A 69,179-nucleotide genomic window follows, 5' to 3' on the forward strand; every position below is an offset into this window, starting at 1 on the left:
AGAGAAAGCCCACATGCAGCAACAAAGACCCAACACAGCCAAAGGTAAATAAATTAAATAAATAAATTTATTTTAAAAAAAGTTTTGGGAAGATGGAATTATGAAGTTGCCTGAAAAATGGTGGAAGGTAGAACAAAAGAGTGAATACGTTGTTCAATAACGTTCTTGGTGAAAATTAAAAGTGTGTCTTTTATTTTTACTTAAAAGCCAAAGGCACTTTTTCACCAACTGAATATGTAGAAGACCCTAAAGACTCCACACAAAAACTTCTAGAACTGATAATCCTAAAATTCATATGGAACTATAAAATACCCAGAATTGCCAAAGAAATCCTGAGGAAAAAGAACAAAGCAGGGGACTTCCCTGGTGGCGCAGTGGTTAAGAATCCGTCTGCCAATGCAGGGGACACAAGTTCCAGCAACGAAGACCCAATGCAGCCAAAAATAAATTAATAAATAAATTTATAAAAAAGAACAAAGCAGGAAGCATAACCGTCCCAGATTTGAGACAATACTATTGGGTTGGCCAAAAAGTTCGTTCGGGTTTTTCTGTAACTTCTTACGGAAAAACCTGAACTTTTTGGCCAACTCAACACAAAGCTACAGTAATCAAAACTGTGGTATTGGCACAAAAACCAACATATGAGTCAATGGAACAGAATAGCCCAGAAATAGGCCCACACACCCATGGTCAATTAATCTTTGACAAAGGAGGCAAGAACATACAATGGTAAAAAAAAAGAAAAAAACAGTCTCTTCAGCAAGTGGTGTTGGGAAAGTTGGATGCATGTATATCAATGAAGTTAGAACACTCTCACCATAAACAAACTCAAAATGGCTTAAAGTCTTAAACATAAGACATGACACCATAAAACTCATGGAAGAGTACATAGGCAAAACATTGCCTGACAAATCGTACCTGAGGCAGTCAGTCTCCCAAGGAAATAGAAATAAAAACAAAAATAAACAAATGGGACCTAATCAAACTTACAAACTTTTGCACAGCAAAGGAAACCATAAGCAAAACAAAAAGACAATGTACAGAGTGGGAGAAAATGTTTACAAACAACTGACAAGGGCTTAATTTCTAAAATGTACAAACAGCTCATACAACTCAACAACAACAAAAAAAACAACCCAGTTAAAAAGTGGGCAGAAAACCTAAACAGACATTTCTTCAAAGAGGAAATACAGATGGCCAACAGCCACGTGATAAAATGCACAGCATCGCCAATTATTAGAGAAATGCAAATCAAAACTACAATGAGGTGCCACCTCACACCAGTCAGAATGGCCATCATTAAAAAGTCTACAAATAACAAATACTGGAGAGGGTGTGGAGAAAAGGGAACCCTCCTACACTGTTGGTGGGAATGTAAACTGGTACAACCACTATGGAGAACAGCATGGAGATTCCTCAGAAAACTAAACATAGAACTATCATATCCAGCAATCCTACTCCTGGGAATATATACAGACAAAACTCTCATCTAAAAAGATCCACGCACCCCTATGCTCATAGCAGCACTATTCACAATAGCCAGAACATGGAAGCAACCTCAATGTCCATTGACAGACGAATGGATAAAGATGGGGTCTATTTATATACAATGGAATACTATTCTGCCATAAAAAAGAACAAAATAATGCCATTAGCAGCAGCAGTAGATGCAACTAAAGATTATCATACTAAGTGAAGTAAGTCATAAAGACAAATACCATATGATATCACTTATATGTGGAATCTAAAATACGACACAAATGAACCTATTTTTGAAACAGAGTCTTGGACACAGAGAACAGACTATTGGTTGCCAAGGGGGAGGGGGTTGGGGAGGGATGGAGTGGGAGGTTGAGGTTAGCAGATGGAAGCTTTTATATATAATGTTAATGTTTAATGGATAAACAAGGACCTACTGTATAGCACAGAGAATTATATTCAATATCATATGATAAACCATAATGGAAAAGAATATTTTAGAAAAGTATACATATATATATATATATATATATAACTGAATCACATTGCTGCACAGCAGAAATTAACACAACATTGTTAATCAACTATATTTCAATTAAAAACATATTGTTTTTTAAAAAAGGGGAAAAAAAGGTAATGCTCTGTTGGAAAAAAAAAAGAAATGGTCATGTAGTCAAGATGAAAATAAGAGGTCAGGTAGTTTCAATGTACAGGGATTTTTTTTGGAAAGACCCTCTGTATCACAGGACAACTTGAGTTACACAGTGCAAATCATTCTGATTGCTAAATCCTCCAAGTAAGTTAGGGTTTTCGGGGAAATCATTGCAAAATGTATAGTTTGCTTTCCCACCTTGCCAAAGGAAGCGCACTTACTCTGTCATTCTGCCTTTTCTTGCTCTCAGCTGCACTGACCTGGGTGGCGAGCTGCAGCGCCCCTCTCCCTGAGAAGGAGCCTGGAACATGCATTTTTGCCACTTGCCTTTCCAAGAAGCAGGAGTAGCACGTGACCTGCTGGGACCTAAGGGCAGTCTGCCCCTTTTGGAAGTCACATCAGAGGTTAGAATGACCTTTGGGGTCCCCCTCACTCTGGTGACACCATTCTCAGCCATTATCTCCCACCTCTGACTTGTCAGCAGCATTCACACTTACTTTGGATTTTTTCTTTTTTAGTTCAAAGTCTTTATATTTTATGTATTTAAATCTTTCTCTTTATATTATTTCTCCTTACAGCTACCAAAAATCTGATGCTTAGTTCTCTTCAAATTTTCTATTATTTGGAAAATATTTTAGACCACCTAGAATTTGGTGTACTGTGTATAATCTGACATTTTCCAATAAAAAAGCAATGCCTGGAACCCATATTTACGCGTGGAGGAAGATCAGTAACTTTGGCTTAAGGGTCTCCTACACATCAGAGGCCGTTGGACACGAGTGGGCAATCCAACCAGGAGAGCCTGAGAAAGGCTCATGGGTGCCCATTCCAATCAAAACCGTGCCTCCCCTGCCAGTCGATCAGTGAAGGCTATGCTGTGATATGCAGAGCTGTAAAGGGATAGGAAAATGCATTGCCGGTGACAATACAGTCCACCTGTGTCGGGTGTGGGGACACAATAGCGTGACCATCTCCTCTGGAGGAAGATGACTGCACACCAGGACGTGGCTGGCAGGTGCCAGGCAGCCCAGAGGCTCCCTGAGGGGCAACGGCGCTCCTGGACAACAGGTCTGGAAGCTTAGTGCACCGAAGTCCACTCGTGCACAGAGAGGCTGGAGGTGGAGGCCCAGGAGTCGGACTTGCCCGGGGGCAGAGGAAAATCAGAGCAGCGGTGGTGGGGACAGCACTGAGGTCTTGTCTCTGGCCCATCTGGATAAGTTTGGGGAACACTTTTAGTTTCATGTGTAAAAGTTCCTGAGCTGAGAAGTGCCAGTGAGATGGTGTGCATTTCAGGGTCCCCAAGACTGCCCTCACCTCTGACACCACTCACAGGTTTCAGGCTCCCAAAGATCACTCTCAAGTTCAATAACTTTCTACATGGACACAAAGAACTCACCTTGAAAGCTGATATAACATGGTTACAGTGTGTTACAGGGAAAAGACACAGATTCAAATCAGCCAAGAGGCTGCATGGGGCAGAATCCAGGGAAAGTTCCAGATGTGGAGCTTCCGTTGTCCTCTCCCTGCAGAGTCACAGGCAGCATTACTTTCCTGACACTGGTGTGGGACACAGTGCACGGGTATGGCAACAGGGAAGCTCACCTGAGCCTTGGCATCCAGAGCTCTTACTAGGGCCGGTGACAGCTGGCTGCCTACACGACCAACCTCAGGCTCCAGCCCCTCCAGAGGTCGAGCTGATGCCGTGCAGCCCAAGGACTCCACCATACGTCATTGTTGGTGTAGACCACCTCGCATGGCCCAAGGCTGCAGGTAAACAAAGATAACTCTTCTCAGGCAGGACATTCCAACCATCCAGGAGCCCAGGACAGAGGCCAGCCCTCTCCTGAGGTGAGGGTGGTCTTTTCTGCAAAGGTGATTAAGAGTGGGTTGGAGGGACTTCCCTGGTGGTGCACTGGTTAAGAATCCGCCTGCCAATGCAGGGGACACTGGTTCTATCCCTGGTCCAGGAAGATCCCACGTGCCGTGGAGCAACTAAGCCTGTGCGCCACAACTACTGAGCTCGTGCGCCACAACTACTGAAGCTCGCGTGCCTAGAGCCCGTGCTCCACAAGAGAAGCCACGACAATGAGAAGCCCGCACACCATTATGAAGAGTAGCCCCACTCTCCACAACTAGAGAAAGACCACACACAGCAATGAAGACCTAACACAGCCAAAAAAAAAGAGTGGGTTGGAGCCCAGACCTGCCTGCAACTACTGTGACCTCAGGCCAATCACTTCCCTTTGTGAGCCTGGGGTTCTGTCACAGGGTCAGTGTGGAATTAAGTCACTGCAGGAAGACCAGCCCAGGCCTCAGTCCGTGTGGTCCACGTGCTGAGTTTGCGGGACTCTGGACAGGTGCAACCACCACGGGGGTTAAGGGGAGCCACTCACCCCCACGAGGAGGCGTCCAAACACTCTACAACCCCAGGGGACCCTGAGACCCACATAGGAAACTGGGACAGGCTGGGGCAGGCGATTCCCCAGGCAAGCATGAGAGGCCTCACGGCCCCCTCCAGCCACTCAAGGAGAGCAGAGAGGCCATTCACCCGGAGGGCACCCATGGACTGGCTCAACCCAAGGACAGGGCTGGGAGAGCCCAGGTCCAGCTCCCAGCAGCCCTGTGGCTCAGATGTGATGTCCTGTCTGGATCTTTGCCCAAGGGTGTGCACAGGGCCAGGCACAAAACCTAGTACGTGAGCACCAAACATGCACGCTGTGAGCATGACCTCACCTGTCCTCACCATGACCTTCAGGGTGGATGCCATGACCTCTTTTACTCGGGGATGCTTGAGCCTCCCCTAACAGGCCAGGGTCCTCACTGTCTGATTGTCTGACCCCAACTGCTCATCTGACTCACTGCTAGCTGCCCAGAGCTGTTAACAATTAATATCTAACAAGCAGCCTGTGGTCTGGGATGATATCACCCGCAAACGCAGGCAGGCCGACAAATTGGTTCCTGATCTCGTGAGGTGAGGAGACAACAGGACACAGCACAGGAGTGAACTGACCAGGTGCCCAGGGGCGGCTACCCAAGATGGCCCAGTGCCAACATCCAGAACCAGTGGGTCCCTCTGCCCGTGCTCCCTCCCCATCCCAAGACGGGCTGGACACTTGGCCCCTGTGAAAATGTGTCACCAGCTCATGTGACCAGCCCTATTAAGCCAAAACCAAACAGCCAGGAAAACCTGTCAGACTGTGTCCTCTGGTTCTGCACGATGAAAACGACAGCGTACCTTTCTTTTTCCAGGTACGCTTCACCATTAAATGTTTCTTCAGACTGCACTGCCCCTCCACCCCTCCCTGCCTCTCCAGCCTACCCCCCCCCCCCAGGTCTTTGGGGCTCCCTTCAAGTAGGCCACAGTCCCTCGGGTGCCACTGGCTCAGGGGACATCCACGCCAGTGGAAGGGACCCCCCCCCCAGAGCAGGGGTTCTTAGACAACCCAACAAAAGATCATCTGGGCCACAAGCAGTGACAGGGCGGAGGGTCCCATTTAAACCCAAACACAGAAATGCTGTTTCCTGAGTAATCAGTCAGTTAGTGAAGCACTGGCCACGGTCGTGCCCGTTTAATCTGCAAGCAGAGGTTAAAAGCACAACGTCCATGCGGGAAGGTGGAGTGGAAATCAGACTGTGCTCTGCTCAACTTTGCACCCTGACAGGCAGGCAGGCAGAGTTTTCCAGGGATTCAGTGCTGGTGACATTACGTATTGGGCACAACCACTGTGGAAAGCATTTGCATACTTACATCAGTGTCCTTTAAAACGTTTATCCTGTTCCTAGGAATGTGTGCTAAAGACACAATTTAAAAGAAAAAGTTGAAGGCCTGAAGTAGGCACTATGGAATAATATATGTCCAAATGATAAGTTTTATAAAACTAAAATGTTAATTAGGTAGACATTTTGTTACTGTTACAAAGGCAGTTATCAGGGAGTGATGTCCTGGAAGGTGGCAGAGTAGGAAGCTCCAGGACTCTGTCCCTCCACCTAAAGGACCACTGAGCTGGCAGGAACTCTAAAGTAACTATTCTGGAACTCAAGTCTAGTCAGACGCTTGCAGCATCCAGGAGAGAGCTTGACGAAGAGGGTAGGGAATTTCCGCAAATTCCAGTGAATCCACAGCTGGCCGGCACCTAGCACACCCATCACCTGGCCCGCGGCACACAGCCATGTGGATGCCGGCCTGCATTTCTGACACAGCTTTGCTGGAGGAAGGACGGGCAATAAGGCCACCATCCTCCGAACACGAGAACTGTGCTCTGGCGGTTGACAGCTGCTTTTGGCCACTGCGGGGCTGGCACAGGTTTCACTGTCATTGTTTTTGTTTTGTTTTTATAAATTTATTTATTTATTTATTTTTGGCTGCATTGGGTCTTCGTTGCTGCACACTGTCTTTCTCTAGTTGTGGCGAGTGGGGGCTCCTCTTTGTTGCGGTGCACGGGTTTCTCATTGCAGTGGCTTCTCTCGTTGGGGAGCACGGGCTCCAGGCGCATGGGCTTCAGCAGTTGTGGCTCACGGGCTCCAGAGCACAGGCTCAGCAGCTGTGGTGCACGGGCCCAGCTGCTCCACGGCATGTGGGATCCTCCTGCACCAGGGCTCGAACCTGTGTCCCCTGCGTTGGCAGGCAGACTCCCAACCGCTGTGCCACCAGGGAAGCCCATTGGCTGTCATTGTTTTAAACACTGGTTTCAAATGGGTAAAAGTGGCTTCCGGGGGAATTAAAAAGATACTTGTTTCTTCCCCTTTTGGGAACTAGATATTTAAGGAAATCTTTGTTAGGTCACTGGCTGACCACATGGAAAATTAAACAGAAACTTCAGGGACTACACTTTGAAAAAGTAAGGAAAAGTCACAGGTGGCTCCAACAAGCAAGATGCAGCAACCCCAAGGGGTGGGGGACTTACAATACAGAGTTGGCATCAAATGATGCTCAGAATGTACCAAGCAGAAACTGTGGGACTGAAATGTACAATACTGAAATGAAAAACTCACTGGAGGTTCAAGAGCAGATCTGAGCAGCAGAAGGAAGATCAATGAACTTGAAGATAAGACAACTGGTTTTTTGGTTTTTGGTTTTTTTTCTTTTTTCTGTTGTGGTTGTTTTACCTTGTTGCAGTTGTTTCAACTATATATATATATATATTTTTTTTTTTTTGCAGTACACGGGCCTCTCACTGTTGTGGCCTCTCCCGTTGTGGAGCACAGTCTCCGGACGCGCAGGCTCAGCGGCCATGGCTCACGGGCCCAGCCACTCCGCAGCATGTGGGATCTTCCCGGACCAGGGCACAAACCTGTGTTCCCCTGCATCGGCAGGCGGACTCTCAACCACTGCACCACCAGGGAAGCCCTCAACTATATTTTTATTTTCCCTAATTCTATCTTTCTAATTTTATTTTATTTTTTATTCTTTGTTATTGTACTGCTTTTTTTCTTTTCTTTTCTTTTCTTTTTTGCCGTGCCACGCAGCTTGCGGGATCTTGGTGCCCAGGTCGGGCCCAAGCTCCTGTGGTGGGAGCTCCGAGTCCAAACTGCTGGACTAACAGAGAATCTCAGACCCCAGGGAATATCAATCAGAGTGAGGTCTCCCGGAGGTCTTCATCTCGGTACCAAGACCTGGCTCTAACCAACTGCCTGCAAACTCCAGGGCTGGATGCCTCAGGCCAAACAACAAGTAAGACAGGAACACAGCCCCATCCATCAAAAAGAAAAAAGAAACGACAAAAAAATGTGTTACAGACGAAGGAGAAAGGTAAAAACCTACAAGACCAAATAAATGAAAACGAAATAGGCAACCTACCTGCAAAATAGTTCAGAGTAATGATAGTAAAGATGATCCAAAATAACGGGAACAGAATGGAGAAAATACAAGAAACGTTTAACAAGGATCTATAAGAACTAAAGAGCAAACAAACAGTGATGAACAACACAATTACTGAAATTATAAATACTCTAGAAGGGGCTTCCCTGGTGGCGCAGTGGTTGAGAATCTGGCTGCCAATGCATGGGACACGGGTTTGAGCCCTGGTCCGGGAAGATCCCACATGCCTCAGAGCAACTAAGCCTGTGTGCCACAACTACTGAGCCTGTGCTCTAGAGCCCGTGAGCCACAACTACTGAGCCCGTGTGCCACAACTACTGAACCCCACGCGCCTAGAGCCCATGCTCCATGAGAAAAGCCACTGCAGTGAGAAGCGCCGCGCACTGCAACGAGAGTAGCCCCCGCTCACCGCAACTAGAGAAAGCCCGTGTGCAGCAACGAAAACCCAACACAGCCAAAAGTAAAATTAAATAAATATGTTACAAAAAATATATTAAAGGGCTTCCCTGGTGGCGCAGTGGTTGAGAGTCCGCCTGCCGATGCAGGGGACACGGGTTCGTGACCCGGTCCAGGAAGATCCCACATGCCGTGGAGCAGCTGGGCCCGTGAGCCATGGCCGCTGAGCCTGTGCGTCCGGAGCCTGTGCTCCACAATGGGAGAGGCCACAACAGTGAGAGGCCCGCATACCACAAACAAAACAAAAACAAACAAAACAAAAACAAACAAAAAAACAAAAAAATATATATATATATATATTTTAAAAAATACTCCAGAAGGAATCAATAGGAGAATAACTAAGGCAGAAGACTGGATAAGTGAGCTGAAAGATAAAATGGTGGAAATAACTGCCGGGGAGCAAAATAAAGAAAAAAAGAATGAAAACAATTGAAGACATCTCAGAGACCCCAGGGACAACATTAAACTCAACAACATTTTAACTATAGGGGTCCCAGAAGAAGAGGAGAAAAAGAAAGGGTCTGAGAAAATCTTTGAAGAGATTATAGTTGAAAACTTCCCTAATATGGGAAAGGAAATAGTCAATCAAGTCCAGGAAGTGCAGAGAGTCCCATACAGGATAAACCCAAAGAGACACACGCCGAGACGCATATTAATCAAACTATCAAAAATTAAATACAGGGCTTTCCCTGGTGGCGCAGTGGTTGGGAGTTCGCCTGCCGACGCATGGGACACGGGTTCATGCCCCGGTCCAGGAGGATCCCACATGCCACAGAGAGGCTGGGCCCGTGAGCCATGGCCGCTGAGCCTGCGCATCCGGAGCCTGTGCTCCGCAACGGGAGAGGCCGCGACGGTGAGAGGCCCGTGTACTGCAAAAAAATAATAAAATAAATAAATACAAAGAAAAAATATTAAAAGCAGCAAGGGAAAAGCAACAAATAACATACAAGGGAATCCCCATAAGGTTAACAGCTAATCTTTCAGAGAAACTCTGCAAACCAGAAGGGAATGGCAGGACCTATTTAAAATGATAAGAGGGAAAAACCTACAACCAACATTACTCTACCCAGCAAGGACTTCATTAAGATTTGACAGAGAAATCAAAAGCTTTACAGACAAGCAAAAGCTATGAGAGTTCAGCACGACCAAACTAGCTTTACAACAAATGCTAAAGGAACTTCTCTAAGCAGGAAACACAAGAGAAGAAAAAGACCCACAAAAACAAACCCAAATCAATTAAGAAAATGGTAATAGGAACACACATATCAATAATCACCTTGAATGTAAATTGAGTAAATGCTCCAACCAAAAGACACAGACTGGCTGAATAGATACAAAAACAAGATCTGTATATATGCTGTCTACAAGAGACCCACTTCAGACCTAGGGAAACATACAGACTGAAAGTGAGGGGATGGAAAAAGATACTCTATGCAAATGGAAATCACAAGAAAGCTGGAGTAGCAATACTCATATCAGATAAAATAGACTTTAAAATAAAGACTGTTACAAGAGATAAGGAAGGACACTACATAATGATCAAGGGATCAATTCAAGATGAAAACATAACAATTGCATTTATGCAATGCAGCCAAAAACAAACAAAAAATTTTTTAAATGTATGCCCCCAACATAGGAGCACCTCAATACATAAGGCAAATGCTAGCAGCCATGAAAGGAAAAATCGACAGTAACACAATAATAGTGGGGGACTCTAACACCCCACTTACACCAATAGACAGATCATCCACACAGAAAATAAATAAGGAAAACACAAGCTTTAAATGACACAAACAACCAGACAGACTTAATTGATATTTTTAGGACATTCCACCTGAAAGTGGTAGAATATACTTCTTCTCAAGTGCACACAGAATGTTCTCCAGAAGAGGTCACATCTTGGGTCACAAATCAAGTCCTGGAAAATTTTTGAAAATTGAAATTATATCAAGCATCTTTACCCACCACAACACTATGAGATTAGAAATCAATTACAGGAAAAAAAACTGTAGAAAACACAAATACATGGAGGCTAAACAGTGTACTGTTAAATAACCAAGATATCACTGAAGAAATCAAAGAAGAAATTAAAAAATACCTAGAAACAAATGACAACAAAAACACGACAATCCAAAACCTATGTGAGGACTTCCCTGGTGGGGCAGTGGCTAAGAATCCACCTGCCAACGCAGGGGACACGGGTTTGAGCCCTGGTCCGGGAAGATCCCACATGCCGCGGAGCAACTAAGCCCGTGCGCCACAACTGCTGAGCCTGCGCTCTAGAGCTGATGAGCCACAACTACTGACCCCATGTGCCACAACTACTGAGCCTGCACTCTAGAGCCCATGCTCCGCAACGAGAAGTCACCGCAATGAGAAACCCGCACAGCACAATGAAAACCCAATGCAGCCAAAAATAAATAAAATAAAAATTAAAATAAAAAAAACAAAAAAACAAAAAAAAAAAACACAGATGAATGGATAAAGAAGATGTGGCACATATATACAACGGAATATTACTCAGCCATAAAAAGGAACGAAATTTAGTTATTTGTAGTGAGGTGGGTGGACTCAGAATCTGTCATACAGAGTGAAGTCAGAAAGAGGAAAACAAATACCGTATGCTAATGCATATATATGGAATTTTAAAAACCAGTACTGATGAACCTAGTAGCAGCGCAGGAATAAAGACACAGACGTAGAGAATGGACTTGAGGGCACGGTGGGAAAGAGGAAGCTGGGATGAAGTGAGAGAGTAGCACTGACATATATACGCTACCAAATGTAAAATGAACGGCTAGTGGGAAGCTGCTGCATAGCACAAGGAGATCAACTTGTGATGACCTAGAGGGGTGGGATAGGGAGGGTGGGAGGGAGGCTCAAGAGGGAGGGGATATGGGGATATATGTATGCATATAGCTGATTCACTTTGTTATACCGCAAACTAACAGAACACTGTAAAGCATTTATACTCCAATAAAGACGTGAAGAAGAAAAAAAAAATGACAATTAGAATTACCCAGTATAAGGAGCAGAAAGAAAAAATGAAGAAAAATGAACAGATCCAAGAAACCTATGAAACACTATCAAATGTACCAACATACACATTACAGGACTCCTAGAAAGAAGAGAAAGGGGCAGAAAAGATATCTGAAGAAATAATGGACAGGAACTTCTGAAATCTGAGATGTGAATATGCACGTCCAATGCCAAACAGGATAAACAGAGGTCCACACTGAAACAAATTAGAGTCAAGTTGTCAAAACCCAAAGACGGAGACAATTCTGAAAGCAGCAACCAAAGAATGGCTCCTCATGTACAGTGAAATAAAAGGGTATTAGATAGTAACTCAATGCCACAAGAAAAAATAAAGAACACTAGTAAAAGGAACTGCACAGGTAAATATAAAAAGCTAGTATTACTATACTTTTGTTACAGCTTGTAATGTCTCCTTTTCCCACATGATTTAATAGGCAAATGCATGACAATAATCGTAGTGTGTCATACAAACATGTGACCTGTGACAATAACAACATAAAGGGGGGACAGAGATGTAGAGTGTGTTTACACTACTAAGTCAGTATTATTCCAACTAAGTTGTTATCAGCTTTTAATGTAATCCCCAAAGTAATGACTAAGAAAATAACTAAAAAATATACAGAAAAGTAAAGAAGGGAATTAAAATGATACACTACAAAAAAAAAAAATATCAACTAAGGACTTCCCTGGTGGCACAGTGGTTAAGAATCCACGTGCCAATGCAGGGGACACAGGTTCGAGCCCTGGTCCGGAAAGATCCCACATGCCACGGAGCAAGTAAGCCCATGCGCCACAACTACTGAGCTTGCACTCCAGAGCCCGCAAATCACAACTACTGAGCCCGTGTGCCACAACTACTGAAGCCCATGTGCCTAGAGCCCATGCTCTGCAACAAGAGAAGCCACCTGCAACAAGAGGAGCCACCACAATGAGAAGCCCGCGCACCACAACAAAGAGTAGCCCCCACTCACCGCAATTAGAGAAAGCCTGCGTGCAGCAACAAAGACCCAACGCAGCCAAAAATAAATAAAATTTTTTAAAAAAGCCAAGATTCAACTACATGCTGTCTACAAGAGACTCTCTTTAGATATAAGGATATCAAGGAAAAGCCCAACAGAGAGGGTTTCAAGTCTACAGAACATTTAAAAAAGAATAAACACCAACCCTTCTCAAACTCTTCCCAAAAACTGAAGAGGAAGTAATACTTCCTAACTTATCCTATGAGTCTAGCATTACCATGATATCAATGAGAGACAAAGACAAAAAACTATGGACCAATACCCTTATGAGTATTCATGCAAAGATCCTCAACAAAATACTAGGAAACCAAACTCAACATATTAAAAGGACTATGCATGGGGACTTCCCTGGTGGTCCAGTGGCTAAGACTCCACGCTCCCGATGCAGGGGGCCTGGGTTCCATCCTTGGTCAGGGAACTAGATCCCACAGGCCGTAATTAAGAGTTCACATGCGGGCTTCCCTGGTGGCACAGTGGTTAAGAATCTGCCTGCCAATGCAGGGTACACAGGTTCGAGCCCTGGTCCGGGAAGATCCCACATGCCGCGGAGCAACTAAGCCCGTGCGCCACAACTACTGCGCCTGCACGCTAGAGCCCGTGAGCCACAACGACTGAGCCCACGTGCCACAACTACTGAAGTCCACGTGCCTAGAGCCCATGCTCCGCAACAAGAGAAGCCACTGCAGTGAGAAGTCTGCACACCGCAAGGAAGTGTAGCCCCTGCTCGCAGCAACAAGAGAATGGCCGCATGCAGCAACAAAGACACAACGCAGCCAAAACTAAATAAATAAAATTTATAAAAACTAAAAGAGTTCACAGGCCACAACTAAAGATCGCGCATGCCGCCACAAAGATCCTGCATGCCACAACTAAGACCTGGTGCAGCCAAATTAATTAATTTTTTTAATCCCCATTTTAATCCCCATTTAAAAAGGATTATGCAGGATTTATTCCCAAAATGCAAGGAGGGTCAACATATGAAAATCAACCATTGTAATACATCACGTTAATAAAATGAGGAAAAAACCCCACTTAATCATGTCAACTGAGGCAGAATACTACCCAACGTGATCTACAGATTCACTACAATCCCTATCAAAATCCCAATGACATTTCTTTGCAGAAAGAGAAACACCCATCCTAAAATTCATATGGAATCTCAAGGGACAGCCAAAACCACCTTAAAAAAGAACAGGTAGGGACTTCCCTAGTGGTCCAGGGACTTAAGACTCCGTGTTCCCAATGCACAGGACCCTGCTTCAATCCCTGGTCAGGGAACACAATCCCACATGCCACAACTAAGCATTCTCATGCCCAACTAAAGATCCCACATGCCACAACTAACACCCAGTGCAGCCGAATTAATTAATTAATAAGTTAGAGGACATACACTTCCTGATTTCAAAACTTACTACAAAGCTACACTAATCAAAACAGTGTGATGCTGGCATAAGGACATATAACCAATGGAAGAGAATAGAGCCTAGAAATAAACCCTTGCATGTACAATCGATTTTTGACAAGGGTGCCAAAGACCATTTGTTATGAACTGAATGTTTGTGTCCCCTCAAAATTCATAAGCTGAAGCTCTAACCCCCAATGTGACTGTATTTGGAGGTAAGGCCTGTGAAGTGGTGATAAAGGTTAAATGAGGTCATAGGGTGGAGCCCTAATGCCATAGGACTGGTGCCCTGATAAGAAGAGGGAAGTGACACCTGAGATCTTTCTCCACCAAGTGAGGACACAATGAGGCGGCTGTACTGCAAGCCTGGAAAGGAATCCTCACCAGGAGCTGAATCAGCCAACACCTTGATCTTGGACTTGGTTTGGTTTTTTTAAATTTATTTATTTTTGGCTGTGTTGGGTCTTCGTTGCTGCACGAGGGTTTTCTTTTACCTGTGGCGAGCAGGGGCTACTCTTCATTGAGGCACGCAGGCTTCTCATTGCAGTGGCTTCTCTTGTTGCGGAACATAGGCTCTAGGCACACAGGCTTCAGTAGTTGTGGCATGCAGGCTCTAGAGCACAGGCTGACTAGTTGTGGCGCAGGGGCTTAGTTGCTCTGTGGCATGTGGGATCTTCCCGGACCAGGGCTCGAACCCATGTCCTCTGCATTGGCAGGCAGATTATTAATCACTGCACCACCAGGGAAGCCCAATCTTGGACTTCTTAGTCTCCAGAAATGTGAGAAATAAATTTCTGGTTTTTAAGCCACCTGGTCTGTGGTGTTTTGTTATGGCAGCTTAAGCTAACACACCATTCAGTGGGGGAAAAAAAAAGACTTCCAAAAATGTTACAGGGAAAACTGGATAACCACATGCAGAAACGTTTAAAGTTGGACCCTTATCTTATACCATATATAAAAATTATCTCAAAACAGATCAAAGACTAAAACATAATACCTAAAAATATAAAATCCCTTAGAAAATATAGGGGCAAATCTTCATAATCTTGGATTTAGCAATGATTTCCTGGATATGACACCCTGAGCACAGGCAACAAGAGAAAAAATAGATAAACTGAACATCATAAAAATTAAAACCTTCTGGCATCAAAAAACACTATCAAGAGAGTAGACAGACAACTCATAGAATGAGAAAATATCTGCAAGTAGTATATCTGATAAAAGATTACTATGCAAAATACACGAACTCCTACACCTCAACAACAAAAACAAACAGCCCAATTCAAAAATGGGCAAGGGATTTGAATAGACATTTCTCCAAAGAAGGCACAGAAATAAATGGTCAAAAAGCACATGAGGGCTTCCCTGGTGGCGCAGTGGTTGAGAGTCCGCCTGCCGATGCAGGGGACACGGGTTCGAGCCCTGGTCTGGGAGGATCCCACATGCCGCGGAGCAACTGGGCCCGTGAGCCATGGCCGCTGAGCCTGCGCGTTCAGAGCCTGTGCTCTGCAACAAGAGAGGCCACAGCAGTAAGAGGCCTGCGCACCGCGATGAAGAGTGGCCCCCGCTCGCCACAACTAGAGAAAGCCCTCACACAGAAACGAAGACCCAACACAGCCAAACATAAATAAATAAATTTTTTAAAAAAAAGGTTTGAGCCAGATTGTAAAGCCATTTAAAAAAAAAAAAAAAAAGCACATGAAAAGATGCTCAATATCATTAGTCATCATGGAAATGCAAAACAAAACCACAGTGAGTTACCACTTCACACCCATTAGGATGACTATGAACAAAATAATGGAAAAATAACAAGTATTGACAAGGATGTAGAGAATCCGGAGCCTTCGTCAATTGCTAGTGTGGATATAACACAGTACTGCCATTGTGGAAGAGTGTGGCCATTCTTCAGAAATTTAAACATAGAATTACCATATGATCCAGCAGTTTTACTCCTAGGATTATACCCCAAAGTACTGAAAGTAGGGAAAGTACAAGTACAGATCTGTATACCAATGTTCATAGCAGCATTATGCACAATAATCAACAGGCAGAAACACCCAAGTAATCTATCAACAAATGATGGGTAAACAAAACATGGTATCTACAAACAGTGCAGTTATTATTCAGCTGTAAAGAAAGAATGTTGTCCTGACACCTGCTACAACACGGATGAACCTTGAGGACATTATGCTAAGTGAAATAAGCCAGGACATAAAGGGCAAATGTTGTATGACCTCACTTATATGACGTACTTAGAATAGGTAAATTCTCTGAGACAGAAAAATGGAAAGGGGGAGAGTGAAGAGTTACTGTTTAATGGGTGCAGAGTTTCTGTTTCAGATAAACCAGTTTGGAAACAGATTTGCTGATGGCTATACAATATTGTGAATGTATCTAATGCCACTGAATTGTACAGTCAAAAATGGTTTAAATGGTACATGTAACGTTGTGTATTATTTTACCACAATAAAAAAGGCAATTATTAATTCTATTAAGTGATACAGAAAAGTATGAATATGCCAATTTTTTAAAATTTACAACGTGTAAAACAATGTAAACACATAGATCTCTCCAGTGTGAGTTTTCTAGGATTGAGGAAACGAGCTGCACAGAAAGCACCACAGTACTTCTCTTGAGGATGCTGTTTGGTGTGTCTGGATGAAACCTACACCGGGCGCAGTGGTGGTGAGTTCTCTTTGTCTAAGGGGAAGCTACAGGAGTTTCTCCTATTTGCTTACGTTTCTCACTCGATTTCTCTAAAGTGACCATGCACTGCTTCTGTTTTAAGACTTTTTTTAATTAGAAATGCCCTTTCACCTGTGACAACACTATGTGGACAGCAGGTAAAGGGCTGGGTGGGTCACATGCAGGAAGTGCACAGCAGACCTCAGGGGCCTCCCCCAGTCATGGGGAAAAGTCTTCCCGGAGGTGAATCCTCTGATGCTGGGACATGTTGGAGCTGTGCCGGAAGGCCTTGCCACACTCGCCGCATGTGTATGGCTTCTCCCCGGTGTGGATCCTCCGGTGCTGCAGGAGGTATGTGCCCTGGCTGAAGGCTTTCTTGCAATCAGTGCATTTGTACGGCTTCTCTCCGTGGTGTGACCTCTGATGGTGGATGAGTCTGGAACTGTTGTGGAAGGCCTTCCCACACTCACCACACTTGTAGGGTTTCTCTCCCGTGTGGATCCTCTGATGCTGGATGAGGTGGGTGCTCTGGCTGAAGACTTTGCCACAGTCATTGCATTCATAGGGCTTTTCTCCGGTGTGGCTTCTCTGATGTTCAACAAGCTTGGTTTTTTGGATGAAGGCTTTCTCACATTCATTACATTTATAGGGTTTTTCTCCAGTGTGAATTCTTTGATGTTGAATAAGGTTAGAACTCTGGGTAAAGCCTTTGCCACATTCTTTGCACTCGTATGGCTTCTCTCCAGTGTGAGTCCGACGATGTCGGATGAGGATTGAGCCGTCACTGAAGGCCTTCCCACAGTCGTTGCACTTGTAGGGCTTCTCTCCAGTGTGGATCCTCTGGTGATAAATGAGGGACGAGTAGGCACTGAAGTGCTTCCCACACTCACTACACTTGTAGGGCTTCTCCCCAGTGTGGATCCTCTGATGCTTCATGAGATTGGGCCTCTGATTGAACGTCTTCCCGCACTCATCGCAGCGGTAGGGGATCTCCCCGGAGTGCATCCTGCGATGATTGATGAGTTCGCAGCTCTGGTGGAAGGCTTTCCCACACTCGTCGCACTTGTAGGGCTTCTCTTCGCTGTGTAGCCGCTGGTGCTTGGCAAGGTTAGCACTGTACCTGAAGGCTTTCCCACAGCAACCACAATAATGCAATTTTTTTCCAATAGGAATTTTGTGATCTTCTTTAACAGCTAAATTTGCAGTGAAAACTTCCCCTAAATCACGCACCATATTTGTTTTTTTGGACCTGTGTACACGCTTATGGTTATTAAGATACGATCTCTGTTCAAAACTCTGCTCACATATATCGCATTTGTGAGGTCTCTGATCAGGGAGAGGGCTTGACCCCAACCTGAGGTTTCCCCCAGACTCCAGGCCACTCTCCTTGTTGGCCAGTGTGACTGGCCTGGGGCCTCTCTGCTCCACAGGCCCGTCCATGCTCCCCTCTGGCTCCCTGACATGCTCACAGGCTTCTCCCGGCTCAGGTCCCTGGAGAACACTCCCCCTGAGTCGGTCCAGTTCTTCCCCATAGAGCATCTCGCCTGAAGTCAACTCCTGATTCTCAGTCCTGGTCCCATGAGCTGAAACAACAAATGGAACACCTCAGGGTCACCTGGAAGGAAGGTATAACGATGCTGCTGACCACCTGTGAAGTACCATCTCCATCATCTCCAAAGTCACAAAAACACCATCTCCAAAGTCTTGCAGACATGAAAGCCTGGAGCCCAGAGGCTTAAAAGCCTTGCCCAGGGCTGCAATCTCGCGGCAGCACAAGCATCCGCCCAACTCTTAACCCCCACACCATTCCTGCCTGCCTTCTGCCCACAGAGCATGCTTGGCTGGGACTGCAGGATACCTGTCCTCATCACAAAAGGACAGAAGATGGAAGCTTCATAGCATCATGGAAACCAGAGCAAGGAGGGGTCCCAAAACTCATGAAGGATATCTGACAAAGAAATTAAAGCTGAGCGAGTGTAAGGATGCCTAACAATAGCTAATCCACCCCAAAATCCATGGTGGGAAAACCAGCTGCCTCCCCAGAAGGGCAGAGAGTAGAGCTCATGCCAACTGAGGAAGAGAGGATAGAGCACACAGAGGCTGGGTCCCTCAGCCCTCCCTAGCAGGCCACGCCCATTCCCAGGGCTCTTCCCAGGGGCCTGAGAGGCCAGGAGCCACCAGCACCTTAAACTCAAGATGCAACACGGGATGCCCTCAAGTCTGAGGCCCATGTCTCCACCCTTTCTTCCCTGACGAGGCACACAGTGACTCCACTTGCAGGAATACACTCACCAGAAATGCATTCTCTGTGAGCCAAGACACGCACACACACACAGCCCCAAAATGGGGACAACCAAATGCCCTGCAGAAGTACAATGGAAAATACTTGTGGTGTGTTCATGACAGAACAGCGAACAGACTGAACAAACGTCATACAACATGGCAGGCTCACCACATGCAGGTGCCCCATAGGAGTCAGACAGAAGGGCCGGTGGGGAGCAGTGAGAAATGACGGAGGAGGCCCTGTGGGCTCCCAGGGAACTAGATATGTTCTCTATTTTGATCTGGATGATGGATTTTCGTAAAAATCGACTGAGCTGTAAATAGGGTCTGTCCCATTTCTGTAAGTATTTATATTTGAATAAATAAATTTACAAACGTGAAATTCAAGTTCTTTGAGCCAATAGTTCCTTCCTAGGACATCAGCAAGACACCTGCAAAAAGTCACTCATCAGCGTTCTCTGTGGCAATGGACCCAGAGGACACCATTCCCCACAGCACACCATTCCCCACAGCACTTCCACTGAGAGCAGTGACCGCAGCTCATGTGCACAGAAATAGAAATGCATTCAGTGAAAAATCCAGCGACCCTTCAATGCACACAGATCACTGCATTCCTGTTAGGAAGCGATGTCTGTGTGCAGGTACAGACCAAACTTCACTGGAAAATGGACAGCACGTACACACCGGAACACATTTGTATTTGGGTGCTGAAATCTGGGGTGATGTGTACTCCCTCCCTTTCCTATAATGGCCTGTAATCATCTAGTAGGTTAACTTAGAAGAGGGCAAACGAAGCGATGTTCTCCATCCCTATGGCCCTGCCTGACGGTCTGACGCCCCTCGGAGGGCATGAGCCCTGGACAGCAGGGCTCCATGGAGTCCTGGGGGCCTGGCCTTCCTTCACAGCACACCCGAGTGCCTTCCCCTCTTCTCCTCCACCAACACTGCCCCCTCTTACCCTCCTAGAAGATTCAGCTCAAGAATCACCCTATAAATAAGCAACAAGGATATACTGTGCTGCACAGGGAAACATAGCCATTACCTTGTAGCAACTTTAAATGAAGTATAATCTGTAAAAATACTGAATCGCTACACTGGACACCTGAAACTAACAGAATATTGTAAATCAACTATACTTCAACTAAAAGAAAGAAAAAGTCACCCCACTGTGGCACCCAGGCTGGCAAAGGTGACCCGGGTTTCAGCAGAGGCCACTCCCAGGGCTACTGCACTGGCCATAATGCATCCTCCTCCAAATTCATGAGTCGGCTGACACTACATATCATGGACCCCCACACATGCTTGTTCAGCAAGTGAGTCAGGGAGTCAGCCCCCCTACGCACCTGAGCCATCGATGTTCGGTCGCTCTCTCCCCTGCACGTCCGGGACCCACGGCTCATCCCCTCGCTCCAACTGTGTAATCACCTCTGGCTTGGGGCCTGCAGGTCCAGCTCCTGGGAAGGAGACGGGGCCTGGGGTTGATGCCAAGGACACAGTGTGGGGTCACCCTGGGACTGGCGGGGGAGAGGACACACAGGTACAGGGGGTGATGGGAAGTCTGGAAACTCCCTGGAGAGGTGGACGTGGTCATGAAGATGAAGATCTGAGCACAGGGGACTCTCTCCACCAGGAGGTGCACCTACATTGGGCCTGGGGCAGGGAGGCAGTCTTATCCGGTGCTGGCGAACCCAGCCCCACCCAGGGCCCTCCTCTGTGCAGACCAGGCCTGCCTGGGAAGGGACGAGGGTCAGTGACACCCATCTCTGGGCCCAGGGGATGAGGCCCCCAGCCCAGCCCCTGCTGAGCCCTGAGCCCCCAGGACTATTCCCTGAGTTGCATCCCAGGAAGGGGCCTCACCCAGCGAGACCAGGTTCCTGTAGGTTTCCAGCATCACATCCCTGTAGAGGCCCTTCTGAACAGGGCCCAAACGGCCCCACTCCTCCCTGGAGAGGAGCACGGCCACGTCCTCGAAGGTCACTTCAGCCTGGAACAACAAGAGCTGCTGCAGGCCCAAGCGTGGCTCAGGCTGGGCCCGGGCTAGAGAAGCAGCACAGGGGTGATCACAGGCCTGATCCCTCAGCGTGGCCCTAGGGGGTGACCTGACCCCTTGGCTGCTGAGCCAGCTCACTCAGGGAGGTTGGGGGATTCCCAGGGTCACCCTTCCTCTTCTCAGCGCCCCACAGCAGAGACGCCTGACAGTGTTTGTTGAGGCCAAGCAGACAGGGAAGCCCTGGGAGACCTCACGCCTTCCGGGGAAAACAGATGCTCACCTGGGGCAGGGCAGAGAGATGCAAAGCTGCCATCGCCTAGTACCCTGGGCTTCCCGGGGATTGAGGCAGGAGCCAGTCACTCAGGTGCTGAGGGAAGAGAGAGGAACATGTGGAGGTCCAGCCTGGCCCCTCCTGCAGCCGCAGCCTCAGGGCTCGACCTTCCGGGCAGACTCTGCTCCCTGCAGACACGTACAACATTTCAGGTCATCTGCCCCCATCTCCTCCCGGGCACCAAGTAGTCTCATTCAGGAGGAGGATAGAGACAGTCATTCACTTTAAATGAAAGAATAAAGATAACACATTAAGGGCTGAGGAAAAAAAAGGAGTGAAAAAAAAAAAATCAATAGAAAGCATAAAGCAAAGTCAAAGATGAGGCAAAAAATACAAAACTAGTAGAAACAAGACCAATGGATGTGTAACAGTTAGAAGTAAAAGGATTAAGCTCACCTACTGGAAGCACAAGACTCTCCAATTAGATACACAAAATGCACGTATATAACCTAAAATAACACAGAAAGGCTAAATATAAGACAGACCAAAGAAACACTAATTAAAATAAAGCTATAATAGCTATATTTACCTTTTCTGTATCTTTAAAGCTCTTTATTGGAGTATGACGTTTATACAGCAGAGTCGACAACCCGAACACACAGCTCGAGGGGCCCGGCCCACAGAACCAGGCCCTGGCAGCCCTGCCGCCGCTGCAGGCTCTGCCTCCTTGCCGGCCTCCCAGGAGAGCCTCTGCCGGGCTCCTGGCAGCACAGATCAGCGCCCTGCGGACTCTGTCAGAGGGGCTATGCCTTCTGCACTCCGTGCTGCCTTCTTCCCCTTAGCACGGTGTTTGCGAGCTGAACATGCTTTGCTGCATGTGCCTTTGCGATGTTTATACCAATCAAAACAAGACTGAAAGCAAAAATCATTATTAGGAACAAAAGCAGACACCGGGTATTAATAAAACGAAAAATCCACCAAAAGCTGTAATTACAAACGTGTATCTACAAACAAATCCTTGAAGCGTAGAAAGCCAAAGCTAAGTGCAGTGCCAAAGAGAAACGTGCAAACCCTCCCCTGGAATGAGAGATTTTAACACACTTCCCTCAGAAATGAGTGGACCAAATAGAAGATACTTAAAGCACAGAGAATACACTTTTTCAAAATGTACACTGAAATTGTAAGAAACAACACATACCAGGCAAAAAAGAAAGTTTCAAAATATTCCAGGGACTTCCCTGGTGGTCCAGTGGTAAAGAATCTGCCTTCCAATGCAGGGGATGTGGGTTTGATCACTGCTCGGAGAACTAAGATCCCACATGCCACGGGGCAATTAAGCCCACGTGCCACAACTTCTGAGTCCACACGCCCTGGAGCCTGCGCGCCACAACTAGAAGACAAAACCCACACACCACAACTAGAGAGAAGCCCACACGCCGCAACAAAGAGCCCGCACACCGCAACAAAAGATCCCGCAGGCCACAACTAAGACCAAACGCACCCAAAAATAAATAAAATAAAATAAATAAATAATAAAAAATATGGGCTTCCCTGGTGGCGCAGTGGTTGAGAGTCCGCCTGCCGATGCAGGGGACACGGGTTCGTGCCCCGGTCCGGGAAGATCCCACATGCAAGGGAGGGGCTGGGCCCGTGAGCCACGGCCGCTGAGCCTGCGCGTCTGGAGCCTGTGCTCCACAACGGGGGAGGCTGCGGCAGTGAGAAGCCCGCATACCGCAAAAAAAAAAATAATAATAATAATTAACAAATCTTAAAAAATGTGTGTGGGTGTATATATATATACATATATATGTGTGTGTGTGTATATATATATGTATATATATAAAACACAAAAAGTTCCAAAGGCTGATATCATTTGGCAAACTTTCATATTGTTGTTCCACTAGAAATATCTGACTTAAAAAAGGACCCCCCCCTTCAAGAAAAACATAGAAATGGAAATTAAGGTGGAAATGGAAACAGAGACTACCTAAGGGAAACCTTAATGCACTTATTTTAACAAAGAGATTGAAATAATAATCTAAGCGTTCAACAAGAAACCAGGCACAGAAAAAGAAAGCAATTCAAGGAAAGAAGATGAAAAAAAAATAAACACAGTTTAAAGAAACAGAAAATAATCTCAAACTTGGTTCTTTGAAAATACTAATAAAATACACAAATGTCTGGCAAGTCCAATGTGGGGAAGGGGAAAAGGTGGGAAAGGAAATACTATTAAGAACAAAAAAGGGAACACAACTCTACATACCACACATTAAGAGTGGTGGTTCTCAGAGTGCAGGTCAAGACCCTGGCACTCCTAGCACTCAAGTCTGTTTCATAACAACGCTAAGGGAACACAACAGAAGCATTAGCATTAGTCAGCGACAAGAGGCAGATGCTTGCTCCCTCACCCAGCTGCTATGTAACAGTGTACCAAAGACCCTAGCCAATGCATTAAGTCACAGAAAAAGAAATAGAAGCTGCAGTTCCGTGGTTAGGACTCCGTGCTTCCACTGCAAGGGACACGGGTTTGATCCCAGGTTGGGGAACTAAGATTCCACATGCCACCACGCAACCAAAACAAAAAAGAAGAAGAAAAAAGACAATCTACATAGAAAATCCGAGAGTATCAACCTAGTGTTGGGATGATAAAAGTTCAACAGGATTGCCATATACAAGGTCAATAGGCTAATTAATATCACTCCCATATACTAACAATCAGCAACCAAAAAAAACAGCATTCCTAACAGCTACAAAAACTATACAGCACCTACGAAAGCTAACAAAACAAATGTAACTGTATGGACAAGATGATAAAACTTCACTGAAGGACACACACATAAAAAAACAAAACCTATGGAGAAACAGACAACGTTCATAAACAGGAGGGCTCAATATCACAAAAATGTCATTTCTCCCCAAATGAATCTATTAATTCTGTACAAGCAAAACTGCAACGGGACAGCTCATATCTGACCAAAATGACTCTAAATATCACAAGAGTAATGATCTAAGATTAACCAAGGCAATGCCAAAGAAGAACTAAGGCAGAGCCATGCCCTACCAGATATCAAGTCTTATTATAAGGCTGTGGTAATAAAAGTGAGATACAGCTTTCCCTAGGTGTCCATGCAGAATTGATTCCAGGACCCCAACAGGATACCAAAATTTAAAAATACTCAACTCCCTTATATAAAATGGCATAGTATTTGCATATAACCCACACACATACACATCCCCCGTATACTTTAAATCATCTCTAGATTACTTACAATACTTAACACAATGTAGATGCTATGTAAATAGTTGCAGATACAATAGAAATACTATGTAAAGACTTGCCAGGTGGGTCTTCCCTGGTGGCGCAGTGGTTAGGAATCCACCTGCTGATGTAGGGGACACGGATTCGACCCTGGTCAGGGAAGATCCCACACGCCACGGAGCAACTAAGCCTATGTGCCACAACTACCGAGCCTGCGCTCTAGAGCCCGCGTGCCACAACTACTGAAGCTCGCGTGCCTAGAGCCTGTGCTCCGCAACACAGAGAAGCCACCGCAACGAGAAGCCTGCGCACCACAATGAAGAGTAGCTCCCACTCACCGCAACTAGAGGAGGCCCGTGCGCAACAACGAAGACCCAACGCAGCCATAAATAAATAAATAAATAAATAAATAAAAATTTATACAAAGTTGCTAGGTGTAGCAAATCCAAGTTTTACTTTTTGGAACTTTCTGCAATTTTTTTTCTTCCAACACTTTCAATCCTCGGTTGGTTGAATCCACAGATGCAGAACCCACAGATACAGAGGGCTGATTGTAAGAGCACAGGAAAGAGGATAATGGAACAGATCCACGCATATATTAATGACACACTTGCAATGTTAAGAGCAATGCACCGTTCAGTAAATGAAGCTGGCACAACTGAATTTCCACAGGGAAGTAAAATTAGATCCTGCCTTCCATGGCACACAAAAATACATTTCAGACAGGCTGAAGGCCTAAATGTTTCTTTAAAATGTTTACAGCTATTATAAGGAAATAATACAGAAAACACACCATCCATAAAGGAAAAGTTGCTTAATTTTACTCCATCAAAAAAACCTTCTGTACAAGACACCACAAAATTAGAAGCAAACTGGGACTTCCCTGGTGGTCCAGTGGCTGAGACTCCACGCTCCCAATGCAGGGGGTCTGGGTTCAGTCCCTGGTCAGGGAACTAGATCCCACATGCCACAACTAGCAGTTCGAATGCCGCAACTAAAGATCCCGCAGGTGGCAACGAAGATCCCGAGTGCCACAGCTAAGAGTAGCCCCCGCTCTCAGCAACTAGAGAAAATCCATGTGCAAGCGAAGACCCAATGCAGCCAAAAATTAAATAAATGAATAAATTAATTAATTTTTAAAAAACCCACAAGGAGGGGCTTCCCTGGTGGCGCAGTGGTTAAGAATCCGCCTGCCAATGCAGGGGACACGGGTTCGAGCCCTGGTCCGGAAAGATCCCACATGCCATGGAGCAACTAAGCCCGTGAGCCACAACTACTGAGCCTGTGCTCTAGAGCCCACAAGCCACAACTACTGAGCCTGCGTGCCACAACTACTGAAGCCCACGTGCCTAGAGCCTGTGCTCTGCATGCAACAAGAGAGGAGCCCACTGCAATGAGAAGCCCGCACACCGCAACAAAGACCCAATGCAGCCAAAAATAAATAAAATTAATTTAAAAAAAACCAAAACACAAGGAGATACCACTTCACACTTGTTAGAATGGCTACTCTCAAAAAGCAAAAGAGGAACTTTCCTGGTGGCACAGTGGTTAAGAATCCACCTGCCAATGCAAGGGACATGGGTTCGATCCCTGGTCTGAGAAGATCCCACATGCCACAGAGGAACTAAGCCCATGCGCCACAACTACTGAGCCCGAGTGCCACACTACTGAAGCCCGCGCGCCTATAGAGCCCGTGTTCCACAACAAGAGAAGCCACCACTTGCCGCAACTAGAGAAAGCCCGTGTGCGGCAATGAAGACCCAATGCAGCCAAAAATTAATTAATTAATTTTTAAAAAAGAACATCCTTTACCTTTTAAAAGAAAAAAGCAAAAGATAAGCATTGGTGAGGATTTAGAGAAAAGGGAACCCTTACACACTGTTGGTGGAAATGTAAATTGGTGCATCAACTATGAAAAACAGTATGAAGGTTCCTCAAGAAATTGTAAGTAGAACCACCATATGATCCAACAATCCTACTTCTCAGTATATATCCAAAGGAAATGAAATCTGGAGCTCAAAGTGAGATCTGCACTCCCGTGTTCACTGCAGCATTATTCACAACAGCTAAGGCATGGAAACAACCTAAATGTCTGTCCATGGATGAAAGGATAAAGTAAATGTGGCAAAAAGTAAATAAAAAACAAGGAAGAAAAATGTGGCATATATATACAGTGGAATATTATTCAGTCATAAAAAAAGAAGGAATTCCTGCCATTGGCAACAACATGGATGAACCTGGAGAGCATTATACTAGGTGGAATAAGCCAGACACAGAAAGACAAACGCTGCATGACCTCACTTATACATGGTATCTAAAACAGTCCAAATCATAGACTCAAGGAGTAGAATGGTGGTCGCCAGGGTTTGGGGATTAATGAAAATGGACATGTTGGTCAGAGTACAAACATTCAGTTATGCAAGATGAATAAGTTCTGGAGAGTTAGTGAACAGCCAGGTAACTATAATCAACAATATTGTATTATATACTTTGAAATTTGCTGAGTAGATTTTTTTTTTTTTTTTTAATTTAGGCTGCTACGGGTCTTAGTTGCGGCATGCGAACTCTTAGTTGCGGCATGCGGGATCTGGTTCCCTGACCAGGGGTCAAACCCAGGCCCCCTGCATTGGAAGTGCGGAGTCTTAGCCACTGGACCGCCAGGGTTTTTAACAGTTTTCTTAAATTACAAAAAAAAGGGCGGGGGAGTGGGTGGGTTTGAAAAAACTAGCAAAAAGAGAACTGGCAATCCCAGTCCCTGACGTTTGCTAATCCATTCTCTGTACTTAAGTTTTAACGAAAAGGATTTTTTAATGCTACATTTTAAAAGCACAAAACAATGGGGCAAATAAAAAGGTTTCAGACCTTGAATAAAAGCCTCTAGAAAGAGAAACAAAAATTTGGCTACTGGGAGAAAGGCTTCCGTGGGCCAGAAGCAGAAGGGTGGGAAGGAAGGGAGATACGTCCGGTGGGGCGGGGTGCGGGGCCCGCAGGGCCGCGGGGGAAATACGGAGGCGGGCTGACGCTGGAGGTGACGGGAGTGTGCACGGGCATGAACCCCCCCGAGCTGGAGACCCGCGAGGAGGGTTCCGGGGGCGGAACGAGTTGGGGGCGGAGGGGAGCACAACAGTGCGAGGCCGGCGCGCGCGGCGCCTGGTTACCGGCGGCATCTCGCGCCGCGGAAGCAGCCCCTTGGGGCGACCCGAGAGGGGAGTCCGGTGGAGAGACCCCAGGGCGGGCTTGGGACCGGTGACGGAGACTCCGCGGCGGGAGAGGGGCCTGGCGAGGAACGACCCCGACCGGGGGAGAACAGTAGGGTTCGGAGCCTTGCAGTGGGACCCGGGGCGGGAGCTCTCGGTGTCGAGGGGAGGGTCCGCGCTCCGCGCCCGGGAGGCCCAGCCGCCGCCGCCGCCGCCCCCGCCCCCACCGACCCACACTCACCTCAGCGCCGCCCAACGGCAGCCTGCACGACCAGGCCCCGCCTGCTGCTGCGGCCCAGCCGACCGAAACCCGACCGGAAGTGACTTGGCCCTCCTCCCGGATCCCGGCGGAAGACGCCTTAGGGTCGCTCTGGGAAACGGACGCCGCGTCTCGGTGGTCGGCCGCCTCGAGGAAAGTAGAAGCTGCATCGTAGATCGGGAACGCTGCCACCAGGTGGCAGTCTGGAACCACGACCCCCAGGCTTCGCAGCGAAGGCAAGGCGGAGGCTTCGGTGACCAGCAGATTTCCAGTAATTCTCCTTTTCAGTGAAACTCAAGGCACTGCAACCAACAAAACTTCAGGCAGGCCCTTTCCTTTGCAGCTAAAGGCAGAAAGCCACGCCCTTTCTCAGGGCCATGTGAAGAGGATACTTACTAGTCAAAGCAGCCCGTTTTAGTTTAACCCACTGCCCCCAGCCCCAACTCCTGAACCCCGCATGCCTAGAGCCCGTGCTCTAGGGTATAAATGGGGCCCAGTGTCCACTCAGGGTCTGAGTGGCCGAATGCTCCTGGAGCAAACTCTCCCTGTTGGCCAGTCCCCTGGACAAAGCCCCAGGCCACTTTACCCAGAAGGGAGCAATACTGCAAGCAGGTTATGGTTCAGGCGAACATGTCCAGTGCCCTTTCCTTCAGAAGGAACCATTGCCCTCCTCTCATGACCGAGGTCCTAGCCCTACTGGGTCACTGTCTAGGCGTGGGTGGCATAGGACACGTGGGGCCCCAGGAAGGCAAGACTAGAACTGAGGTTCGCACTAGAGACAGGTATGAACCATGAAAACAAGTAGCCACCTGGCAACCAGTGAGGCCCTACCACCCAGGAGGAACCCTGCCAGTCTCCCGGAACAGCCAAGGGGACCAGTTCTCATGCGTGAGACTCAGGAAGGTGGCTGCCAGAGACTCCAGCCAGTGCCCTTGCACCCACTCTGTAAAGGTGCATCCCACCTCAGCCTGCCATCCACCCTTGCTGTCCCAATCGGCCTACCACTCACTCCAGTGGTCAGTTAAACACATTGGCTTGCAGCTCCTGCTTTCACATCAGCTCACAAGGGGTACCACTAGGGGCAGGGGGCTCTGGCTGGCCTCTGGGAAGCAAGTGTCCTGGTCCTGAGGCACTGATGGGCCTCCACTCCCACTCTGGTGCCCAGTCTGCCCTGGCTCTATCAGCTTTGACCAGTCCATCATTTAGTCTGGGACAAGGTGCTAGTGGGCTATTGCCAAAAAGGAAGCCCATCTGTTGAGAAACTAGTCTGGTCCTTCCATTGCAAGGCAGCACCCCTGCTCTCCAGCCTGTGGCTCCAGGGACACCACTCTCTCACCCAATAGCACCCAAACCCTCATCCAGATTCTCCAAGTGCTCAAGACAAGTTAGTGAACGGAGGTTTGGGGGCTACACTCCTTGTGAGTGGGCTTCTCTGCTCCATGTGCAGGTGGTGGGGGATTCCAGGAGTCAAGATGTGAAGCAACCCAGCAGCCCCACCTTCTCTCTCCAAAGCTTCCACTGTTCACTAGTGCAACTACTTCATCTTCCTCCTTCCTCCCTATGTGGAACACCAGGGCACTCCTCCCAGCAGGGACCCTTCCCTCTGAAACCATGGAAAAGCGCAGCTCAACTGTGAAAAAGACAAACTTTATTGAGCCCCCAGCCCTAATTCTCTTTCTCCTGCACAGTCTTGGTTCCCCGGAGACGCCCAGTCCGGCGGGCAGCAATGAGACCCACTTTCCGGCCAGCAGGGGCATCTCTGCGGATGGTAGAGGGTTTGCCGATGTGCTGGTGGTTGCCACCTCCGAAGGGATGCTCCACAGGCTGCGGGAAGAGGGAAGTGGTGTTGGGGGTGGCCCCGACCTGCCTCAGGAGGGCTTGGGGAAGGGTATAATCAACCAGCCTGTGCTTACAAACCATCACCCAGAGCCTCACAGTACAGATCCCCCACCACAGAGAAGAGGGAACACTACAGTTAGGAGCCTGTCCACCCCATCTCACAGCCCCAGTACACTGAATACCCCCGCCACTGTCCATTTCTGGGCCACTTACATTCATGGCCACACCCCGCACGCGTGGCCAACAATTCCTCTTTGCCTTATACTTGTGGTAGGCACGGCCGGCCTTCAGAATGGGCTTGTCAATGCGGCCACCTCCAGCCACCACACCTGTTGGAGACCAAGGACCTCAGGGAGATGTATCACACCCTGCCCAGCACTGGGGGACCCTCCCATCAGGCAGAGCATCCCCTGCTCGGTCCGTGCCAGTGTCCCACCCCCGTGTGTCATACAGCATCACATGTTCCCAGGAACCTCAGAAATGCCTCGAAACCATCACCAAGCACCAAGTCCCCTTGCAGCCTATCAGCTGACAAGTTTCTTCAGGCGCTGCAGGGTCGTTAAGCCAGGGCTTTATTCACATCATCTGGAATGCCTGCCTTGATCCACGGTTCTCCAGGAAGTCGTCCCCTTTGCAGGGTCTGACACTGCACTCCTGCAAGCACCTCCCCACCCCAAACAGGACAGCTGACCCAGCCTGCCATTTCTCTGCCATTGTTTTATCCCGTGAGCACATCCTCAAGAGCCTCCCCCATGCAAGACTGGCTTTGCCACATGGATTCAAAGATGTTGACAAAAACCAAAGTAAACAAACTTGGGTTCATGTGCTTTTTTCCTGGGTGCCTTTAAGGAAATCACACATATCTTGGTAGGATGTTAACGGGCAGGGATCACTTAAGTCCAGGTTATCCCCAAGCGCAGACAAGTCTGCCTTAAGAGTCTCAGCGGGTTCAGTCTCATTCAATACCCAACCAGCAGTTAAGTAGGAACTGCTATGCCCGCTTTAGAGCTGTGCTCAAGCTTACACAGCCCACACTTCAGTGAAGCAGGCAGCTGGGTTCCAGGTCCCTATCTAGCTGCTGGCTGTCCACAGGAGACCCACAGCATTCAACTGCCACCTTCCACTCACCAACCACAGCCCTGTTGGCGGAAGAGATGACCTTCTTAGAGCCCGAGGGCAGCTTCACTCTGGTCTTCTTTGTCTCAGGGTTGTGGGAGATGACAGTCGCATAGTTCCCAGAGGCCCTGGCCAGCTTGCCCCGGTCACCAGGTTTCTCCTCCAGACAACACACGATGGTGCCCTCGGGCATGGTGCCCACCGGGAGCACATTGCCGATGTTGAGCTGGGCTGTGAGGGGAAGCAGCAGCAGCCGTCAGTCAACAGCGTAAGGTGGTGTCCTAACCACTGCTTGCCAAAAACAAAGCCAGCGCAGCACTCCACAGCCAGCCTCCTCCTACAGCTCTCCGGGCACCCACCGAGTATGCGTGGCCAAGCAGGTCTGCTGCCTCAGTGTTCCTCCCCCGACCCAAGGCGTAAACCTCAAGGAACCGCAGGTACCTACCCATCGCGATCTTCCATCTAGGCGCGACACTCACCCTTCTTGCCGCAGTACACGAACTGGCCAGTGTGGATGCCCTCGGCGGCGATGAACAACTCCGTCCGCTTCTTAAAACGGTACGGATCCCGGAAGACCACCTTGGCAAGGGGCGCGCCGCGGCCCGGGTCGTGGATGATGTCCTGCGGGCCGAGGCGGCTTGAGTGGCGTGGGTCCCGCCGGGCGCCCCACGCCCCCACCCGCCCCAGCCCGCGCCCCGAACCTTCACGATGCCCTTGATGTAGCCGTGTCGCTCGGCGAAGTCCACGGCGCGCAGACGCGCGGCGCCCTTTCGGTGCTTCACATGCGCGCGGAACACGGACCCGGCGCCCTTCCTCTGCCCACGGATCACGCGGCCCATCGCGGCGGTCTGGGGGCGGCTCATGGTAAGCGGCCGGGCGGCCCAGGCACCCCCACCACCCCGGCTTCAGGGCTCCCGCTCCCCCGGCTCCTCCCTCCAGGTCTCGGCACCCTCCGCGCCCCCCTCCCCGGCCGTGCGACCTGGCGCCTTCTGCAGAGCCGGCTGGGGTCCCTCACGGGCCCTAGGGCACCGCATGGCGCCTAGATGGCACCGGATGGCACCAGACGGCACCAACACGTCCTACCTGCTGCTGGGCACTGCCGAAAGAGGAGACGCGGCCCTTGAGAGCCGCCTTATCTTCCGGGGCGGGGCCGAGAGCCCTTAACCTTCCGGCCAGGAGCGGCGGCCGCCACCGCAAGGCACGCCGGGACTTGTAGTCCTCTCGCGGGGCCTCAGCGCAGGCGAACTGAGGTGGTTGGTCCCGCAGGGCGCAGAGGCTCCGGTGGTTTGGCGGGGATGCTGCTCTCCCGCCGCGGGGCCGTCGAGTGGGCGGGCAAGCCTACCAGAAAGGGAGCCTCCAGTAGGGCACATCTTTCGGGCAGGGGGCTTCTGGAGAAGTGGGAGGGGTCCTTCCAGAGAGGATCCCTGGAATTAGCAGAAGAGGCGGTGGATCCCCTGAGTGAGACCTGTCAGTAGGCGCGGACAGAGAGAGCTTAGTGACCAGGGCAGTGGGTGTGCAGCTGACGCCTGAGGAGTGAGAGCCAGCGAGGTAGGGAGAGAGTGAGGGCAGGGGTCTCAGGGAGCAGAGGGGCTTGCACTCAGGGCTCTGGGGTGGTGTGTTTGCACCAGTGCGGGCAGGTGGGTTTTGCAGGGGTGGAGGCCAGAGAGACATCAGGAGAAGGTGACAGGAGAGGGAAGGAAGGGTCCATGTGGCCACATGCTGAAGCCACAGGGCAGCACGAGGCGCCCGGAGAGACAGCCGACTCTTGGCAGAGATAGCTCATCCGGAGGCAGCACAGCCTACAGCAGGGCCAGGAGCTGAGGGGCACCGGGGCCGCCCTGGGGCAGGGTGACGGGCTCTGGGGTCAGCTCGGGATAGGCCTGGAAGACCAGAAGGGCAGAGGAAGAGTGGGATGGAGGTGGGGACAGTGCTTGGACTTGTGGGCTGTGGGGTCCCTAGGATGGAGTATGGGGGGGCGGCCCTGAGAGAGGCAAGATGGAAACACCACAGACCCTGCCTTCAAGGGACTCCGGTCCAAGTGGGAAAAAAGTTGAGTACAGGGCAGGAGTCAGACGGGAGCAGGTGTGCCAAGGCCTCTCTGTGCTGGGCACAGGCCTGTCACCCGCAGCCCCTGCTGCCCACTTCCTCAGGCCCCCTCCGGCACCTCGTTCATTTTGCTCTCAGGACCCCAAGCCCCTGACCTCCTCAGGTAACACTTCCCTGGGGGACTCAGGGAACTTATGCTTCTGTTCAGGGCTTGGGGTCTCCTGGTTCCTCCTGCCAGCTTTTGAGTCAAGCAAGGCTAAATCCAAAAGGTGATCCTGGAGGTAGCAAAGGAACCTTAGAGCAAGGCTTTGGTACAAACCAACCAATCCAGAGCCCACACTCCCAGCTATCTCCTTTATGAGACTCACACCCCACACCAATGTTTCCCTGCCCTACATCACCCCAGCACCAGGTATGGGACAACTAGAGACCAACCATAACTTGATAACTTGCAGCCTGCTGAAATTATTCAAACACATGATCCTCAGCTTACTCAGCGTGCCTGCTCTGCCTTGCCCATTCTTTCCTGCGGAAACCCCAGTGAAGGCTCTGGACCACACCTTCCCTCCCCTCTTTTGCCTCCTCACCAACCTAGTGCTTCCCTGTGTGGCCCCGTGTGGTGTGCCCTGCCTCCCATTCCAGAGACCCGTAAGTATAAATGTCTTCCTTCACTTCCGAGTCTGCATGTCTTACCATCCCCGATTAAAAGAAACCCGAGGTACATTTTAGCACACCATGAGGTTCCTGAGTGCTCAGGGATGGTGATGGCCTTCAGGGGCTCTGTCTGTTCTGGTTCATTGAAAGTGTTATTGCTCTGGGCCATCTACTAGACTACAGAAAATCTAGTAGATGGCCCAGACTGGCCTTGGAAACACAGCTCTTTGAAAATAATTTTTCTTTTGGCCGCACAGCTTGCGGGATCATAATTCCCTGACCAGGGATTGAGCCTGCACCCTTGGCCATGAAAACGTGGAATCCTAAGCACTGGACCGCCAGGGAATTCCCAAAAATAATTTTTAAACTGGGCTTTTCCCCTGGGAACACTTACAGCTTGGAATCCCAATCGCAGGCTGGAAATAGCTGGAAAGTAATCTGGGTTGGGCCAGAGAAAGGTCACTGTGACCATTTGGGGAACCATGCAGGCCCCTGACATTTTCAAAAAAATATTTATTATTTTTTAAATAATCTTTTAAAATTAATTAATTTATTTATTTATTGGCTGCATTGGGTCTTCGTTGCTGCGCACAGGCTTTCTCTAGTTGTGGCGAGTGGAGGCTACTCTTCGTTGCAGTGCGCGGTCTTCTCATTGCGGTGGCTTCTCTTGTTGCGGAGCACAGGCTTTAGACGTGCGGGCTTCAGCAGTTCTGGCACGAGGGCTCAGTAGTTGTGGCTCGTGGGCTCTAGAGCGCAGGCTCAGCAGTTGTGGCGCACGGGCTTAGTTGCTCCGCGGCGTGTGGGATCTTCCCGGACCAGGGCTCGAACCCGTGTCCCCTGCATTGGCAGGCGGAGTTTTAACCACTGCACCACCAGGGAAGTCCCTAAATATTTATTATTTATTTATTTATTTAGGCTGCTCCGGGTCTTAGCTGCTCGTGAAATCTTTTTTTAGCTGCGGCATGCGGGATCTAGTTCCCTGACCAGGGATGGAACCCCGGCCCCCTGCATCGGGATCACGGAGTCTTAGCCACTGGACAACGAGGGAAGTTCCCCAGGCCCCTTACTGTTAATAGTCTGTTTGCTCAGGATGATGGGACTCAGCCACGGAGGCCCTGGAATGGCCTGCAGTGGGTAGAAGCAGTCTCCTTCACCCCACTCCCAGGCAGCACCCTCAGTGCCCTGGTACCTGCACCTCCCACACTGCCCAGATGTCTGCTGGGTGGACACTCTGGGCCAGGCTTTCGTGGTGGCTGAGATGGCTCTGTCCTCAGGGTCCACAGACCCAAGCATCAGCCCTGGCTCCCCCTCTTGCTCCCTGGGTCATCCTTACCTTGAGGGGGCCAGGCTAGGGCCCAGGTTTGCCAGCCCCTCCTAGCTCTAGATGGAGCAGTGTGAAGACCCTCCAGCAGGAAGTCTCCCAGTAAGTAGATCAGGACCACCAGTGAGCTCAGGGTACCTGAGCGCTTGGCTGGCGATTAAGGTTAGGAAGCAGGCATATTCCCAGCCCTTTCCCATTCTCCATTCCTTCCTTTATTCATACTTTGCACAGATGCTCTCTGAGCGTGAGCAGGGAGGATGTGGGGACGGGAGAGTTGAGTTCGAGCTGGGAGGTGTGGGGTGGGAGCGCCGGGACCATGCCGCACAGGGGCCCAGGGAGAGGAGCTAGTTCCTCCGAGTGTACTTGCTTTTCCCTTCCACCTCCCCTAGGAGTCGGTCCGGGAGCTGATTCTGACCATTTCCTTACTTTGGTTTGCACCAATTTCACAGTGGCTTTGCCTGGGACCCCGGGATTTGGATCATCGACAAGTCGGGTGTCAGGGCCCTCCCCGCGAAAAGCTCTGCACACCCTTCCCCCGCCCTTCCCTCTCCAGGGCTGTCCAGTGTGAAGAGCTCCAGGGATCGGGGCCGCACAAAGCTGAGGCCTCCGAAGACGCAGGCAACGTCCTCCCCAGGGCTGCAGGGACCTGGGGAGGCTCCTGCTGAGTCCCAAAGAAGTTGGGGTGCCCGCCCCTACACACAGGACAGCGTGGATCTGGGAGAACACCCAGAACAGGTGGCCCCGGGGGCCACACGAAGTTGGGGATGGGTGGGGGCGCAGCGAGGAGAAGCCTTGACCTGACCTCGGGGCGTGCCGCCCTTCGCCTGGGGTCCCACCCCATCCGGTCTCTCGGCAGGTCCTGGGCTGTCCTGCTGCCCCGAGCCCCGCGATGCACCCAGGGACCCCAGCCCGGAGTCCCGGGTGACGACCCTCCCCTGGGCCTCTCCTTCTCCTGGTGGACCTCACCCTTTCTGGGGCCCTCCCAGCCTCATCTCTGAGCTGTCGGTGCCCCGCCGCACTGCGGTGACCTCCGCCTGGACCATCTGCCCCACCAGGTGCAGAACACCTGCTCTTTGCACACGGCTCTTCTGCGCCCCCAGCAGGCCGTTGCCCCGCACCCCGTACCCCCTCCACCCCGGACACGGCCTGGGTGGGGGTGTCTCCGTAGTCCTGGGGCCTCGAACGTGCCCAGCGGGTGCGTTCTGCTATGGAAAAACCAGCACATAGAACCGGTGCGGGGACCAGCGCCCTCGGACTGGTGACCGGAGGTGCGCGGGATCGTCCCTGGCGAACTTCAGGCTCTCCGCCCGCTTCGCCCGGGTCCGCTCCCCGCCCCCAGGCCAAGAGACACAGGGCCCAGACCCACGCCTTTCCTGGGCCCCGGCTCCGCCCTCCCCGTACTGTGACCCCGCCCTTTACCGGACTCCGCCCCGCCCTCTCCGGGCTCCATCCTTTCCCCAGCGATCTGGCCCCGCCCGTTCGCTGGCTCCGAGGCGGGGGCGGGGGCCGTCTGGGAACCACCGAGTTGGCCGAGCCTCCGAACCGCCCAGAACGGCCGGAAGGCTGCGGGGCGGAGCGGCCGCGGGCGGCCGAGGCCCATTTCCGGCGTCGTCCCGCGGGTGGGTCCTCGAGCGGCCCCGGGGAGGGTGAGTCGATGCAACCCGCGCGGGTTAGTGTCGGGGCGCCGCACGTGCTCTTCGCCCTCGGGCGGAGAAGCCGCCTACCAGCCCCAGCGTCCTCCCGCCTCCGACTCTGCAGGCCCTGCGCTCCCCGGCCTCTCCACGGGAAGCGCGGGTGGCGCGGGCGGCTCTCTAGAGCCCGTGGGCGCCTGGCGGGGCGGTGGTCGAGCCTCGGCCGTCTTGCCCGGCAGAGGTGGGAGGCGGGAGGGGGAGTCCCGCAGATCCGGCCTCACGGCAGCCTCGTAACCTTCCCGCCGGTTCTAGGCCTGCTCCAGGGGCATCCTTACTTATCCTGCCTGCATAATCATCTCCCTCTAGGGCCCTCTTTTTCCCTCCCTCACTGCCCGTCGAAGGCCTAGACTTAGTGAGGGTGGCAAAAAGGGCTGTACCTTGGGGGAGTAAGATATGTATTTTCTCTGAATTCTGGTTGCCGCTAAGGGCCTGCGATTCTCTACAGGGGACCCAGGATACAGCACTGGCCAGGCCCGGGTGGGGACCCACCTGACAGTGGTCACTGCTGCCTTAGCCTTGCTGCCCTCACGGCCTGGGGCTTCGGCCCTCAAGCCGATTTGAGAGCCAAAAGCTCCCTTAGGAAGCCCGCTTCTCATTCTGACCTCCCAGAGAGATGCCTGGGGAGGGGCCAAGTTTATATACTGGGGTTGGGGTGGGGTCCTGTGCCCACTCCTCTTGTCCCTGCAGTCTGTCCTTCCGGTTCCTGTCTATTCGAGCCTCCAGTCGCATCATGCTTCCTCTTACGGCCCCACAGGCTCATTCAGCCCCGGTTTTTCCTGCCTCATGCCTTTTGCACACGTTGTTCCTGCTGCCTGCAGTGCCCTCCCCACCTCCATTACCTTAGCCAAGTTAGCACCTAGGGGAAGTGACCCATCAGACTAAGTCAGAATTTCCTCGTTTAAGTGCTTTCAGAGTTTCTTGTGCTTCGGTGCTATTATCACAGCTGTAATTTTGCATTTGTTTTTGTGGTCACTTAACTCTCTTCTCCAGTAGACTGCTCCGTGAACGCAAAGTCTGTGTGTACTGTTCACTACTGCATCCCCATTGCTTGGTTGAGCACCTGGCACCCGTGGCAACCACCCATTACATGTTTGTGGAGTGATTCATACATACTACACACTTTGAAAGATGAATGGAGCTTCGGGGGGCAGGTACTCAGGTGCCATGGCGACTTTGGCCCCGCCCCAAGTCCCTGCCAGAGAACACCTGGGGTTGGAGGTAAAGGATGGGGGAACGTAGTACCACGCCCCTCGGTTAGCCTGGAAGTCAGGGGTTGGGGCCTCCAGGATACTGATCTCTGACCTTTTCGTAACTTCCAGCAGGTCTCTGGGCCGGGACACGCGGATCCCCACCCACGCAGACGCATGGTAGGAGTCTGACTTCCCCCGTTCCCTCCCTCGTCCTGGGAGGACCCCTTCCTCCTCCTTTGGGCACCCTCCCTGCCCACTGGGCCTGGACCTAGACCCTCCCTTGGCTCCACACTGTGACCCTTGCCGGTCTCCGGCATGCCCATTGCCAAGGTAGTGAGCAAACACCTGCCCAGACCGGGCCCTGCCTGAGGCTCTCAGGGGAAGGTTGTATATCACCGTAGTTTGGGTCCCTCCCCCTTCTCCATACTGTCCCTCCCCTTGATTTTCTTTTCTTTTATTATTATTACTGTTTTGGCCACACTGCGTGGCTTGCAGGATCTCAGTTCCCTGACCAGGGATCTAACCTATGCCCCCTGCAGTGGAAGTGCGGAGTCCTAACCATAGGACCTCCAGGGAATTCCGTCCTCCCCTTGATTTTAGAGCCAAAGGGGCCTGGTGACTGTCTAACCCAACCTTGTGGTCCATGTGCCTGAGACACGCAGGGGTCCCTGGGGGACTGGTGTGTGTCCTTTCAGGAGGCTGTGACGTTTGGTGATGTGGCTGTGCACTTCTCACGGGAGGAATGGCAGTGTCTGGACCCTGGCCAGAGGGCCCTCTACAAGGAGGTGATGCTCGAGAACCACAGCAGTGTGGCCGGACTAGGTGAGGCTTCATCTGGACACCCTTAGCCCCTGCGTCATCGGTCAGCACCCACCTAGCCAGGCCTCTGTTATATATATTTATTTATTTATTGTTTTATTTTATTTATTTTTGGTTGTATTCAGTCTTCGTTGCTGTGTGCAGGCTTCTCATTGTGGTGGCTTCTCTTGTTGCGGAGCATGGGCTCTAGGCGTGTGGGCTTCAGTAGCTGTGGCACGCGGGCTCAGTAGTTGTGGGTCACAGGCTCCAGAGCGCAAGCTCAGTAGCTGTGGCGCAGGGGCTTAGTTGCTCCACGGCATGTGGGATCTTCCCGGACCAGGGCTTGAACCCATGTCCCCTGCACTGGCAGGTGGATTCTTAACCACTGCGCCACCAGGGAAGCCCTGAGAATCCTTTTTTATCTTTGTCCACACACTGAGCCATTTCCCCAGCACTAAACAATCCATCCTTTCCAGTTGATTTGTAGAGCTGCCTTTTTCATATGTGTGATGGTGTGTTTCTGAGCTCTGGTCTGTTATGGGGCAGCTCTCTGCTTTTTGTTAGGTTGTTCTGTTATTAGTATTACTTTTTATTGCTTTGGCTTGTGGCATGTTAATACCTGGTGGGGCAGCTCTCGCTCTTTATTCTTTTTAAAATTTCACTTACTTACTCACGGCTAACAGAGTAGTTCTTTCGTGTAAGTTTAGAATAAGTTTGAGTTCCTTGAAAATTGCACTGGAATTTTTATAGGGGAGTGGTTTGAATTTGTAGATCGTGTGAGGAGAACTGGCACCTTTCTGTTAACTGTTCCCACCCAAGACCGTGCATTGTGTCTCCATTTATCTACTTACCTCTGCAGACGTTATTAGAGTGTGGGCATTTCCTCCACAGTGGTCTGGTGTTTGATCTTCAGTTTAGGTTGTTTTGTGAATGTATCATTGTTATGTTATATTTCTAGCTGATTATTGCTGCTATAGATGCTCTTGATTTTGGAGGATAGACCTTGTATTTGGCCACTTCATTGGACTCCCTGCTAGTTCTGGTATCATGTTCTAAGGAGGGGCCTGCAAATGAAAGCTTGGTGTTCTCCCTCCTGGCCCCCATGTGTCCTGATCTTTAGCAATGGCCAGAGCGCCCGTGCTGTTAGGAGTGCTGTGGGCATGCTTGTTTTGTTCTGATTTTAAAGGGAATGCATGTAACTAAGGACAGAAGTTGGCTGAAGAGTTTTGGTGTTTTGTTTTTTTGTTTTTTGTTTTTGGCTGCGTTGCCGTGCGTGGGCTTCCTCTAGTTGCGGCGAGTGGGGGTACTCTTTGTTGCAGTGTGCGGGCTTCTCATTGTAGTGGCTTCTATTGTTGCGGAGCACAGGCTCTAGGCGCGCGGGCTTCGGTAGTTGTGGCTCACAGGCTCTAGAGTGCACACTCAGTAGTTGTGGTGCAACGGCTTAGTTGCCCCACGGCATGTAGGATCTTCCCGGAGCAGGGATAGAACCCGTGTTCACTGCATTGGCAGGTGGGTATTTCAAATTCTTTTCCTACATTAATTGAGATGTCCATATGTTTTTTTTTTTTTCCTTAGCCTGTTAGTCTAATAAGTTACATTGGCATATTTCCTTATATTCCTGGAATAAACTCTACTTAAGTCATGATATTTACATATGCATTCTGATAACCTTTTGGACTCAGGTAGTCAGTATTGTATTTTGGATTTTTGCATCCCTGTTCCTAAGCCAATGGACTTGTATGGTTTTTTGTTTGTTTTTTCTTTTTTGGTGAATTGTCATTATATAGTTTGACATTTTTTGCATATAAGTTTCATAAAATGAGCTGGGAAGCTTTTTCTGTCTTTCTTAATTTCTGGAAGAATTTATATAGATGGAATTAATTGAACCTTCAAGTTTTTGGTTGAACTCACCTGTAAAACCACCTGGGCCTTGGGCCCTTGGGGAAGGAAGGTCTTTGACTAGAATTTACGTTTTATTAATGCCTCATGGTCTATCAAGCTTACGGATTTTCCCCTGTGCCAATTTTGTCATTTCTAGTTTTTGTACAGATAGATCTACTCATTCAGATTTTCAATTTTTTTAGTATGTATTTGTTCGTAATACTCTTTATTTTTAATCTCTATTATGTTTGTGTTTGTTTCCCTTGTTTGTTTTATTTTTTGGCAGCATCTTTTCACTGTGTTGACTGTTATTTTTTTTAAAAAATATTTATGTTGGCTGCACTGGGTCTTTGTTGCAGCACACAGGATCTTTTCGTTGTGGCATGTGGACTCTTAGTTGCAGCATGCGGACTTCGTAGGTGTGGCATGCATGTGGGATCTAGTTCCCCCACCAAGGATGGAACCCAGGCCCCCTGCACTGGGAGCGCAGAGTCTTACCCACTGGACCACCAGGGAAGTCCCTGTGATTGGTTTTGCCACAAGACTATGCTTTTTATCTTTTTGAAGAACCAGCTTTTGGGTTTTTTTGGGGGGAGGGGGTGCTCTTTCATTGAATCTTGCCCACTTTTGTTATTTTCTCCCTTTTTATTTATTTGTGTTTGCTGTGTTGTTTTGTTTACAACTCCTTTAATTTAATATTTACCTTTTCTGTGTTTATCATTCTTGTTTCTTTTTTTTAAAATAAATACATTTTTAAATTTTATTTCTGGCTGCATTGGGTCTTTGTTGCTGCGCGCAAGATTTCTCTGGCTGCGGTGAACGGGGCTACTCTTCGTTGCGGTGCATGGGCTTCTCACTGTGGTGGCTTCTCTTGTTACGGAGCACGGCTCTAAGCATACAGGCTTCAGTAGTTGTGGCACACGGGCTCAGTAGTTGTGGCTCGCAGGCTCTAGAGCACAGGCTCAGTAGTTGTGGTGCACGGGCTTAGTTGCTCCACGGCATGTGGGATCTTCCCGGACCAGGGCTCGAACCCGTGTCCCCTGCACTGGCAGGTGGCTTCTTAACCACTGCACCACCAGGGAAGCCCCCAATCATTCTTGTTTCTGGTCAACATATTTTAAAATGTGAAATTTTATCTGTAAGTACTGCTTCAGTTGCGCCCTACAAATTTTGACTTATAGTAAATACAATTTACTTACAGTAAATACCACTTAGTAATTCATCATTTAGTTTTCAGGTAGCTAATAGTTTTGAGCTACTTGTTGTGGTGGCTGTCATGTCCAGTTGCATTTAGATCAGGCGCAGTCTGTGGTATTATTCTGTGGCCTGTGCCTGACCCCCTTCCTGGCTGGCCCAGGGATGCTTCTCTGTGAGCATTGCACATGTGCTTGGTAAGAACACCTGTTTCATGTTGACTGTGGGTCAACTCAGGGTCCTGCCATCACCTGAGACTTCGACCTAGGCTCTCTCTGCCTGCCCTTCTCCATCCTCACGGCTGGAAACCTGAGGTGTGCTCCAGCCAGAGGGCTTGGCCAGCCCTTGGATGGGCTGGGAGCACATCATACGGCTGGCCCACAGCATGGGGGCTGGCGGCCCCAGAAGGCAGGTGCCAGGTGGGTGCCCGCAGCTCTCCACCCCTCTGCCGAGGCCCCCCAGGGCTTTATGTGAGGACTCGAGGCTGGGGCTTCTGGGTGACCATTGGACTTCACACCTGATTTTTTTTTTTAATTTATTTTATTTTATTTTTTGGCGGCACCACGCAACATGTGGGATCTTAGTTCCCAGACCAGGAAATCAAACCCGTGCCCCCTGCGTTGGAAGCACGGAGTCTTTTTTTTTTTTTTTTTTTTTTTTTTTTTTGCAGTACGCAGGCCTCTTACTGTTGTGGCCTCTCCCGTTGCTGAGCACAGGCTCCGGACGCGCAGGCTCAGCGGCCATGGCTCACGGGCCCAGCCACTCCACAGCATGCGGGATCATCCCGGACTGGGGCATGAACCGGTGTCCCCTGCATCGGCAGGTGGACTCTCAACCACTGCGCCACCAGGGGAGCCCAGCACGGAGTCTTAACCACTGGACTGCCACGGAAGTCCTCACACCTTCTGATTTAAAATCCATTTTGTTTGTTGATTTGTCGTTGTTGTTTGTCTTGTTTTTTAACCACGTCAACCTCTTGGAGTGTCCTTGCTTTCGGAACTGAGGGACTGAGGGAAGTGCTGGCAGTGCCTGGCTTCTCTCCGCCTGGGCTAGAGCTGGCCTGTACTAGGCAGATTCGTGTGACAGGGCTCCCTGGGGATCCTGGCCCTGTGTGGATGGAGACAGGGACAGGCTGGGAGTCCAGGAGTTCCTCTGTGTCCAGCCTCAGGAGGCGACAGACCTGGACAGAGAGGGCCCCTGTGCCCCAGTAGCCCCCAGCCCTTCACTCCTGGGAACAAGGGAGGGCTGAGCTGCACTCCCAGCCACACCAATGCCATCTCCTCCTCTGCCGCCTCCACAGCAGGATTCCTGGTCTTCAAGCCTGAGCTGATCTCCCGGCTGGAACAGGGGCAGGAGCCATGGGTCCTCGACCTGCAAGGAGCGGAGGGGAGAGAGGCAGCCAGGACCTCCCAGGCAGGTGAGGCTTCCGGGCACAGGGTGAGAGGGCTGCGGGCGGGAGGCTGGAGGCAGACCCCAGGTGCCACCCACGTGGGCTTGCTGGGCTGCCTGGGAATGCCATGGGGTGGGTCCGGAAGTGTAGACCGGTGGTGGGGCAGCCTCAGGAGAGACTGAACTACAGAAAAGCAAGGGCACAAAACACCCATGCATTATGGCAAAAACGGTTTGTTTTTGAACCACTATTTGCTCAGTTTGTAATTTTTTTTTCGGGGGGGTGCTGCGTTGGGTCTTTGTTTCTGCGCACAGGCTTTCTCTAGTTGTGGCGAGCAGGGGCTACTCTTCATCGTGGTGCATGGGCTTCTCATTGCAGTGGCTTCTCTTGTTGCGGAGCACGGGCTCTAGGCACATGGGCTCAGTAGTTGTGGCACTTGGGCTCAATAGTTGTGGCTTGCAGGCTCTAGAGCTCAGGCTCAGTAGTTGTGGAACACAAGCTTAGTCACTCCGTGGCATGTGGGATCTTCCCAGACCAGGGCTTGAACCCATGTCCCCTGCATTGGCAGAACCACTGCACCACTGGGGAAGCCCCTGTAATTTTACTAATAGTCTTACTGAGCTCAGGTACACACATGTGGCTCTAAGGGGAGCACTAAGTGTGGCTCTGAGCAGCTGTCCCCTCCCTCCGCCAGTGCTCCCTCTGGAACTTCTTGGGGCCCTGGGTGACCCCAACCTCTCAGATAAGGCTGTAGGGCTGTGTTAGTGTCCTGGGGTTGCTGTAACAAAGCATCATGAACTGGAGGCTTAAAACAGCAGAGATTTACTGTTTCTCAGTTCTGGAGGCCAGATATCCAAAATCAAGGTATGGGCAGGGTCATGTCCTCTATGAAACCTGTAGGGGAGGATCCTTCCTGCCTAGTCTAGCTTCTGGGCCCCAGGTATTCCTTGGCTGGTGGCCACATCACTCCAAACCTCCATATGGAGGGCAGGCAGCATAGGTGGACCCTCCAGAAACCCATGGGAAGGAGGAGTCAGTATGGCCAGTGGGTGTGGCCGCCTGGAAGCTGAGAGGCAGACTAGCAAGGGACGCGGCCAGGTGTGCGTCAGAGGGCGTGGCTTGGCGGCAGCTGGATGCCACAGTGTTCAGGCCTGGGGTCCTTCTCAGAACCCCACCCAGTGGACAGCTGGAGGCCCAGTTCTCTTGGGCTCACCACCTGTGTGCCCCTCAGCAGCTCTTGCACCTCATTTTTCTTGGTATCTAACATCCCTCTATTCACAGTTTTCAGTCCCTCTTTCCTCCTCACTCTACGTCCTCTGCAACCAGGAGCCTCTGACCTCTCAGCTTAGCCCTGCCTCTCACTAAACCTCCCACCCTGTCAAGCTCACTTTGCTTCTTTGTAGATTTTTCCTCATGCTAGTTCCACGTGGGAGGACCTTTCCCCCATGTAGGAGGGAAGCTCTTCGCACTCTGCCAAGTACACTGTAACTGAATGAGTGCATAAAATGAAGTATGAATGAAACTAGATTTTGAGAACTGTCAAAGGCATTGACTTCTTGTAGCGTCTTTCCATGTGCTCAATGCAGACTGTCTGGGAGGGGGCTTAGTCCCAGGGGTGGTCTGCACCCCTGCCCCATCCTCCAGTCTTTGTCCTTTCTCTGAGCACAGGGGATAAGCAGCAGTTTACTTCCTGTTCATTTCAGATTCTACAATCGGGACCGAGAGTGAGCAGGCCTGTGAAGACATTGACCGTCTAAAATCAGAATCCCATGTGGTCATGGTCAAAACCCCGTCCCAGGACTTTCCCCAGAGTCCTGGCTTTGGAGACACCTCTGATCCCGAGGTCTGTTCAGAGATTCAGCCAACCTCCCTCTTCCAGAAAAACTGCTTGAATATAGGGACTGTGGCTCCCAGGGAGACCTTCGCTGAGGACGAGGCCCAGGGGTGTGGCGAGAGGGGGAGCGGTGGCCGCCTGGGTTGTCGACGTGATCAAAGTCAGGGGTCCTTGCGAAGATGTGACATCTGTGGTAGGAGTTTCCGATCTACTTCAGATGTCTCTCTGCATCAGGCAATTAATACACAGAAGAGACCTAACAGCTGCCAGGAGTGCCAGAAAAAATTACCTGATTGCTTACAGGGGAGACATCTGAGTACCTTGCATGGCGAGAAGCCATATGAGTGTGAGGAGTGTGGGAAGGTCTTCAGGTTGTGCTCACAGCTTACTCAGCATCAGAGGATCCATACTGGAGAGAAGCCGTTTAAATGCACCGAGTGTGGGAAGGCCTTTCGTCTGAGCTCGAAACTCATTCAGCATCAAAGGATTCACACTGGGGAGAAGCCCTACAGGTGTGAGGAATGTGGAAAAGCCTTTGGTCAGAGCTCTAGCCTCATCCACCATCAGAGGGTCCACACGGGAGAGAGGCCCTATGGCTGCCGGGAGTGCGGGAAGGCCTTCAGCCAGCAGTCTCAGCTGGCCAGGCACCAGAGGACCCACACGGGAGAGAGGCCCTACCCATGCCAGGAGTGTGGGAAGGCCTTCAGCCAGAGCTCAACCCTAGCTCAGCACCAGCGGATGCACGCTGGGGAGAAACTTCAGCTCCCAAGAGCCCCGGATAGTCCCAGCCTGGTTGCACATCAGAGGTTGCATGCTACTGAGAAACCGTTTAAGTGTGACGAGTGTGGGAAGGCTTTCCGGTGGGTCTCCCGCCTTAGTCAGCATCAGCTGACGCATACTGGAGAGAAACCTTATAAATGCAACAAGTGTTCAAAAGCCTTTGGTTGCAGCTCACGGCTTATTCGCCACCAGAGAACTCACACTGGAGAAAAACCATTTAAGTGTGATGAATGTGGGAAAGGCTTTGTCCAGGGCTCACACCTAATTCAGCATCAGAGAATTCACACTGGAGAGAAGCCCTATGAGTGCAGTGACTGTGGGAAGGCCTTCAGCCAGAGCTCAAGCCTCATTTACCATCAGAGGATCCATAAAGGGGAGAAGCCCTACGAGTGCCTCGAATGTGGAAAAGCCTTCAGTATGAGCACGCAGCTCACAATACACCAGCGGGTGCACACGGGGGAGAGGCCCTATAAGTGCAGTGAATGTGGGAAAGCCTTCAGTCAGAACTCCACCCTTTTCCAGCACCAGATCATTCACGCTGGGGTGAAGCCCTATGGATGCAGCGAGTGTGGGAAAGCCTTCAGCCGGAGCTCGTACCTCATCGAGCACCAGAGGATCCACACTCGAGCCCAGTGGTACCACGAGTATGGGAATACTCTGGAAGCTTCTACCCACGTGAGCCGTAAGAAAGTTAATACTGTAAAGAAACTTCATAAATGTAATGAATGTGAAAAAATATTCAGATGGCGCTCGCATCTAATTATACACCAGAGAATTCACACTGGAGAGAAACCTTATAAATGTAATGAATGTGGCAAAGCTTTTAATAGGAGCTCAAGGCTTACTCAGCATCAGAAAATTCACATGGGATAGACCACTCACCTTTACGAATGTGTATAAATGTGAATAAACCTACAGCCTTAACTTATTATGGGATCATTTATAATGACGATTTAGAATGTTGTGAAAGATTCAGAATTGCTCTCTTAGGAGAGAGAGCATCCAGATTCACATGAGGTGTATGTTTATTTGCTGGCACGTTTGACCTTCAGTAAAGCCTATGTCCCTCACATCAAGGTGCACATGTGTAGCATTTCAGTTCACAGAGGGAAGACCCCAGGTCCTGTGGACGAGGAAGAGGCATGAGAAAAGCCCCGTGAGCCCCGCCAGACGAGTGGGTTGAAAGAAGTTACCCAGGACGTCTTCCTTAAGCACCAGGTACTCAGACTGGCTTCAGCAGCAAGATATGCTCACTCGTGTCCGCGGGGCCCCAGGCAGCGTGGCCGGGTCCCCCTCACCTGACTCCCCCGGCAGGGCCTCTGGGGAGGAGCTGGCTCCAGCATCAGTGCCCGGGCCCAGGGACAGTGTCACTGGCCCACCCTACATCCAGAGCCCAGCTGCTTCGGTTACAAGGATCAGACGTGCAGCCCTCACTGGGATTCCCAGCCCGGCCCTCAGCATTGCAGGAGCCTCACCTCAGTCCCGAGAACACCACCAGAGGCTGGGATGTGTGTTGTTGGCTGCTGCTGGCCAGACGTCCTCAAAACTCCAGCCACGGGGACTGCCCAAACTGGGGGGTCTGCGAGCAGACACACGAGCCCGTGCCTTCTTACAGGGCTGAGGACGGTGGAGATGCCTGCTCACCAGGATCAGTGTGTCGGCGTGGTCTTGTGGGCCCCACAGGTCCCAGGGCAGAGGGCCCCACGGGTGCTGAGCAACAGGTGCGCGTGAGCGAGCCTGCTCCGCCCACATCACCTCCTCCCTGGGTTTTCTCTGCCAGCCCAGCCTGGAGAAACAGCCAGGGTAGGGTGGTCAGGGCCCTTGGTTTCTTGGCACGGGTGGAAAGAATGTGCAGGGGAGATCACCGCTCCGTCCACCCCTCTGGTGAACCTGACTGACAGGCTGGGGCTGCGGAGTGGCTCACAGAGCATCTCATCAAGGCCTGTGAGCCACAGGATGAGGCTGACATGTAGCATTGAGTCCAGCCCTGCTTGGGGCCCTGGACTCGGCAGTGGTGACTCGGGACCAGGTGTGTCATTTGCACAGGCTGCCACCCAGGACCACCCCCCGAGACCTGCCAGTCTTTGGTGCCATTGCCAATAATCACAGGCCAAGGGCGGCCTGCCACAGAGAAGCCACTTCTCCCATGTACGGACAGGTGAACCTGAGGGACATAGATCACTTCAGGATTTATTGCAACACGACTTGGGTCACCATCACACTGGTTGGGTGAAGCCCAGATCGCCTTGTGCGACATGGCCCAGAAACAGCCCGTGGGTTTCTATCAGGGGAAACTGCTGCTCCGTGTGTACTGGAGGGCCTGGTGGGGCTGGGAACCCCAGGATTTCAGGGTGGCCGAGTTCACGTGAATTTTCATTCTCAGCACGTGGACAGGGACTCAGCCCCACGGCAGCTCAGCCTGATCTGCCAGTTCGCCTGACCAAAGGTATGACATGTTCTCAGGTTGCAGTGTTGTCTCTGGGGATGAGGATCATCCCCCAACCTGCACCTTCGGGGGTGTTCCCGCCCTGGGCGGAGGACACCATGCAGTCATTGTGCCCCTGCAGCAGCTGTAACCCCATCTCCCCGGCCGTCCCCTGCTCCACCCAGAGCTTGTGTCTGAAGGGTCAGTGCGAGAGCGCAGGGACCTTTACAGACTGTGCAGAGATCATGTCCCCGCCTCGGCTGGTGTGCTCAACCAGGTGGTCACCGCCATCAGAGCCGGACAGGGTGGGCACATGTGAGTGGGCTGCATCTTAGGCTTTGTGAGCCACCCAAGGATGGGACAAGAGTGAGGGTCCCGGTGCACGTGCCACACGCGCCCTCCACTGGCGCCTGGTGCCATCATGTGCTGGAAGGGCCTCCCGAGGCCCCATGCTCTCGCCTTCTGGCTCTGTGAAGGCTGTTTGTCACTGGGTGTGCCATCCCCACAAGGGATTTGTCTCCTGGCCACTTTCTGGTAATGATGGACAAAGGGGTGGAAGACCTCTGGACTCCAGGTTCTGCACTGGGTAGGATGCTTCTGTTTTCCCCTAACAGCACTTGCAGGCTGGCCAAAAAGGGCCAGAGGGACCAACCTTAAATCTGTTTCAGCACCTGGATTCTTTCTGGATCAGCACGGTCCTAAGTCGGGCTGGCTGACTGTGTGGCCCGTGGGCCAAATGCGGACCTGTGCCCACATCTGTGAGGCCTGGTGATCAGCCTGAAGCCACTGGGACCTACACGGCCCCCAGAACCTGAGCCAGAGTCAGTCCTGTAAATGCACTCATGTCCAGGAACTCAATCACAGACAGCCAAGAAGTAAGGCAGCTTGAGCTGTAGCCCGTCTGACGCTCCGCCTTCTGGCTCCGCCTCCTGGCTCCGCCTCCGAGGGCCCTTGTGGGCTCCTGAGCGCTTCAGCTTTTGGTGCTGCTCCCGACCCATGGTTGCTCGGATCAGCGTCAGGGTTTTAATGTGCCTGCTTTTACCTTTTATCAGGCCACGAGCTGAGGGTGGGTTACGTTTTTACATGGTTGGGGGGGAAAGACTATTTTGTGACATTTGAAAATTATATTGAAATCAGATCTCAGTGTGACCAAATAAAGGTTCTTGGAACACAGCTGGCCCATTTGTTTGCCGGTTGCCTCTGACCGAGTGGCAGTCCTGCCTCGTTTACTTGGGTAAAAACTTCATGCCTCCAGCCTTTGAGGGATTATTTTTCCTCTCCTTAGTGTGCTTTGTTCACTTAAATGTCCCAGTACAACCAAGAATTCGATAGAAATACATCTCAAGCTCTGCATTCCAGTCTAGAATATCGACTGCAGAAGTACAGGGTGAGGAGTCCTTTCTTAGCTGAGTCCATGTGAAAAAGATGTGTAGTATTCGTGTGTCACCTGGCGAGACATTGTGAGTTCAAACTACTGCACAGGTTTGAGATCCCAGAGCACAGGAAAAGCATCTGCGCACATCATGTGTGCTGGTCGCTTTGCAGGGAGGGAGAGGAGAGGGCTGCCTGCCGGGTAGTGCGAGTTCTGGACTATTCTGCTCTACTTTCAAGCTATAGCTCCCAATTTGGGGCTTCAGTAAATGCAACACTAAACTCATTTTAAGAATTTCCGGGAATTCCCGGGCGGTCCACTGGTCAGGACCCAGCTTTCACTGTGTGCGGGGCCAGGTTCAATCCTTGGGGAACTAGATCCCTCAAGACGCCCAACATGGCCCAAAAACAGAATTTCCAGAACTATTCCAGAGTAGATTTTTAAATACTTTGGGTTTCTCTTTTGGAGACAAATTAAACCCCTAATTTTGACCTGAAATTGCTTTTCGTCTCAATTATCAGATTAAGCTTTGATTTATGACATTTTGAGCATTCTGGAAGCTTCACAAATAACATGGGGTGTGTGTGCAGAGCCCAGGTGGGTTTTCACATCCCTGTGTCCCCTTGTGTGTGTGGCTTGCACTCAGAGCCTGGGAAATGTTTGTTGAATGAATGAATGATGCATTTGGGGCACATCCAGGCTTTGAGGCGAGGCTTCAGAGGCCCACAGAAGAGAGAAAATTCTCCAGCAAAAAGAGTTTCCACAGAGATCTAAATAAGGTCAACACAGTTGTAATTTTCCAGGTGCAAACATCTGTACAAGGTCTTGTTCTTGCCTGGGAACAAAGGTGGATTGGGCTGGCCCCTGCCCTCAAGTCCAGGTCTGGGGTAGAGACTGACCGCAGGTGAAGGTGGATGGTCCCTCTGCAGCCTGAGGGAGCCCTGCAGGCGCACAGGGAAGTGTAGCACTTAGAGCCACCGCCCACCCCCCAATTGGTTTTGTACGGCCCTGGAGCTGAGAATGGGTTTTAAATGGTTGAAACAAATTTTGTGACGTGAACTTAAAATCTCAGTGTCCACAGGACATTTTTATTGGAACATGATTATGCCCATTGGTTTAGATGTCTCTGGCTGTTTCTGAGCTACGATGGCAGAACTGACAATCATTATGACCTGAAAAGCTAAAATACTCTCTGGCCCTTTAGAGAAAAGTTAGCCACTCTCGACGCAGGTGAGAAGGGCCACCACTGCTGGCCCACAAGCCTGTGACCCGCAGTTGGAGGGACCTTCTCAAGCTGGATCACGTCTGCCTCCCCGTACCCACGGTGAGGCCAGAATCTGTGAGCGGCCTGGAGGCTGGTGGCCCTCATCCCCTGGCTCTGTCCAGCCCCAGGAGCCAACAGTCCCGGGAACAGCCTGCTGCCCATCTTCTCCGTCTCATGAAAGCCACTTACCACCTGTATGCCTTGTGTCACTGTTTGCCCATGTGTCCCTCCTTGAGACAGAAACATGAAGGCTCACAAATGAACAACCCAGAGTTTGCAGTATCAGAGCTGTCAAGAGCTCCTCCGAGGGCCGAGGCAGGGCTCTGCGACCCTCTCCTGGCTGAGCAGCTGGAGAAGCGGGGGAAAGGGCTGCCCCACAGCCGCTGTGGGAGGGGCAGCGCCGTCAGGGCCACCACCTCCAGCCTCCTGAGGATGGAGATAATGTTCTGGTCCTGACGTTCCTGACCAGTGACTTAAAAGGCACAGACGGTGCCTTCTGGGGGAGGGGGAGGGAAGCAGGTGAGCGAGCAGAGCTCTACACCCCCACTTGCTGGCTGGGACACCCCGAGGGTGGAGATGGGAGCAGATAGCGCGTGTAGACACGGTGACTTCAAGGGGCCCAGGGCCCTCCCAGTCTGCCGACCCTCCAGGGCGTAGACCAGCAGGGTGGACACACCCACAGGGCTGGGGAGACAGAGCCAGACAGCCCCCGCCAGGAGCACAAGGACAAGGGGGTCTCTGCCGCCTGATGGGCAAAAGGGTGTGCAAATCCTGGTGCTGACTCACGGGACTCCCAGCCTCAGTCGGAAAAGCACCCCTGCCTGCCAGGACAACCGAGAGGATGATGGGAGGGTCCCTCGGGAAGGGGGTGTGTGCGTCCCTGCCGGGCACGTGACTTAGAGCCACGGCATCGCAGCCACGGGGCCACTCTGTGGCAGCAGAGCTCGGAGCACCTGCTGGGGCACGTCGGCCGGGCTCGGACCCCAGGTCTCCGTTCCTGGTTGCACTGGCCCAATTTCGCTGCGGTAACTGGCAAAACAGACGCCCCCAAGCCCGTGGCCCTCGACCCTAAACATGTGTCCTCACTCTGGACACAGCAGCTCAGGGCACAGGAGCCGGCACCAAGAGCCTGCCCTGCCACCAGGTTCGCATGCCCACAGAGTCGGCGGACTAAGGACAGGTGGGGAGGGAAAGCTGGCAGAGAACGGACTGCCAGCTCCCCCATCAGCTGTGTGTCGTTAGGCAAGACGCAAACCTCTCTGCGCTTAGTCACCCGTGAGGCGGAGAGGCCTCGTGCCTGTGAGTTAATGAGTTAACACGCGCCCGGCAGAGGGCCTGCACCTGGTGGTTCCACCTGTACCTTCTCTGCGCTCGGCTGAGGCCTGGTCGACAGCGTCTGGCCTGTAGGGGGCGCTCGAGGTGGTGCTTTGGGTCGTTAGGGACATAATACCAAGGGCTTTAACATGATCACATTCTTTTAAAAAAAAAACTTTATTCTTCGCTGCGTTGGGTCTTCGTTGCTGCGCGCGGGCTTTCTCTAGTTGTGGAGAGCAGGGGCTACTCTTCGTTGTGGCACGTGGGCTTCTCATTGCGGTGGCTTCTCTTGTTGCAGAGCACAGGCTCTAGGCAAGCAGGCTTCAGTAGCTGTGGCACTACAGGCTCAGTAGTTGTGGCACACGGGCTTAGTTGCTCCGCAGCATGTGGGATCTTCCTGGACCAGGGCTCGAACCTGTGTCCCCTGCATTGGCAGGAGGATTCTTAACAACTGTGCCACCAAGGGAAGCCCCTAAAATGATCACATTCTTTTTTTACAACACTGTGTTAAGAAGCCAACACAAAAGTCTACACATGGAATGATTCAATGGGGAAAGTGGTCACATTCTGCCTCCTCTGTTTCTACTTCTAAATAGTTTTAATATAAAATCCTTCTACCGTTTCCTATTGACATCAATGATTAAAAAAAATTTTTTATGGAAGTATAGTTGACTTACAATGTTGTGCTAATTTCTTGTGTACAGCAAAGTGATTCAGTTATATTCTTTTTCATATTCTTTTCCATTACGGTTTATCACAGGATATTGAATATAGTTCCCTGTGCTCTACAGTAGGACCTTGTTGTTTGTCCATTCATTATATACTAGTTTGCATCTGCTCATCCCAAACTCCCAGTCCTTCCCTCCCCCACCCCCACCCCCTTGGCAACCACAAGTCTCTTCTCCATGTGTCTGTTTCATAGATATGTTCATTTGTATCGTATGCATTTTAGATTCCAAACATGTGATATCATATGGTATTTGTCTGACTTCACTTAGTACGATAATCTCTAGTTGCATAACATCACTGATTTTTTTTTTTGGGGGGGCCGTGTTGGGTCTTCATTGCTGCGCGTGGGCTTTCTCCAGTTGCGGAGAGCAGGGTCTATTCTTCATTGTGGTGCACGGGCTTCTCATTGTGGTGGCTTCTCTTGTTGCGGAGCATGGGCTCTAGGCGTGTGGGCTTCAGTAGTTGCAGCATGCGGGCTCAGTAGTTGCAGCACATGGGCTTAGTAGTTGCAGCACATGGGCTTAGTTGCTCCACGGTATGTGGGGTCCTCCTGGACCAGGAAACGAACCCGTGTCCCCTGCATGGGCAGGTGGATTCTTAACCACTGTGTCACCAGGGAAGTCCTCACTGTGATTTTAAAAAATATTTATTTGGTTGTGCCGGGTCTTAGTTGCAGCTCGAGGGCTCCTTACTTGTGGCATGCGAACTCTTAGTTGCAGCAAGCATGTAGGATCTAGTTCCCTGACCAGGGATCGAACCTGGGCCCCCTGCATTAGGAGCGCAGAGTCTTAACCACTTAGCCACCAGGGAGGTCCCAACATCAGTGATTTTTTAATCAAGAAAAAAAATGAAACACAGCAGTTGCTCTGGTCTGAATGTTTGTGTCCCCAAAATGTATATGTATATGTTGAAATCCTAATGCCCAGTGTGAGGATGTTATGAGGTGGGGCCTTTGGGAGTGCTTCGGTCATGAAGGTGGAGTCCCCCTGATAAGAGACCCCACAGAGCTCCCTTGCCCCTTCCTCCACGTGAGGACACAGAAGTCGTCAGCCAGGAAGAGGGCCTCACCCGCCCCTGCTGGCCCCCTGACCTCGGACATCCGGCCTCCGCACTGTGAGAAATCAATGTCTGTTGTCTTACAGGCTGCCCGGTCTGTGGTGCTTTGTTTGCCCAAGAAAAACTTGGCACGCCCACCCGGAAGATGCATGTTCTGCTGCCATTAGACAGACCCTCATATCAGGAAGAGTTACATGAACAGAGCTGTGTTAACACAGAGACAGCACAGAGCGTAAACGTCAAGTCCGGTCAAGACAGTTTCTCCATGACCGTCTATGGGCAAAGGAGCTTTTTGAATCTTTTTATTTTTTTGTTTGTTTTACATTTTTGGCTTTTCCAAACGTATCATAATGAGCACATGTTCCTGACACATGCCCAGTGGTCGAGGAAGACATCACAGCACAGTGACTGACAGGAAAGCCTCCATCACTGGTGGAGGCAGATGTGGTGCTCAGCTCACCTGTGCACGTTTCTGAGCAGGCCTGGGCAACAGCGAGCACAGCCCGGTCCAGCTCCTGTTCTCAGGGGAGCAGAGCCCAAGGATGCCAGCTGACGCTGAAGGAGACCTGGGGAGTCTGCACTCCTCAGCTGAGCCAAGACGGGGCCCCACCTGCAGCCTGGCCTCTGAAGCTCTAGCTCCAAGCGCACAGCAGCACCTTAGGGTGGCCTCCTCTGTGCCCTTGGCCCACACCTAACTTGCTAGGACCCTCACTCAGGGAAAGGCCTTAATTAACCGAGATCATGGGAGTGTTCTGGAAACAGCATAGAGCAAACACTGCTGCTCTTGATGGGTCGTGACATGGAGCAGGGGGCAGGAAGGGGGCGCTGGGGAAGGGCAGGTGCCAGGTGGGCACCCAAGCTCATTTTCTGTTTTCAGAGGAGGTTCCTGCATGATGCTCGGGCCTATTAATACTACCAGACCTGTGACCTGGTTTCGTGGCAGACCATGGAGGCAGGGACACGCCAGGCCCCTACCTGGGGTGTGGTTATGCTGGAGGGTGCAGGGCTGGCCACGGGCTCTGCACACTCCCACCCTAGAGGCACCCAGGTGAGGCCCCTGCTCCCGTCTCCCCTGCCGCCGCCAACTCCACCAGACTCCCAATTCCTACCCTGCTGCCCTACGCTCTGCTATCAACACAGCATCCAGTGTGATCCTTTGAAAACAACTGTCACATCACACTCATTTCACTCAGAATTGAGCCAAAGCTCTTCGAGAGGCCCTCAGGGCTGCCCCCTGTGCCCTCCACTCACCTTGCCCCCACTTGGCTGCAGCCACGTGGCCTGTGCACCACAGGCTGCTCCCTCCGCCTCGCCTCCCTTAAGTCTTTGCTCAGGTACCATGCTCTCAAGGAGGCGCAACCCATGCCCTGATTTTTTTTTTTTTTTTTGGCTGCGTCTGGTTTTCGTTGCAGCGTTCAGGCTTCTTTCTAGTTACAGCGCACGGGCTCCAGAGCACGTGGGCTCTGTAGTTTGCGGCACGTGGGCTCAGCAGTTGTGGCACGCAGGCTTAGTTGCCCCATGGCATGTGGGATCTTAGTTCCCCGACCAGTGATCGAACCCGCGTCCCCTGCGTTGGAAGGGGACCACTTGACCACTGGGCCACCAGGGAGGTCCCCCCACGACCCAATTTAAAATGACAGCCCAGTTCTCCCACAGCCTTGCCCCCCGTCTCCAAAGGCTGCTCTACCTCCTGCGCCACTTCCCATCCTCCCACGAGCTACACCACTTGTTTGTATTATGCACTTCGTAATGCCTCCCTCGCCCCACTAGAATGCTCTCCATAAGGTCAGGGATTTAAGACAGGGGAATGAAATGTGCACCCTGAAGCACAGGGTTCCCCAAATCACAGGAGCAAGAGCTCAGTCGTTAGGTGGGGGCAGCCTGAGCAACCTCTGTGTCCTCACAAAGGCCTTGGCCTGGACCCCAGACTGTGACTAGACCACACATGGCCACACCGGAGCAGTGGGTACCCTTACCTGGCAACAAGACCAACTGACAGCTGGGGGGACGGGGCCTGCAGTTTGATGCCTACCCAGGAGAACATATTTTGTGTAGCTGCTTTACTTCCAAAAAGAGGGAAAGACACAGCTGTCTTCTTCACTTAGAGAAATGCACGATTATACTCAAACACTCACTGGAGTGCCTCCTGGGAAGGGCGGCCTTTGCTCTGGAGACACCTGTCTGAGCCAGCTATCCCCGGTGACCAGAAGGGGACTGGCGAGCAAGGCTCAGTCCTGCAGTTTGCGCTCGCACCTCTTCTCCAGGTCAGCCATCTCCTTCAGGACCATGGCCACACCGAACCGCAGCTCCTGGAACTTGGCCGTGGGGACCTCGAAGCGGAGGGCCGACCCATCCGAGAGCTTCAGCTGCATCAGGACGCTTGGCTGCAGGGAGCGGGCCAGGGCGCTGGTGGAGATGGCCACGTCCACCCTCCACCGAAAGTCAGCAACATGGGGCAGCCAGGCCCCCTGCTGCCTGGCCGCAGAGTCAAGGAGAGGCCGCTGGCTCCCAAACACCACACTGGCCAAGTCCACGACCAGGTCTTCGGGGATGCAGAGCTCCTGGAGCTGGTTCTTGAAGGTATCGGGCTTCAGGCTGGCCGGGGGCAGCCGGAGGGCCTGCTGGAGCAGGGTGTGTGTGCCAGCGATCAGGGCACCCAGCCGCTCCTCAGGCAGGTCTGCGCCAGCCCCGAGGCGCTGCACACCCTCACGGCAGTCTTCCCCCTGCAGGCTGCTGACCACCAGCTTCAGCAACTTTCTGAATGTGCCCCTGTCCAGGTCCCTCAGGAGCTGGGGCATTGCTGCCACCTCTGGAGGCAGCTGGGCGCCCAGGAAACTCATGCAGCCACTGTGACTGTCACCAGGGCGATGCAGGTGTGGAGCTGCAGGACCCATGGCAGACATCGCTGCTTCCTGCTCTTTGACCGGCAGCCCAGGTAGGAGGTCCCAGCCGCAACTGCCTGGAAGGGGGGTGGAAGAGAAGCCCAGTGACTCCCATGTCCTTTGGGCCAGTGAATGAGGACTGATATGGTCTCCACCTCCCAGATGCTGATGGTGTGAACCACTGATGACAGCAAGCATGACGGAAGGTGCCCTGGAAGCAGGTGGCGGAGGGGCCCCTCTCCAGTTCCTGGAAGAGGGGAGGCAGGAGCCGGCAGAAAAGGGAGATGAGGTGGGGAGGAGAGAAGGAAGAGAATCAGGAAACAGGAGAGCAACATAAGTTCTCCAAATAAATAACGGATTAAAGAATGAGGGAGAAGAAAGGTCCAGAGAACACAAGGACACAACAGCCACTGCCGCTGCCACTGACCGCTCCAAGATCACTCAGCTACGCCACCTCCAAGCCGCACACGGCTCTGCACGAGCGGGTTAACGTTCTCACCCCACCAACAAGGAAATCGAGGCGGAAACAACTGCTCAAGTCAAGGACTAGAACCCAGGCCCGTCCACTCAGAAGTCCCTGCAGCGGGGGGGGGACCAGACGGCGTTCCTTAGGCAGGAAGGGCTGAGGTGCAGGTGTTAAGAGAGGTGGGTGCAGTACCTGGAGAAAAGGGCTAAGACGTCACCTGAAGGACAGCACGACCCCACGCTTCTGCAGGAGCGCCCGGCCCATCGCAGCCGCGCCAGGTGCCGAGCAGAGCTGTCCCCAGGGCGCCCCCACCCCTGGCCTGCGGGCCTCAGCGCGGCGGGCCCGGGCGCATGGGGAACTCCCCACCGGTTTCCTCGTACCCCACTCTCCCGGGAAGGCCGGGCCCCCTCACCCCGGCTGCCAACGACCACCCACGGGTTTTCCTTCAGGGCCTGGCCAGTATCGGGACAGCATTCCGCAGCCCCGCCGCCTGCCGCTCAGGCCCTGGTCCCTGGAGGCCAGCGCGCTGCCCCCCGGCCCGGAGGAAAGAGCGCCCCGAGGCGGCCACCCAAGCTCTTCCGAGCCGCCGCCCCGGCCGCGGTCAGTGCCCTGCGGTCCGGTCCCGAGCTGCCGGATCGGCCTCCTGCCTCCAGAGCGTTCGCCGCCTCGCGAGCAGGGAGACCCATACCCACCCCCGCTTCCCGCTGCGCCCCCGTACCTGGCGCGGGGTCCCAAGCGGAGCAGAAAGGCGCTCGCGGCCGGAAGCGCAGCCTGGTTCCCGGAAGCGCGGCCTGGTTCCCGGAAGCGACCTAGAGACCCCTGCCCCCTCCGGGGGGCACCTCTAGGACAGCGGGAGGACCCGCCCTCGGTGGTCCGCGGCCTGTGGGGCGGGGCCTAGGCCGCCGGGTTGTTCTTACGGGTCCGACCGCGCAGGACACACTTCCGGTTGTCCTCCGCTCGGATGGCTGCTTCCTCGTTTGGACTCGAAAAGTGGGGGGTCTCCGCCGGGGTCTGGGGGCACGGGGGTGGGGGGCCTGGGGGTGGGGGGGTGCCCAGTACAGACCTTGGGCGGGGAGGCTCGCCTGCACAAAAATGCGCGCGAACTTTGCCTCTCAGTTGTTCACTTTGAATAGGTGATTTGATGGGATGTGCATTTATCTCCATAAAGTGGTATTTTAATGTCAGGGCTTCCCTGGTGGTGCAGTTATTAAGAATCCTCCTGCCAATTCAGGGGACATGGGTTCGAGCCCTGGTCCGGGAAGATCCCACATGCCACGGAGCAACTAAGCCCCTGCGCCACAACCACTGAGCTACTGAGCCTGCGCTCTAGAGCTCACAAGCCACAACTACTGAGCCCTCGTGCCAGAACTACTGAAGCCCACGCGCCTAGAGCCTGTGCTCTTCAACAAGAGAAGCCACAGCAATGAGAAGCCTGTGCACCACAATGAAGAGTAGCCCCTGCTCACCACAACCAGAGAAAAGCCCACGCACAGCAAAGAAGACCCAACACAGCCAAAAATAAAATTTTAAAAAAGGCTAAAAACAAAACGATATCTTTTCTAAATCCATGTGATCCAAAAGCAAGAAATATCGACTTGTAAAAGATAGCTATAGAAAAACCACAATACTTGCTTCTGTTCCCATACTTATTAAACAAATTCCAGGGAGTCAGGAGAAAAAGGCAGCCCTTTCCTTCCATTTATCCTGAATTTTGTTCTCTTTTTGCCCATTTCCCTCCCATAAAATATCCAGGGCCTTCCCTTTCCCTTACTACCTTCTTCAACTTCTGTTACCTAGAAGCTTGAAGAAACCAGCCTATCACTAAGTCCAATTTTCTGACCATTAATTTATAAGCTTTTAGCAAATAACTTGTCCTTTAATAATTGTCAGAATTTAAAAAATCAAATTAAATGTTCAACTTAAGCTAGACAAAAAATACCAAACCTAAAGGAAGTAGAAAGAAATAATAAAGAGAAAATGAACTGGGACTTTCCTGGTGGTGCAGTGGTTAAGAATCTGCCTGCCAATGCAGGGGACACGGGTTCAAGCCCCGGTCTGGGAAGATCCCACGTGCCGCGGAGCAACCAAGCCCTGGCGCCACGACTACTAAGCCTGTGCTCTAGAGCCCACGTGCCTAGAGCCCATGATCCGCAACAGGAGAGGCCACCGCGATGAGAAGCCCGTGCACCGCAACAAAGAGTAGCTCCCACTCACCGCAACTAGAGAAAACCCATGCGCAGCAACGAAGACCCAACACAGCCAAATTAAATAAAAATAAATAAAAACAGGGAATTCCTTGGCAGTCCAGTGGTTAGAACTCGGCACTTTCACTGTCGGCAGGGTTCAGTCCCTGGTGGGGGAACTAAGATCCCTCAGTGGTGCGCCAAAAAAAAAAAAAAAGGAAACAGAGTGGATGAATAAAACCAAAAGCAGATTCTTTGAAAAAGACACCAAAAGCACATGACAAAACAAAACTAGAAATATTGGACCACATTAAAATTAAGAACTTTTGTGCTGCAAATGATACTATCAAGACAGTGAAAAGACAACGCACGGAAGTGTGAAAATATTCGAAAACCATATATTTGAAATAAGGGACTTGTATCCAGAACATATAAATAACTCTCACAATTCAACAGTAAAAAGATAAATAATTTAAAAATTGGAAAAGGATTTGAATAGGTATTTGGGCAAAAAATATATACAGATGGTCCACAAGCACGTGAAAAGATGCTCAACATAATTAGCTCTCAGGGATATGCAAGTCACAACCACAAGGAGATACGCCTCGCCGGGCCTAGACGGACAGTAACTAGGGCTGGAGACTCGAGCCCTCAAGGGCCGCAGTCCCAGCGGATGCAGGATGAGACCGGATCCCTGGGAAAGTTTGACACGTGCTCGAGAAGTCAGCCTGGAGATACAGGATTTTCGTTCGCACTGAGCTGCGTTCTGAGGGGCTTCCCTAGACCGAGCATATCGCGGAAGCCGCCTGGGCCATCTCCGCCTCCGCAGGCCCAGCTGCCCTTAGCTGAGGGGACCTCAGTCACATCCGCCCTTAACCAACATCAGACGGCTGCCCGCGCCTTGCGGAGACCCGGACGCCCCCAAGAGGCCGAGCCCACCCACGGGACTGGCCGCACCGCCGGAAGTAGTCCCGGGGCGGGGCCTGCGCGTACGCCCTCGAGTCGCTCTAGGACGCAGGGAAGACCGTCGACTCTATGGTGCTCGGCGTCCCGCCCTCCTCGGTCCGCTGTGGCAGAGGGGCTGGGGAAACCGAGGGTTGGAGAGCGGGGTTCCGGGCGGGGTCCCGGCGGTTCTCTTTCAGCCCTTGACTTGGGGATCGCTAGGCCCCAGCATCGTGAGCAGCGGCGGCTGCCGCAGGGTGGAGGCGACTTGGCCCCAGGGGACGTTCCCCTGCGGTCGGTCCAACGGAGGCGGGCACAGGGCTGCTTATTGGCTGGTGAGGCGGGCGGCCGACGGGAGTCGGCTAACGAGGCCTCCCGGGTGGGCCGGGTTCCGAGTGCAGGGCCTGCCGAGCGTAAAGGAGTCGCGCGGGCTGCGATACAATTGTAGGCGTGGGACGGTCGCTGACTCCACTGAGGCACTTGATCACCCAACTTGAAGAGGCCCTGGTCCACTGGGGCTTGTTAAGGTCTGCGCAGATGACGAGGGAGGCAGCACCCTGGGGTCTGAGGACTGTAGGGACGGTCCTTGGTGGCGGGGACCCTCATGGACCAGCTGGGGTCTGTGGAGAGTCAGAACTACTTTTGGTAGCCCTTGGGAGGGCTTCTGGGTGGCTGTGGTTAAAGATAAAATGCACAGCACGAGCCGAGGAGCTGTAAGTCAGAACCTGGGCCTTGTCACTAACTGAAGGAAACAGTTATCTCCTAAGCACTCAGAGCTCATAGAGATATTGCTGCCCGTTGGGCATGAACCTGGTAAAATCCACGTGATGAGAACAGTATCTGACATTCACTGAGTACCTGCCACGTGCCAGGTTGTGCTGAGTGCCCCACACGCACCAGGCAGGTATTAACATCACCATCTTACAGATAAGAAGACTAAGGTTGGAGGTTACACAGATTGTCTATGACTGCATACTAAGTGAATTCAGATCCATCTGTCCGGCCCCAAACCCACGCTTCTGTTATTCCCCCCAGGGACTCACAGTGGGTGCGGTTGGGCTTCTGTGAGGACAGATGAGAGACTGCAGGTGTGCTACCGAATAGTTTGGAGTCACTCTAAAGCTTCATCAACCCTAAACTTACTTCCCAAAAGGGCAAGAGAAATGACTTTAACTCAGCAGAAACTTGTTCACTCATTAGAGAAAGTCTGAGGAAACCTCCATTCCACTTAGACTCCAAGCCTCAGAGGAAAAAAGAAAGTGGACACGTGAAGATCCGGATGTGTGCAGACGCCACCCAGGCACTGTCTGGGAGACCTGTGGCCAGACAGCCGAGGGCAGTGACCACATCTTTAGTCTGATCCCTACAATGGGGATGGAAACAGCAGCTGTCAGTGCTTGGAGCCACTGAAATTTGAATCTTAAGACCCACTCCCAGATCTCCCAGCTTCCCCTGAAACTTGTGTTCAAAGAGGGCTGCATTCCTGGCAGCAGCACTGGTACCACTGACAATGGATGGGCCCTTGGTGGGTTCCCCTGTGCCCTGGCTCTCTGCTCTTCTGTGTCCACTTCCTGGAGGACAGGGCACCTGATCTCAGCACCAGGGCAAACCTGAGGAGCAGACCAGGGTTGGTGAGCCTGTCTCTGGACAGCCTCCCTCTGGCTCCCTAACCACAGGGGCCCCACTCCGCCACAAGCTGCACGAGAGCTTCTCTACCCTCAAATCCTACGTGAAGGAAATGGATCATGAGGTTTGGGTGATCAAGAAACTGATTTACAATCTCTGAGGAACAGAGAAGCCTCTATATTATGCCCGGGATACAGCTGAGATGAGCCTCACCGAGCACCTCTCCGGATCCCACACAGTCCTCATTCCTGGATGGCCTGAAGATTAACTCTGAAGCCCTCCTTGATGATGCCTCGCTCCTCAAAACCTGCAAACGCTCCACGGCCTCCAGGACAGAGCCCATAGTCTCCAGGAGACAAAAAGCCAGGCCCTGCCAGCTCCAGAGTCACATTCCCATCTTTGCTATGTTGCACCTTTGCTTGTGCCGCTTCTGTCCCCTTGTGCCGTCATCCCACCGTCTGCAAGGCAGTTCCAGTCCTCCTTCATCAAGCCTTCCTGGCCTCTACCACTGCCTCCACCGCACTCCTGTGTTACCCCCAACAGGACCCGAGGGAGCACCTGACTGGCTGCGTCTCCCTCTCCCCACGAGGAGCCCACAGTTGAGGACAGGACTCAGAAATACCCCTTCCCGTTCCCTTCTTGACCTGTGTGAGGCAACACCTTGCTCCTCCCCCCAGGCCTGACAATGGGGAGCCCCTGGGCCGGCACCCTGCTGGCCTTCATCTGCACCTCCCGACTTCTGAAGACCCGGTGTTCCTGGCTCAGCCTGGTGGGAAGGAGGTCTGGGTGGCTGTGCCTCACACCTGTTCCTCTCAGGCCTTCCTCCTTTCCCCTTGGATTGGGTCAACTTGGGAAATCTGATTCAAAACTTTTTTTTTCTCATTAAACCTTGTTTTAACGGGTCTCAAAATTCTGTGACAGAGTTTTGGTCCAGTTGTTTCCATTAAAAAGTTCTGATTTGGGGACTTCCCTGGTGGTCCAGTGGCTAAGACTCCACACTCCCAATGCAGGGGACCCAGGTTCAATCCCTGGTCAAGGAACTAGATCCCACGTGCCGCAACGAAGATCCCGTGTGCCGCAGCTAGGACCCAGCGCAGCCAAATAAATATTTTTTAAAAAGTAGTTCTGATTTTAAAAACTAGTAACTTAAAATTGCCATGCAACACCCCTGCAACAATGGTCCACAAAACATTCTCTTTTTCTTCTGAAGATTTTATGATGCATTGTTCTCATTAGCCAGTCTTTTACTATTAAACCAAAATGGCCAATTGAGACTGTCCTGAGACCGTTCTTTCACCACAGGCTAAGAGTGGGTGGCAGGTATTAGGGACAATACAGTTGATCCTTGAACAACACAGGTTTGAACTGTGGGTCCACTTATATGCAACTTTTTTTTTCCAATAAAAAAATCTGGGGTTGTTGAATCTGCAGATACGGAACTAAAGTTATACTCGGATCTTCAACTGCATGAAGAGTTAGTGCCCCTAATCCCCACGTGGCTCAAGGGTTAAGTGTATTCGTTTAGCCTTCTGAACTTTCTTGCCAGCTCCAGCAGACTTCTCGCCTACTGCTTTGATGACACTCACAGCTGCCGTCCATCTCATGTCACAAATACCAAAATGGCCCAGAGAAGGATCGTCAGAGAAGCTCTCAACACACATGGGCTTGCTGGGGACCATTTCAACGAATGAAGCATCACGAGGTTTCAAGAATCTGGGGCCATCTTCCAGACTCTTCCCAGAACAGTGATCAACATTCTTCACCTCAGTAGACTTGCAAGCAACAGATGCCCAGCCAGTGTGGACACAGCCTGGATGACTCAGGACAGTCACCTGGGCTGTGAAGCCAGCTACCTGCGTTGCTGGATCATTTTTGCTGTTGCCACGATGAGCATCTTTAACAGACACGTTCTTGACACTGAAGTCCACACTCCCCAAGAAGAGCTTCACTCAAAGCTACCGCTGTGCATGTGGACAAAGGTAACCACTCCGCTGGGTTTGAGAACCCCCATCTCCTCTCATCCCACAGGCTTGGTGCCAATGCACCAATTGTGTGGAGGGGTGGACGCGAGGGCTTGTCAGCTGGATGAGCTGTGGGCAGCTTGGTTCCACTGCACTGCCACCTCTACCAGGTATTTTCCATCCCTCCTGGCTGCAGGGGGCTCAGTGGAGCCCATCTTGTTAATACCTGCAGTTAGTGGTGTCACACCAGTGTGTAAGCCAGAGGGCCTGCTCAGAGAGGGGTCTGCCCATTCTTGGAGACAGAAGCAACAACAACCAGGACAGCACAGACAGCCTGAGATGCGCCTGTGGTCATGTTTTCAATAATGTCTCTGTGTCCTGGGGCGTCACTGATGGTCACAGAATGCTGGCTGGTCTTGGGTCTCCCCAGGGAGGTTGGTGGGGACATGGCCTCATGCTGAGCTTGAAGCCACGTAGGGGAGCCCTTCCCATCCCCACAGGCTCCCTCCCCACCCCCCACAGTTCTCCACAGCTCCTTTGTTACTCCCACCATAGCTGTGAGGCAGACAGCCAGGAGAGGTGGACGCACCTGAGCTCCGTATCCAGCAACGACGACGTCTTTTCCTTGCCCGTTCAAGCTTAGGCTTAGTGGTGGTTTTTATTTATTTATTTTTTGTAAGGAAATGGAGATCCATTTTTTTGGTTTGCTTTGTTTTTATAAATTTATTTATTTATTTTTGGCTGCATTGGGTCTTCATTGCTGCACATGGGCTTTCTCTAGTTTTGGCGAGCGGGGGCTACTCTTTGTTGCAGTGCATGGGCTTCTCATCGCGGTGGCCTCTCTTGTTGCGGAGCATGGGCTCTAGGTGAGCGGGCTTCAGCAGTTGTGGCTCACGGGCTCTAGAGCGCAGGCTCAGTAGTTGTGGCACACGGGCTTAGTTGCTCCGTGGCATGTGGGATCTTCCCAGACAAGGGCTCGAATCTGTGTCCCCTGCATTGGCAGGCGGATTCTTAACCACTGCACCACGAGGGAAGCCCTAGTGGTGGTTTTTAAACGCCTGTGTCTGGGAGCAAATCCACTGTGGAAAAAGCCGGAAACTTTTCAACAACCATTTTATGTAAACAACCAACTATTCCGTTATACCTACAGTTTGAAATTCACGGTGGCTTTCTAGCCTTTATTTTCTACCGTAAGGACCTTATTATATACGTCATTACCATTAATTACTTCGGGGAGGATTGAGCTGCAAGTGCACGTTCTTTCACAGATTTTAGAATGCGGCGTTTGCTGCAGCCAGTGATCCACTTGACTGTGGAGGCAGGGTAACTCCCCTTTTGCATGCTTCCAGATTTTAGAAACTTAGTACAGAAATGTAGGAAGCTGTCAGCTGCTCTCCATTTGCGCAGCCCAAACCCAACGCAGCCAAAAGTAAATTAAAATAAATAAATAAAAATAAATCTTCTCTAGTGAGGTATCCGTTCACATCTTTTGCCTGACTGTCCCTTCTCTTTGTCCCTTTCCTCACAGCAGGAGACCCAAAGGGAGCATTGGGATGGATTATGGGCTCGTGTTTTCAGGCTAGAGGAGACAAGTGGATGACACTGAATGATGGGGTTTCGCGGAGGGCAATGGAGAGGAGGACCCAGACGTGTGTCCAGCAGCCTCCCAGCCTCTCGGGCCACCTTGGCCCCTCCCACCTGGGCTGGACCCAGAGATGAGTGCCCAGGGCTCCTTGGGGGGAGTCTCACCTTCTGTTCCCCAGGGTTACTAGCCGGAGCGCAGGCAATGGCTCGGGACACTTGTGGACCCACGTCTGTGTTCAGGGAAGCCGGACAGTTTGGTGGGCACAGCTGCTCAATGAGGCCATGTCCTCAGGTGTGTCCAGGGCAGGGACTGGCTCCCAGGACCCGTGCACTGTCCAGGACGTCTGCCTGCGCCTTAGGTCTGGGATCATCCTACCGCAAGGAGTGGGGGCCCTGGGTGCTGCTCACCGTGAGGAGGAGACCCAGCTGGGAGGACACAGAGTTGGCTCACAAAGAAGGCAGGAGGCTGTCCTGGAAGCCTTGGACCCCTCTGTCCCCAGGACTTTCTCTCCTCTCTATCTCTCTGTGGAGGCTGGCTCCTCTGCTTCTCCACGTGGGGCCCCTCACCCTGGCACTAAGTGCATTGTCTGTGTCACTAGCCCTTGCAGGGACAGGCACCTGCCCCTCAGCTGTACAGAGGCTCAGAGAGCCTGCAGCACCCTGTCCAGTCAGCATGGCCTGGGGGAGGCTCCAGGACAGGCACATGGACCAGTGCGGAGGTCCCTCAAGGCAGCAAGTACCTGTTTAACTGTAAACTCCCTTCATATGGGATGTAACGGGTACAAGAAAGGCTCTGGTCATGGGCAGAGGGGGCATTCTGGGTGCCTGCCCTTGCCAGATGCTCCCTGTTAAACAAACGCCCCCCCCCACACCCAGTTCTTGCCGTGGGTGGCCCTGCTCTGCGGGAGACATGATGCCCTTAGACCAGAGTGCAGGCAGAGGCAAAGCCAGCTGTATTCCCATCTGCAGGGGAAGCCAGTGATCTGTGAGGTGGCCAGGTCTCAAAGAACAGAAGAATCAAATGTACAGAGAAAAGCAGATGGAGAAATGGATCCGTGGGTTCGTGGATTCGTGCAGAATTGCTGCAGTTAGTGCTGGTCCCCGGAGCTTTCTTCTCCTGAAACCCAAATGGGCTGCGTGTGGCAAAGATTTCTTGAATATGACACCAAAGCACACACAACAAAAGCAAAAATAGGTAAATTGGACTACATCAGACAAACTTTCTGTGCATCAAAGGACACAATCAAGAGAGTGAAAAGGCAACGCACAGAATTGGAGAAAATATTTACAAATCCTATATCTAATAAGAGGTTAATATCCAAAATATATTAAGAACTCCAACTCAACAACAACAAAAAAAACAAATACCAGATTTAAAAATGGGCAAAGGGGCTTCCCTGGTGGCGCAGTGGTTGAGAGTCCGCCTGCTGATGCAGGGGACGCGGGTTCGTGCCCCAGTCCGGGAGGATCCCACATGCCGCGGAGCGGCTGGGTCTGTGAGCCATGACCGCTGAGCCTGCGCATCCGGAGCCTGTGCTCCGCAACGGGAGAGGCCACAACAGTGAGAGGCCCGCGTACTGGGAAACAAAAAAACAAAAAAAACCCCAAAAAACAAAAACATTAAAAATGGGCAAAGGACTTGAGCAGACATTTCTCCAAAGATGATGGACAAATGGCCAACGAAGCGACAAAAAGATGCTAAACATCACTAATAATTAGGGAAATGCTAATGAAAACCACAATGAAATGCCATTTCACACCCATTAGGATGGTGCCTATAAAAAAAATAAAACAATTGTTGGTGAGGATGTGGAGAAACTGGAACTCATGGACACTTTTGGTAGAAATGTAAATTGGTGCAGCCTCTGTGGAAAATAGTATGGAGGTCCCTCAAAATATTAAAAATAAACTACCATTTGGGGACTTCCCTGGTGGCACAGTGGTTAAGAATCCACCTGCCAGCGCAGAGGACACGGGTTCGAGCCCTGGTCCGGGAAGATCCCACATGCCGCGGAGCAACTAGGCCTGCTGCCACAACTACTGAGCTGCGCGCCAAGAGCCCGTGCTCCGCAACAAGAGAAGCTAACACAATGAGAAGGCTGGCACCGCAACAAAGAGTAGCCCCCGCTCGCCGCAACTAAAGAAAGCCCATGCACAGCAACGAAGACCCAATGCAGCCAAAAATAAATAAATTTATTAAAAAAACACCAAAAAACTACCATTTGATCCAGCAATCCCATCTCTGGGTATATACCCAAAAGAACTGACAGACGGATCTCAAAGAGATATTTGCACACCCATGTTCATAGCAGCATTATTCATAATAGTGAAGCAACCCAAGTGTCCATCGACGAAGGGATAAACAAAATGTGGTGTGTATATATAATGGAATATTACTCAGCCTTAAAACAGAAGGAAATTCTGACACATGCTACAACATAGATGACCCTGGAGGACATTATGTTGAGTGAAATAAGTCAGTCACAAAAAGACAAATACATTCCACTTATATGAGGTATCTAAAGTAATCAAATTCATAAAAATGGAAAGTAGAGTGATGGTTGCCAGTGGCTGACGGGAGGGAGGAATAAGAAGTTGTTTAATGGGCAGAGAGGTTTAGTTTTGCAAGATCTGGATCTGGAGCGCTGTTGCACAACATTTTGAATATACTTACCACTACTAAGCCGTTCACTTAAAGATGATTAAGATGGTAATTTTATGGTGTGTGTGTGTGTGTGTGTGTGTGTGTGTTACCACAATTTAAACAAAGACTGGCCATGTCAAGAGTCTGTGAGGATGTGCAGGAAATGAAACCCTCATCACTGCTGGTGGGGATGGAAAGTGGTGCAGCTACGTGGAAAATGGTTTGGAGGCTTCATAAAAAGTCCAACATACACCTCGCATATGAGCCATCCATTCTACTCCTAGATGTTTCCCCTAGGAGAAAAGGATTCCATTTACACCAAATTCTAGAAAATGAAACTGACCTAATAGGTAGTGACAGAAAGCAGAGTTCCCTGGAGATGGGGTGGGGGAGGGTAAGAGGGCGGATTCATTGGGGCCTGCAAGACTGGGGAAGTGCCAGCCACGTTCATTGTCTTGATTGTGGTAATTCTTTCACAGATGTGAAATTAAGAATTAAACAATACATCAAAGCTTATCATCAAATTGTGTCCTTTAAATTTGTGTGGTTTATTGTATGTCAATTATATCTCAATGAAAGTTAAAAATATTTTAAAAAATGAGTCAGCCTGTCTTATTTTCCAGGCAGCAAAATCAAAGGAGGTCTGAAGGCTGTTTGACGTCTCAGCAACCAGCCTCCTGCAGGGGAGAAAAAAGAGCGGGTCGGGGCGCGTCCACGCCTCTCCTCTAAACTCCCTAGGACGCGTGGGGCTGAGTCCCTGGTCCTATCAGCGGACTGCTGGGCGACCTTGGCCAAGTTTCTCAACTCTGTGCTCAGCGTCTCCACCCGGAAGAGAGAATGATGACAGTACCTACCGTAAAGGAAAAATTATACCAAGCCTGGTGTGCCGAGGCAGCTTCCTTGGGGAATAAAGAGCGTCCCTGATAGAACACGTAAGCAATTTCTGATGAGCTGTAAGCGGATTAAGGTGGAAACCAGTTACCACCAACCCAGGGGACCATCAGCCTGTCCCTGCTCGTGGGCAGAGCCGCAGACCTGGCACAGAGCCCGCTGCAGGTGGGGAGCGGCCCTCGGACTGGAGGGAAGGGATCTGATTGGGTTTGACAGCCCAGAGCCAGCTAGGGAGAGGGGCCCCTGAGGGAGTGAGCCGTGGGGGCGTGGCCCCGGTGAAGTCCACGGGGGCGTGGT

The 69,179-nt window shown here is 51.2% G+C and overlaps 4 protein-coding genes and 1 non-coding gene across 15 annotated transcripts; 1 reads left to right on the forward strand and 4 right to left on the reverse strand.

Moving 5' to 3' along the window:
- Window positions 1-15,706: 15,706 nt before the first annotated feature.
- On the reverse strand, window positions 15,707-27,860 carry ZNF34 (zinc finger protein 34). 5 transcript variants are annotated; one of them, XM_029202266.1, is made up of 6 exons: window positions 27,792-27,860; window positions 21,684-22,006; window positions 21,104-21,190; window positions 20,691-20,817; window positions 20,177-20,287; window positions 15,707-18,133 (listed from the first exon to the last, which is right to left on the reverse strand). In XM_029202266.1, the coding sequence occupies exons 3-6, from the start codon at window positions 21,134-21,136 to the stop codon at window positions 16,770-16,772; spliced, it is 1,635 nt and encodes a 544-aa protein (XP_029058099.1). In that variant the 5' UTR covers window positions 21,137-21,190; window positions 21,684-22,006; window positions 27,792-27,860; the 3' UTR covers window positions 15,707-16,769. The 5 variants fall into 5 exon arrangements, with proteins under 5 accessions (XP_029058099.1, XP_029058097.1, XP_029058096.1 ...); XM_029202264.1 differs by lacking the exon at window positions 27,792-27,860 and adding an exon at window positions 21,551-21,603 and having other exon boundaries at window positions 21,684-22,488; XM_029202263.1 differs by lacking the exon at window positions 27,792-27,860 and adding an exon at window positions 21,551-21,603 and having other exon boundaries at window positions 21,104-21,282; window positions 21,684-22,488.
- A 1,580-nt stretch (window positions 27,861-29,440) lies between these two features.
- RPL8 (ribosomal protein L8) lies at window positions 29,441-31,892 on the reverse strand. Its single transcript, XM_029202298.1, has 6 exons — window positions 31,848-31,892; window positions 31,466-31,612; window positions 31,244-31,385; window positions 30,777-30,995; window positions 29,862-29,977; window positions 29,441-29,633 (listed from the first exon to the last, which is right to left on the reverse strand). The coding sequence occupies exons 2-6, from the start codon at window positions 31,601-31,603 to the stop codon at window positions 29,475-29,477; spliced, it is 774 nt and encodes a 257-aa protein (XP_029058131.1). The 5' UTR covers window positions 31,604-31,612; window positions 31,848-31,892; the 3' UTR covers window positions 29,441-29,474.
- Window positions 31,893-36,403: 4,511 nt separating this feature from the next.
- On the forward strand, window positions 36,404-46,618 carry ZNF7 (zinc finger protein 7). Of its 7 annotated transcripts, none has more exons than XM_029202193.1 (6): window positions 36,406-36,431; window positions 37,470-37,627; window positions 37,796-37,843; window positions 38,362-38,488; window positions 42,840-42,956; window positions 44,633-46,618. In XM_029202193.1, exons 3-6 carry the CDS (start codon window positions 37,841-37,843, stop codon window positions 46,414-46,416), a joined length of 2,031 nt encoding a protein of 676 aa, XP_029058026.1. In that variant the 5' UTR covers window positions 36,406-36,431; window positions 37,470-37,627; window positions 37,796-37,840; the 3' UTR covers window positions 46,417-46,618. The 7 variants fall into 7 exon arrangements, with proteins under 7 accessions (XP_029058023.1, XP_029058026.1, XP_029058024.1 ...); XM_029202188.1 differs by having other exon boundaries at window positions 36,425-36,454; window positions 37,467-37,694; XM_029202190.1 differs by lacking the exon at window positions 37,470-37,627 and having other exon boundaries at window positions 36,404-36,454; window positions 37,799-37,843.
- Window positions 46,619-53,384: 6,766 nt separating this feature from the next.
- Window positions 53,385-53,457, reverse strand: TRNAR-CCU. Its single transcript has one exon. It is a non-coding gene; the product is annotated as a tRNA-Arg (tRNA).
- A 479-nt stretch (window positions 53,458-53,936) lies between these two features.
- On the reverse strand, window positions 53,937-57,823 carry COMMD5 (COMM domain containing 5). The gene is made up of 2 exons (XM_029202293.1): window positions 57,770-57,823; window positions 53,937-56,662 (listed from the first exon to the last, which is right to left on the reverse strand). The coding sequence occupies exon 2, from the start codon at window positions 56,604-56,606 to the stop codon at window positions 55,932-55,934; it is 675 nt and encodes a 224-aa protein (XP_029058126.1). The 5' UTR covers window positions 56,607-56,662; window positions 57,770-57,823; the 3' UTR covers window positions 53,937-55,931.
- Between the last annotated feature and the right edge of the window lie 11,356 nt (window positions 57,824-69,179).

This window comes from Monodon monoceros, unplaced genomic scaffold (genome assembly GCF_005190385.1).
Source record: "Monodon monoceros isolate NGI ecotype Baffin Bay Population unplaced genomic scaffold, NGI_Narwhal_1 Super_Scaffold_5, whole genome shotgun sequence".
Taxonomy (NCBI): Eukaryota; Metazoa; Chordata; class Mammalia; order Artiodactyla; family Monodontidae; genus Monodon; species Monodon monoceros.

Bases quoted from the DNA above. Each gene is read 5' to 3' on its own strand.
- ZNF34 (XM_029202266.1), bottom strand. From the start codon at position 21,136: ATGGCAGCTTTGCATCTCTCTGCCCTGCCCCAG. The intron at 20,818-21,103 runs GTGAGCATCTGT...TTGTTGTTCCAG, and splicing joins ATCTCTCTGCCCTGCCCCAG to GCTGAAGTGACCTTCGAGGA. The intron at 20,288-20,690 runs GTGAGGCCCCTT...TCTCCTTCCCAG, and splicing joins CAGGAACCTGGTCTCGCTGG to GAGCTGGACCTGCAGGCCCC.
- RPL8 (XM_029202298.1), bottom strand. From the start codon at position 31,603: ATGGGCCGCGTGATCCGTGGGCAGAGGAAGGGCGCCGGGTCCGTGTTC. The intron at 31,386-31,465 runs GTTCGGGGCGCG...CTCGGCCCGCAG, and splicing joins ACATCAAGGGCATCGTGAAG to GACATCATCCACGACCCGGG. The intron at 29,978-30,776 runs GTGAGTGGAAGG...GGTCTCCAACAG, and splicing joins CGCCAACAGGGCTGTGGTTG to GTGTGGTGGCTGGAGGTGGC.
- ZNF7 (XM_029202188.1), top strand. From the start codon at position 37,605: ATGAATGGAGCTTCGGGGGGCAGGTACTCAGGTGCCATGGCGACTTTG. The intron at 37,695-37,795 runs GTAAAGGATGGG...CGTAACTTCCAG, and splicing joins GAGAACACCTGGGGTTGGAG to CAGGTCTCTGGGCCGGGACA. The intron at 37,844-38,361 runs GTAGGAGTCTGA...GTGTCCTTTCAG, and splicing joins CCCACCCACGCAGACGCATG to GAGGCTGTGACGTTTGGTGA.
- COMMD5 (XM_029202293.1), bottom strand. From the start codon at position 56,606: ATGTCTGCCATGGGTCCTGCAGCTCCACACCTGCATCGCCCTGGTGAC.